This window comes from Phyllobates terribilis, unplaced genomic scaffold (genome assembly GCF_046119375.1).
Source record: "Phyllobates terribilis strain yellow unplaced genomic scaffold, ASM4611937v1 Scaffold_4__5_contigs__length_816908805, whole genome shotgun sequence".
NCBI classification, from domain to species: Eukaryota; Metazoa; Chordata; class Amphibia; order Anura; family Dendrobatidae; genus Phyllobates; species Phyllobates terribilis.
Window position 1 is genome coordinate 127,059,031 of NW_027362764.1, and position 72,089 is coordinate 127,131,119.

Here is a 72,089-nt window from a genome sequence, read left to right on the forward strand (position 1 = left end):
AGAAGGGGGTCCTGCTAAGTACTCCAGAGCTATCTGGGGGTGGACTGAGCCCCTCACTGAGTACGCACAGCACGACGGGGGAGATTGCTCTGGTACCTGTAATCTGGACTGCAACAACTGTGAGTAAAGATCTTGGGACTGCATCACACGGACTCTGTGTTCATTACTGACTCCCTGCACTACAACCACCATCATCCACCCACACTTCCCTGAAGCTACACTCTTCCTGTGGGGAGTAATAATACCATTGCTGCAAAACCACCAGCTTCAGACGACTGTTCCGCAGCGGTGGCCCCTTTGGCCGCACTCCACAGGTGGTGTAGTCGGACATTATAAAACCCATATATACAAATTACCCTTGGATTGACAGCCCTGGGTCACGGACCGGGTCACCGCCACAGTGACTACAACCCCCAGCGTCTACCGGCCCGGCACCGGGTACCTCACGGCCCGGGGGCGCGTCAACTTCATAGCTCCCTGATCTGAGACCACTCCTGCAGCGTGATTTGCCCCACCTCTGGATCTCGTTGGTCCAGGCTATACGTCAGAACGTATTTCACCAGGGCTTGTCGGTGCTGCCATAGTCGCTGCAACATGTGCAGAGTTAAATTCCACCGTGTCGGCACATCGCATTTCAGCCGGTGAAGTGGCAGGCCCAACGACTTCTGTAGAGATGTAAGTCATTGAGCTGCGGGATGCGAACGGCGGAAGTGTGCACACAGCGACCGTGCCCTCTGCAGAAGGCCATCTAGTCCGGGATAGTGGGCTAAAAATTGCTGGACTACCAGGTTCAACACGTGAGCCATACAAGGCACGTGTGTGACATTGCCCCGGCGAAAGGCCGCACCCAGGTTTGCAGCATTGCCGCACACGGCCTTCCCTGGTTTCAGGTCCAGTGGAGACAACCATTCATGAAACTGGGTCTCCAGAGCTGACCACAACTCCTCAGCTGTGTGACTCACATTTCCAAGACATTTCAAAGTAAACACTGATGCCTTTGAGCCCTGCTGCCAGCATAGTAAGGAGGTATGCAGGATTCCTTCTGCGCAGTTAGAAAGCTTGTGGCATTACCAGACAGACTTTGGGTGCAGGTGGAGGACCGAGAGGAGGTTGAGGAGGCAGAAGCAGTGGAGGAACTTCTAGATAAAGAGGATTGACGCACAACTCGTGGGGCCGGTAAGACTTGGACAGCAGCCCCTTGTCCTGCTGTCACCATAGTTACCCAGTGCCCAGTCAGCGACATGTAACGCCCCTGTCCATGCCTACTCGTCCAAGTGTCTGTATTGAAATGCACCCTGTCACACACAGAGTTTCTAAAAGAAGCAGTGATGTTGTGTGCGACATGCTGGTGGAGCGCAGGCACACCTTTCTTTGAGAAGTAGTGCCGACTGGGCATCTGGTACTGGGGCACTGCGACGGACATAAGGTCTCGAAAATCCTCTGTGTCCACCAGGCGGAAAGGCAGCATTTCTGTAGCCAACAGCTTGCAGATGGTGAAATTCAACCTCTTAGCTTTGTCATGGCTAGGAGGAAATGGTCTTTTACTTGTCCACATCTGAGGGACCGAGGGCTGACAGCTGTGCTTAGACGGGGTTGAGTAGGGCGTCCCCGGCAAACTGCCGGTCTGTGAGGAAGATGCAGGCAGAAAAGTTAGGTTGCCTTGATCCAAAGGTGGTGCTCTCGATGTCAGAGAGTGCTCAACACCAGCAGGTGTTTCCACTTCCAAATGAACTGACGACCTGCCAATCACACTGGCTGTTGCGGGTAAAGAGGTGGCAGGTCTGCGTCCAAAAACATGTGTGACTGCTGTCCCCCCAGTCACAGAGGATGAAGAGGCTGCGGACGCACAAGATGGGGCAGACGGTGGTTGGCCCGGCCCGCTAGGCCGCATTGTAGCACAGTGAGCTTCCCACTGCAACTTATGCTTCATATCCATGTGACGGTTCATGCATGAAGTACTCAAACTATGGAATTTTTGGCCTCTACTTAGCTTTTGGTGACAAATATTACAGATAACACGAGTTGGGTCATCCTTATCGATCTGAAAAAATGCCCAGGCTATGCAAGGCTTAGAGCCCATGCGACCTGAAGAGCCACTACGACTTGTGGTCAGAGGCAGAGTTGTGGTTGAGGATGCAGTTGTTGACATGCTTCCAGTACTCCGTCTCTGTCCAGGAAGGCGCAACCTAACCTCGTCGTCAATAGCATCTGTGACGCCCCGCTGCGCGTGGTATCACAGATCCTAGAAGAGTGCATTGATGGAATCCTCCACAAGAGGCCCCCATAAATATTCACACATCTCCACCTGCCACCTCAGACCAGCAGAGGGAGCCCGTTAGGGATATAAATAGGGAAGGTGGAGCTAGGCAGTTCAGTTCCTCTGAAGAGTTCCTGCAGTAGAGAAGCCTAAGAGAGGTCAATCTGCAGTGGAGCTCAGTCTAGTCTAGAGAACTCAGTTAATAGTTCAGCAGTGGAGCACGAGGCTCCTGCTAGCTAGATTCAGGGAGCCCAGTTAGAGCTTAAGGTGTGCTGGCGCCATAAGATCGGTGAAGCGCGGCAAGCTGCCGTTAGTGTGTATAGCCTAGTGAGGGCCCGAGTAGTCCGAAGGCGAGTGGAGAGTTTGTACATAGGGGGCAGAGGAGCTTAGCCAGCTCATCCCGAACCATTTACCGGACACCGGATCTGAGCTTACCGGGATCTCTATGACCCAGTAAGGCATAACCGGAATCCCTGGAGAACTACAAGTCCCAGGATCGCTAAGGTCCTGATACGTAACAGAGTCAGGAGACGCTTAGGCCCCGCATACTGGGAGCGTGAACTCCAAGACAAGCCCTACCACAAGGTCAGCCAGCGCAGGACAGAGACAAAGTTAGGCCTAGCTCCAGGCAGGTCAGAAACTTACTACGCAGAGGCAAGAAACAGGAGGCCCTAAACCCGCTCATTGGGGAGGATCCTGATATGCACCCTTCACCCTACAGTGCTCCGGGATGTGCCTGAATTTCCTCCAGTAAAAGGTACTGAAGTGACTACCGTGTCCATTCCCGTTCTTGCTCTGACCCAGCTGGGTCTCGCCTGTCCTGCATTCCCCCTGCATACGCTGCCCTGAGGCCTAGCTCCACCTGTGGGGAGCTATACCATAGAGTTTCCTTATCACCGGCCTCAGTGGACTGCTGCAGCGCTGGTGCTTCTCACCAGATACCACAGGTGGCGTCACGAACTCTTATAAAATTAACAATTATCCACCCTTTTAAAGAGTGACCCCTGGGTACGGGCCCGGGAGCCGACCACCGCGACATCCCTAAGGCCAGGCAAAGGCCCGGGTACCGAGTCATCCCCATCCCCAGGGCTAGTCACATCCTCCTCCACCTCCTCTGCTGACCTCATCGACTGGCTGACTGTGGGTTGACAGTAAGTGGGATCTCCAACCTCGTCATCATCACCCTGTGTGTTCTCACACCCGTCGTCCTCAGAGCCAACCTCTTCCTGCCCTGACCGAAAAGTCAAGTTGTCGCTCCAATCAGGTATTTGAGTCTCATCATCGTCTTCATCATTGTCTCCACCAACAGGAGTTACAGTTTGGGAACGAGGGTCTACATTATGCTCAGAACCTTCTTCATCTGGTCCTGGATCCGACTTATAAAGATTCTGGGCATCAGTGCAGATCATTTCCTCGTCTGGATTAACGGAAGCTCTGGAGCAGAACTCCGTTTCCCAGGCTATAGTATGAGTAAACAGCTGTGCAGACTCAACCATCTGTGTTACCCCATACTCAGACGGGCAGCTGGAGACTTGGGAGCTGTGAGGAAGCAAGTGCGATTGGGGTGACACCTCTGAGGACTGGAGTATTTGTGATGTTGAAGTTGAGGTGGAGGAGAGCCCGTTGAAGCACCTGCTGTTTTTGTGCCTCATCTGGAATTTGTAGCAATGGGCGTGTCCGTAAGAAAGGGATCATATTAAATTGTCCACGAAAAGAAGTAGACATCTTAGTTTGGCTGGAAGATGGTCTTTCATCTGCAGATTTTACCCCCCCCCCCACTGCGGGGGGGCTGAACCCACCAGCGGACAGGCACCAGTATTGGGAGAGGGGGGCTGGCCGTCAGGGTCCACCATGGCTCTGGCACAAACCCGGCGACACGGAGGTGGCACGGGCAGGAACGGACTGGCCGTGTCAGCTTCACACTTTTTTGGTTTTAGAAGGGCATGACATGCCTATATCTGTGTCTCCCCCTCCTTTTACTCCTCCACCTCTTTTCTTTTCGCATGACTATATGTTCTTGTCACTTTTCCATGTGTTAGTTGTGTCTTCTGAGCAGTTTGTCAGCATTTGGACACCTTAGAAGTGTTTTCTTTGTGTTTTCTATGTGTTGCTATGTGTTTTTATTTGCCTGCCATTGGTTTTAATGGTGTTCGAAGGTGTTCGTCGAACAGTTCGACGAAGAGTTCATCGAACATACGGGTGATCGACGAACCGAACGGAACTCGAACACTACGGGGGTGGCTCAACACTAGACAGAACACAAAGAATCTCTGTTTCGTGAAAGTCAATGACCCGTTGGAGGATATGTCTCAGTCCTGTCTCTCAGGGCTGTAGACTGAAGCCTCGATAGAGTCACCGATGTGTAGCTAAAATGGGATATAAACCCAGGCTTTTTGGTAGGATGTGGTCTGCAAACATTTACAGTATTCACATGTAGTCCACTACAACTGACTAGTGATGAGCGAGTATGTTCTGTTAACCCTTTCAGCGAGTACCGATTATCTTCAGCGTACTCGGTGATATACTTGAATCACTCTCGTGTGCATGATTTGCGACTGTTTGACATCTTTAATACATGTGAGGAATGCTTGTTTCTTTCGCATTCCTCACATGTATTAAAGCTGTCAAACAGTCGCAAATCATGCACACGGGAGTGATTCAAACATATCACCGAGTACGCTGAAGATACTCGGTACTCGTCCGAGTATACTCGCCGAAAGGGTTAACCGAACATACTCGCTCATCACTATAACTGACCCAACTGCACTGGCAGTTACAATAAGGTCTAAGTGGCATAGGTCACAATCCACACTGAGGAATTAGGCTGCAGTCGTGTGGGGAGTGACTGATAATGCGCTTCCAACAGAATTCAGCCTGGCAGGCAAACCTGAAAATTTTTTATGCAGTTTGAAGACCTGGCGGTGCCATACTACGTAAATAAAACTTAATTTTTTTATGCATGTAAATTCCAAACATTGTTATGCTATGTACAAATGATACTATAGGTAGGACAACCCCTTTAGATGTGATCATCCAAGTATGATTTACTTCTTATGCAAAAAATATCTTGAGATTCTTTTGATAAACGGCAGCTTATAATTACTGAAGTGGCGCTATAGCTGCTTTCCATTGGCTCTGGCGTTTGCCTTCTCACAATACAATGTCACTAGAAACACTCAGCCCGGGATTACAGCTGTTGTAAATGTCTTATAAAGCAGACGTCAGACAACAATAAAACTATAGTAGTCACATGGCTGTTTAAAATGCAAATGAAATTGTTTCACAGCGGCATCGTAAAAATTTCATGGCACATAAACTGTGAGTATTGCAATAAATCACCTTGCACTATTAAAGTCACTCCTCTTGTTCACAGGATAAATTCTTGACCTACCTGTATAATTAATGTTGAACACACTTTGTTGTAATAAATATCCCTGCACACATTGACTTAGATGTGCCCTGTAAAAATCAGATAGAGAAACGGCACACACCGCTACATAGTAGAATGGGAATTGTTGACTCATTATTGTTTATCTATAAAATTGATGACAAATTCTAAAGCTAATGTACATTTATTGATCATGTGTTTTTATAAAGGAATATTCTAGTCATTTAATCACTTTTTCCGCTACGTACATTCTAACACTAGATTAAAATGTAATATTTGGAGGTACGGTCCTGGTCATTTTCTCTACAGTTGTGGTTTATTTACATTTTTTCTCTTTCTTTTTTATGTTTTTTTCTTGGTACCAGCAAGACACCCAATTAGAACAGTTATTTTTCAATTGTCAGCCCTCGATTTGTCTGAAGCTACATGTAAAGGTGAGTTTTGAGGTCAGTTTACTGGTGCTGTGTAGTGGCTATGGCTGCTGTAGTGCTGTACCTGTGGAATGTTGTGGCCCAGAGACAAGGGGTCTTTGCCTCACACCCGGGATGCTCTTGGGGACCTGGCTCACTGTCCCTGTGGTTTCAGTGTTGCGATGATGGTGGCCACCATGCAAAGCTGCACTTAGATTAGGGACCCACTTAACCCCTGTATTTACACATGTAAATGAGATTGCCGTTGAGGTAAGAATAACCACCGTCCCATCCTAATATCAGTATTATTAGAGTTTCCTGTCCTTACAAAACGTTGAATTCCCAGAACTTACGAATATTGGAAGGAAACCTCTGCTGCTCCAAAACAGATCATACCATCTGTTTTCATCAGACTGCTTTCAGGAGCCATAGTATGGGTGATTTTTTGTGCCAAAAATATAGACGCAACACTCAGACTTTCTGCATTTCATAAGGTTTGAATTAGGACACCTGAGAAGCCTAATGTGCTTTAGCTCCAGTTTTGACCAATAATTCGAGGTCCGTAATTTGTGTCTATACTGCAGGAGCACAAAGTACGAATATTGCGGCCATTTTAAAGAAGACTTACTTAGATTTTTTTTTCCTTTATGGCAAATCACCTACAAGGATTTCTAAATTGTTGCAATATTTTTGGATTTTTTCTTTCCAATTTTTTTTTTAAATTTGTATCTTCAATTCTTGCACAAAATGTATGCTGTTTATACCGAATAGTTCCTAGTATCTAGATACATACTATGGTGCATATTTAAACCACCACTCCAGCGTTTTATGTTGTTGCAGCACTAGCATGTTGCTCCTAATGTAAGGTCCCTGACCCTAGTATTATACTTACCAGCCGCTGTCTTCAGCTGTTCCCAGTGCTGCTCTGGTCCGGAGCCACTATCTTGTGACCGCAACTTCTGACTGACCTTAAGTTAAAGGTAATGGACACAAGCTCTCAGTGTAAGTCTATGAGGGTCTCGTTCTGGCCTCGTTCTGCATCTCATAGACTTACATTGACTTGTGACTTCTGGATAAGCCATCACTGGAGCCATCTGTCAGGTCACAAACTGTAGGAGATCGATCGGAGTGATGCAGAGAACAGATGAAGACACCAGCTGGTGAGTATAATATTGGGGGCAGGGAACTTACATTAGTGACACCACTCCAGGGGTAAAAAAAAAACATGCTGGAGTGGTGCTTTAAGAAAACTATCTAAAAGAAAAAAAACTGACTTTGTTGCCTATAGCAATCATTCACAGCAAAACTTTCTCTTCTAGAGCACTATAACAAAGAAAAGTGAAGCAGTACTGTAAGGACAGTAAAAAAAGGTTTGTTTATAAGCAGTTACATAAATGTTGACCATAGTGTATCAGATGTATTAGTCAAAAATGAAGCAATACCTTGGGAAAAAAATAAACCCTGAGCCAGTGGTTTGTGGCTGAACCTTCCTGAAGCAACAGTATATGAATACTAAGAGGTTCTAGAAATAGATGGAGTGATCAGAGCTGTGATAGCTGTTATTATTGAGCCTCAGTCTCTTGCAGGACGCCTAACACGACCTGCAATTAATAGTACTGGTAATATGGCATCCTGTAATGGTATCCTTTTAATTATCCTCTTATGTATGACTGCAAGCACTGCACCTTTCAGTATATACTTATGCACCTGATAATGCACACAGAGATATCAAAGCACCATAAACAGAAAGTACTAAAAGTATTAAACACTGTGAAGTCGTGGCCTATTTGTAGTGCACACAGTGATGTCACAGTATAGAAATGTAAGCATAGCTGGAGGGTACAGCTAACAGTGTTACACTACAGCCATAAAAAGCAACGCATTATTATTCAAATATAATACGTATGCTGATGCTACATTATGGGAATAATGCATATAGTGATGTTAAAGGATCTGAGATTGACCATAAATATGTAATTTTTGTATATGGTGTAAATGCTGCTTTTGCCCTAAATCTGGTGTTTTTTTGTTTTCTTTTCATTCCTGTACCTCTTAATGGTAATCTATCAGCAGGCTTTAGCTACTTAATTTGATAGCAGCATGATGAAGGGGCAGAGACCCTGATTCCAGGGATGTATAACTTATTAAGTGGTGTGTTGCAGTTTCAATGCAATCAGCGTATAATCAGTAGGAGATTATCACTGTCAGACTAGTTGTCACATGCCAGAAAGTCCAGCTAGTCTGTGTCACTCCGCCCCCACCAATGATTGGCAGCTTGCTGACATTGCACAATAATGCACAGGACGCTGCCAATCAGGGGTGTGGACGGGGTTATATACAGCTCAGCATTCTGACCACTGGTACATCTACAGCAGAGAAAACAGAGATTCTATAAAAACTGCACCAAGCAGCCCAGTAAGTGATACATTGCTGGAATCAGGTTCTCTGCCCCTACATCATACTACTGTCAGATTTCTTAGCAAAAACCTGATGACAGATTTCTTTTAATTCCTGAGATATGGCCCCCTCTATCCTGTATAAAAATCTAGCATTGTTAGCTAAGGAAGAGTAGTCTTCAAGTTCACTTCCATAGAGAAAAGTTAATGACCACTCCCAATTGGCTAACACGTCTAGAATTACATACAGGGAATAGAATAAAATATCGTAGAAATGGAGATCCACAGGGACAAAAGAAAAACAACACCAGATTATGGAGAACAGTGTAATTTACATCAGGTAAAAAATACATAAAGAACTTATAGCGAGTGACCAGTCCACTTAAAAAAGAAAAAATGTAAATGAACATAATGAACCAAAGTGATGTCACATGGACGGCATAATAAACAGCATCATAATAAGAGAATGATAAAGATAGCATTATAATAGAAGGATAATGCATACTGTGATACAAATCTGTCTTTTCTTGAATTTTGTTAAGGGCTCTAAACTCCCACTAAACACATTCAATGCATTATCATGACATGATGGAAAATCCTTCCTAAGCTGCATTTCATATAATAATCATGGGCTATGAGCTAATTTACTGCTAACTAGGCATTGGACAGCTGGGACTTTCAGCAATGGTGAATTCTAGATACAGAGAATTGAGCGTTGGTGCGCACGCTCGATCACCACTCCATTCATTGTCAATGGGATAGAGAGAAATAGCGCTATTCCATTGGCAGCCCTATAGACAATGTGCACGTTCCCTCCATTCAGATGAGGCTCTGCTGTGCACTGTTCATGGACAGGGACATTTTTCAACTGGGGTAATAGCCTTTTAAGATTCTCATACACCTTAGATAGTTGTTTGCTAAAAGTCCATTGGGAGGACGCTATCTCTCCCACTCCCTCCATGCACATGCCGAGCGTGCATGTGTTCTGTATAGGAAGAGGGAAGCCATTGCCACGCAGATGTTCATGGCTTCATATGTAATAGGTACTAACAGACATCAGCTCTATCACTTTATTCTTGATTGTTTTACCCTTCCTAATATAGCCTTTTGTGTCCATGCATCCGATTATGAAAACTAATTTTTTCCTCCCCTTCTTCCAAAAGATATTTTTTATTTTACCGTCAACGTAGCAATCTGTGGTCTTGTTTTTGGCTGAACGAGCTATAGTTTTAATTAACACCATTTACTTTACCATACAATGTGAGGGAGAACTGGGAAAAATATTTCAAGTGTGGTCCAATTTTGCAAAAAAAAATTTTTGCTATTGTTTTTTTGGGGTTTGTTTGTATGGCATTCATTGTGCGGTAGAAATGACTTGACAACACAATTTTACAGGTCAGTTTGATTGCGGCAATACGAAACTTTTATATAGAAAAAAGTGAAAAAACCTCACCGTGCGATTTGATGTAAAGCCGCTCCTATCAGTGCTTGTAAAAGTCAAGAGCCGCTGACCAATGGCAGTAATCAAGGCAAGATGTGATAAACTGGGTAAGCTATGACAAAGGGCGATTATGCCAGAAACGCGTCAGAGTGTTACTCGTATAATGGTTTTATTTTTTGCTTTTCTGGATATCCTTTTTTAACCCAATGGAATAAAGATTGAAGTGTTTTATCTATAGACGTGCTTCTCCAGTTTTTCACATCTTACCTTGCTGCAAAACTTTTATAGTTCTTTTTCTTAAAGTGGTGACAAAAGAATCCAAAATTTGTAAAAAAACAAAAAAAAACAAATTGAATTTGTTTTGCCATTTTCGGAGACCTGTAACATTTTCAGTTTTCCATTGATGTTGATGTGTTAGGGTTTGTTTTTTGCATGGCACTCTGAAATTTTTCTTGGTATCATTTTGGGGTACATGCAATGTTTTTATCACTTTTTATTGCATTATTGGGCGTCAATTCTAATGTTTCATTTTTTTTTACATTACAGTCATTAACCTATAGGTTAAATAGTCTTACATCTTGATTTTTTTTTTACGGATGTGATGATATTTTTTTTACTTTAGTTTAAAACTGAGAAAAAGAGGTTTCACATTTTTAGTTTTTCATAAATTATTTATTTTATTCTTTTAATCTCTTTTAGGAGACTTAACCCTGTATTCACTGTTCTGTGTACTGTAATAGCAGAATATCACAGTATAAAGCAAAAATGATGATCTCCCATGAGGCCTTGGATGACATTGCAACCTACTGCATCAGCACCGGGTGGCTGTCTGACATTGACAGTGGTATTCATGGAGGCAGCAGCAGCAATCATAGCTATCTCTGCTGTTAAGGGCAAATGCTTGCTGTATAACACAGCCGTCATCGAAAGTGAATGGAACATACAGCAATGCTTGATGCATGGTGAACATGTACGTCACGTTGGGAAGGTGTTAAATATTAGGACATCATATCATTTCTAGAGACTAAAAAATTGTTCAGTATAGATTTTTTGGTGGCGCTAATTACAGTTGTGTCTGACGATCTCTTGACCTGTTTGCTATATCTTCTGCACACAAGACTGGTGCATGATGTTTATACTGACATTTCTACATGTATTTTATTTACAACACTAATACATATATTTTTCTTTTGCTGCTTGATACATTTTGACTGAAATACACTACAAATAAATGATTTCAAGATAAAGGCAGATACTGATGCCAAAACAAAGTATTTGTACAAGTCATATTTCTAGGTCTTTGATCAAATAAATGAGTAAGCCAATGTGAAAGTACAGAAAGAGTGTCGTTCTGTTACAAACAACTTAATAAGCACTCCGCTCCCCGAAATACAAAAGTGATACCGTGCCTTATGTTGTGATTTACAATCACAATATGTTCTGTGCAAACAGAATAATCAATACTTTTAATAGCTACTGCCAAGCTGAGAGGCTGTAAACTAAGAAATATTCTCAGATGGCGGAGTTGTCTTTGTGAATGGAGCGTTTCATATTGCATTTGTACAGATTACCAATATAGGGAAATAAGATCAGGCTATTTCTTCCATAAAATTAGAATTTAATGAAGTGGCATTATTTCAGTTTCTCTCCTTCTCTTGTGTACTCTAATGTAGATGGGCCCTAACTGATGTTTTTTTTAAGTATATTATACCAAATTCGGCTATAGACAGACCTAACCATACACTAGATAGTATTCTGTGTCCCACCCCCAATATAGTTTACTGCCACAGAGTGTTCAAATAACCATACTATACATTGCTTAATAGGGTTGAGCCAAAAATATTTGCATAGCCTTGGTGCAGTTGTCAAGTCAGTAGTATGGCTGCCTGACCAGATCTCTGCAAACCCCGGTCCTGCAAAACTTTTTTTCTCAATTCTAATGATGATCCATACTGTAAGGTGCACAAATAACAGTGTCATACTGTACATTAGCCAAATAACACTTGCATACACTTACTGAAACAGAAATGCTATATACAAGTGTATCTCACTAAATTAGAATATCATCAAAAAGTTAATTTATTTCAGTTCTTCAATACAAAAAGTGAAACTCATATATTATATAGAGTCATTACAGACAGAGTGATCTATTTCAAGTGTTTATTTCTGTTAATGTTGATGATTATGGCTAACAGCCAATGAAAACACAAAAATTATTATCTCAGTACCTGTGTGGCGCCCCTGGGGGTTCAGTCGCCACAGAGGTACTGCATCTCAACCAGAGGTGTGGCATCTCCTTCTCTCAGGTAAGGATGGCGTACTGCCCAGGACCCCAACACCTGCACTCAACACTACTCCAGGCCGGCTGGAAGGGCATTATGCACTTCTTTTGCTGCCCCGTCCCTGGCTGGAGTGGGGGGAACCAAAAGTGAGGGGGAACCAAGTAGTGGGTGTGGGTGGAGGACGCAGAACAGGGGAGCACTTGAATATATATATATATATATATATATGACTCGCCCCCTGGGCCGTGGGACACTCGGATCCGGGCAGTAGGGAACGATGGGGGTAGTAGTGGCTACCTGGTTCCGTGGCTCAGGGTGGTCAGACCAATGGTAGTCTGCTACGTGGTGTTGGTAATGTCCGACTACGCCACCCGTGGATTTGCGGTCATTAGGAACCGCCGCTGCAAGGCAGACCGCTGGGGCTGATGATGTATGCAGCTGGGATGGTGTGACTCCCCACGGGAAGAGTGCGGCCCCAGGGCAATGTAGTGGATGGTGGGAGTGATGGTAGTGAGAGTCCCAGTGCTGATAGTGCTGGAGGAGCAAGGAGCACACAGACAACAGGTTGCAGTCCAGGGTCTTTACTATAACAGATAAACTGACCCACAAACAGTCCCGGCTAGGAGGGGACCTGGATGTCTGAGAGCAATTGGGAGATTGGCCCTGGTCAGGGTGAGGGTGTAGGCCTACCGTGCTTTCTGCGCTCCTTCTGGCTATCTCCTCCTTATAGGGTAACAGCCTACGTTTCCGAGCTCTCCGTGTATTCTCGCCTGTATGGCCTGCAACGTGGGTTCCTTTCTGCTCCCAGCCTTGTACGGCTTTGCTGGTCACTTCTGTTGTGGCAAGGCCTCCAGGCTTCTTAGGCCAAGGAATATACAGTCCCCTGCGGACTGGTTATCTGCTGTAGGATGTGGAATCCCCCCAGCCTCAGACACCAAAGTCTGGTAAGTTAAGTCCTTTATCTGCCAAGACAGGCTCACTTCGCCTCTTGTCTCTGGCTTGTGGCTCTCCTCCTGCCACACTTCCTCTTAGGTGCAATACAACTTTCTGTCCCTGCTCTGCTCCGGGACACGTCTCAGTGCTGAGACAGGCCATCCAGTTCTCCCTAACCCTGCCCCCAGCACCAGCTTTTATAGGGGCAGCCTGCTCCCCCTACTGGCCTGAGACAGGAGGTACTGCATGCTAATGTTCCCCTGACTAGAGAACCTCCCCCTTGCTCTCAGACACAGCATTATTACATTTTGTGGCATCCAGGCCAGGGTGACACATTCCCCTCTAGTAGAATTTAGTACTCCGGGACTAAACAATAAACAAAGACAATATGCATACCATAAAACATTAACAGACAGACGACGCACAGATTGAGTTCTTAAGGTCACAGTGTGGTCTGTGACCGGGTGTCCATATCACCAATACAACGGGGAGCCTTAACAAGGTGGGGGTCTGTCCTACCCCAAGTCCTTTACAGTCTTAGTTCATTCCTTGGTCAGGCTCCGAACGCAGTCCATAGAAGGTCCCGGTTATAAAAAAGTCCATAACCTTTGAGTCCTTACGGTAGCTGCAAGAAACTGAAACACAGAATTACCAAACATGCATGTAACTTGGCAAACATTTCAACATTTGGCAACAGGGTTATTTACAATTTTAGTACATCCTATATTTTCCAGCGAGCGGGTATCTGCCCCTTTGTGCTCCTGGTTGACCTCCTTAACCCACTGTCTGGTGGTGGACCAACCTGGCTTTCCCGACTAGCGTTAGGGGTACAGCTACCAGCTGGGTGTACAGGTAGGGCAGGCAGCTGTCTGTGGGTCCTTTGGCTAACCGCAGGCATGGCAGGCTCACTGTCAGCAGAGGGTTGACTCTCCTGGACTGCTGGTACAGGCTCTTCTGCCTCTGGAGCTGCTTGCTCTTCTTCACCTTCCGGCTCTGTTGCTGTGCCGGTTGCAGGAAATGCAGGATGGGTACCACTATGGCATCATTTATGCGAGTCCAGGACTGAGGGAACTCTCCGAGAACGGTGCTGATCATTTCTTCCTTGTCCTCTGCGGGTTCAAGGTCACTCTGATCCTCTTCTGCACTACGGAGTTGCTCAGGGCACCTTTTGAGGTGGTCTCTGGAGACGGTACTAGTGGTTTCTCCTCCGTCCTTGGTGATCACGCACACTTTCGGGTTGTCGTGATCAGACTGCAGTACGGTGTAGGGTTCCCTTTCCCACTGGTCATCCAACTTGTGAAGCCTTCTCTTTCGCTTCAGGACCTGCTCACCAGGTTCTAGGGGACCAGCAGGGGCGTGTTGGTTGATGAGCTTTTCTTGCCTCTCTCTCACCTGGGCCAGGTTCTTCTCCACACTTTCCTGTACCTTCTTGTACTGCAGTTGCCTTTCCGTATCCCAGTCTGCATCCGGGGAGGTGTCCTCAGGTGTTAGGACTCCCATCTCCAGGTCTACGGGCAGCTTACCTGGTCTGGCTCGCATCAGGTAAGCCGGGGTGCAGTTTGTAGCATTCACCGGGATATGATTGTATAAGTCTATCAGATCCGGCAGTTTTTCTGGCCACAGGCTGCGTTCCTCCAGGGGCAACGTCTTCAGGAGATCAATGACTATGTTGTTCATTTACTCACACATCCCGTTGGTTTGTGGGTGGTAAGGCATTGTACGAATCTTCTTACAGCCATAGAGGTTGCAGAACTACTTGAAGATTTCTGCCTCGAAAGCTGGACCCTGGTCTGTCAGGACCTGTTCCGGATACCCGTGTAGATGGCAGAAGTATTGCTGGAAGGCTCTGGCCGCTGTTTGGGCTGTCAAAGTCCTTTACTGGGACCACCACTAGAAAACGGGAATAGTGGTCCACGATTGTCAGGGCATAGATGTATCCTGACCGGCTTGGAGCCAATTTGACGTGGTCCAGAGCTACCAGCTCATGAGGCTGCGTGGTGACGATGGGCCTCAAGGGTGTCTTCTGGCTGGTGCGGTCCTTCCTCCTTAGGTGACAAGGGCCACAGTCTCTGCACCATTTTTCTACAGCTCCTCTCATGCCGACCCAAAAGAACCTTCCTCTTAGCAGGAACTCCATTTTCTTCCAACCGAAGTGCCCCGCTCTGTCATGGTAAGCCCCCAGGACCATAGCTACATCCCGCCTTGGGACCACGACTTGCCAGGTCAGCTCGTGCGTCCGGTGGTTGACAATCCTTCTGCACAGCTTGCCTTCGTAGAGGAACAGCTTGCTCTTCTCCTTCCACAGCTGCTTGGCTTCCTCTGGAGCATCCGGATCCATGCGGGCGTCCTCCTGGGCCAGCAGATCTTTCACCAGGCAGATGGCAGGGTCACTATCTTGGGTCTCGGCCCAGCTGTGGTGAGGTAGGGGATTGATCATCACGGTTGTTAGATCCTCCTCCTTCACGCGGTGGGAGTATTGAGCGGCTCCATACCGGTGAAACGCGGGGAGTTCTACCTCCTCCAGCTCTTCTGGGTCTTCGTCACCTTCAGGTAAGTGAGGCATTCTCGATAGGGCGTCAGCATTGGCATTGGTTTAGCCTGCCTGGTACTTGATCACGAAGTCATAGTTGGAGAGACGGGCCATCCACCGCTGTTCCAGGGCACCAAGTCTTGCATTGTCTAGGTGTGTTAACGGGTTGTTGTCCGTGTACACCGTGAACCTTGCGGAGGCCAGGTAATGCTTGAAGCGTTCCGTCACGGCCTACACCACCGCCAAGAATTCTAGCTTGAAGGAGCTGAAATTCTCCGGGTTCCTCTCGGTGGGTCTCAGCTTCCGGCTGGCGTACGCGATCACCCTTTCTCTGCCCTGTTGGTTTTGGGACAGTACGGCTCCCAGTCCCACATTACTGGCGTCTGTGTGGAGAATAAAAGGCTGGCCATAGTCAGGGTAGGCCAGGATCTCATCCCCCGTGAGGGCCATCTTCAACTGGCGGAAGGATTCCTCTTCCGGTTTATCCCACTTGAAGGGTGGCTTTTGACTTCGGGACTTAGACTGTCCAATCAGGAGGTCCTGCATAGGAGCTGCCATCTTAGTGAACCCGGGGATGAACCTTCGGTAGTAGCCTACCAACCTGAGGAACTGTCTCACCTCTGATGTTCGAGGGGCTTGGCCAGCTCTTGATTGCCGTGACCTTGTCAGGGTCGGGGGCTACTCCTTCCGCACTTACCATGTGCCCTAGGTACTGGACCTTCGGTTTCAGCAGGTGACACTTCGATGGTTTCACCTTCAGGCCGTAGCCTGCCAGGGCTTCGAACACCTCGGCCAGGTGCTTTAGATGGTCCTTGTAGGTCTTTGAATAGACGATCATGTCGTCCAGGTAAAGGAGGACCGTCTCGAAGTTTCGGTGCCCTAGACAGCATTCCATCAGCCTCTGGAAGGTCCCTGGTGCGTTGCAGAGCCCGAAGGGCATACAGTTGAACTCACTCAGTCCCATCGGGGTGGTGAAGGCGGTCTTCTCCTTGTCAGCCTCTGCCACAGGAACCTGCCAGTACCCGCTAGTAAGGTCTAAAGTAGAAAAGAAGTTAGCTGATTTTAGTGTGGCTAAAGACTCCTCTATTCTAGGCAGCGGATATGCGTCTTTGTGGGTGATACGGTTGATTTGTCTATAGTCCACGCACATTCTCATGGTGCCGTCCTTCTTTTTCACCAGAACCAAGGGGGCTGCCCAGGGGCTACAGCTATCTCTAATGCCCCCAGCTTCTTTCATTTCTCTTAGCATACCCTTGGCGTTCTGATAATGTGCAGGGGGTACAGGCCTGTGTCTCTCTTTTATTGGTGGGTGGCTCCCTGTGGGGATGTGGTGTTCTATCCCTTTTACTCTGCCGAAATCTAGCGGGTGCTTACTAAAGACTCTCTCGTACTCCTGTACCACCCGGTAGACTCCTTGTTTTTGGTGCAGGGGAGTGGAGTCAGCACCCACATGGAGTTTCTGGCACCAGTCCTCCTTTTGTTTCTGGGAGCCATTACCCTCCGCCTGTGGAGATGGAGGCAAGGGTTCCACGGCCCTGATAGCTTTGTGTTTGACAACAAACAGTTTGGCAAGTGTAGCGTACCTGGGTAAGTGTACCTCTCTCTCCCCAATGTTGAGAATGCGAACAGGCACCCTCCCATGACGGACATCAACCACCCCCCGGGCTGTCAAAATGGTGGGCCTGCTGTCTGAGTACACGGGTTCTACCATGGCTTGGTAGTCTCTACCTCTCAACCCAATTGCAGTCCGACACCAGATCATCATTTCACTTTTGGGAGGCATGGAAATGGCGAATGGGTCACTCAGTCTTACGCTACCGATCTCACCACCAGACAGTTCTACCTGCTGCCGTCTCATCAGGGCTTTTATCTCCTTGTTGAGGACTCTCTGTTGGCTGGAACTAGCATTCACCGTCACCTGTTGTAAAATTGCAATTACCTCTGAAAGACAATTTTCAATCACGTTAGTACCCACAGTTATTTTAAGGTGACTTTCACGACGGTCAATGTCCACAATAATTACTCCCTGTGCCGGCAGTTCAACTTTACCAATCTTAATGGTCATCTCCTTGAACCCCATCTGCGGCACGGGTAAGCCATTACTGGCGATGATGCTCAAGTTACTGTCTGGATACCGTGTGATATCAGCATCAGTCCAATACTGCTTAAAAAGTGCATAAGGGAAAGTGGTTGCTTGCGACCCAGTATCCAGCAAGGCGCTCATGGGGATACCGTCCAGCACCACGGGTAAAACCGGGCGCCCCCCAACGTACTTATCGCGTCAATTATAAGGGCCTGGTGATCTTATGCCTGGGGGTTGGCCCTCTGCCCCAGGTTGGACCCGTTTAAATTACAGTACCTGGAAATGTGTCCGGGCTGGTTGCATCGACGGCAAATGGGCTGTCCATCCTCTGCGTAGCGGTCTGTGGGCCTCCCTCGGAACGACGGAATCTTCCTCTGTTGACGCCACGGGACATCCTCCGGACTTGAAGCCAGCTCGATGGGTCTTGACGGGTCCACTTGTAACGCCTGGACGGTCCTGGTCAATGCCGCAACGTTCCTGGTCAGCTCTTGGACTTGGTGGTGCAGATCTTTCGACGGGGCTTGGTTCAGGGCCTGTGCATCAGCCCCCATGGAGTCCATAGAGGAGGGCGCCGCCTCCCGGTGGTAGGTGATAGCAGGGCGCCGGGGGTTTATAGCGCCACTGGTTGCGGATTCACGGAGCACCCTTATGGCCCTGTCCTTAAATTGGGCAAAGGTCAGATCAGGGTTCTGAAAGAACATGAGGCGCAGCTGGGTCCTGTGGGCGCTAGACAGCAGACCTTCTGTAAACTGTTCTGTTAGTAGCTTATTCGTTTCCTGCACGCTGCCAAGGTCAGCTTGTTGGATGGCCCTCAAGGCTTCCTGCAAATTTAGGGCATAGTCTCTGATGCTGTTCTGTGCCCGCTGCTTACATCCGTAGAACCTCATTTTAATTTCAGAGGAGGTACGTGTGTCAAAGGTACCCCGCAGCCGGGCCAGAATACCCTTCACGGTCCTTTTCTCCTCAGTGGGCCATGATTTTACCTCCCTTTGGGCTGCATCAGTTAACTGCCCTGTTAATATGCTGACCTTCTGTTCCTCTGTCAGGGGGTAGACTTGGAACAAACTGTACAGCCTTTCTGTAGTGCCGGCGTCCCTGCCCTCTGCTAGGCAGGGACGCTGTTCCCCTCACCGCTCTGCTCCGTGCCCGGCGTCCCTCTCCCGCTCTGCTGGCAGCGCGCGCTCCTTCCCGGCCACTGTGCTTAGGGCGCACGCGCGCGCCCTCCCTCCCTCTTAAAGGGGCCGCGCGCGCCGTCCTAAGGAGTCCCCGGCCAATGGCCGGAGGACTTTACCATATATAAGGCACCTCCTCCAAAATGGAGGTGCCCGAGCAATGTTGTTGCACTGTTCACTACTCTGCTTCAGCCCTCAGGTCCCGTTGCCAGTTACCTGCCAGTTACCTGCCAGTTACCTGCCAGATTCCTGCCTGATTATCTGCTACCTGCCTGCTAGTCTGAGGTCCGACGGTCTGCCTTGCTACTCCTGTCAGTCTGTCTAAGGACCAGCCTGCCCGCTCACCTGGGAGCGCACACCAGCCACCTGCCTGCTTGCCTGAGGTCCGACGGTCTGCCTTCCTACTCCCGTCAGTCTGTCTATGGACCAGCTTGCCCGCTCACCTGGGAGCGCTCACCTGCTACCTGCCTGCTAGTCTACCTGGAGGCTCCGCCGTCACATGCTGTGACCACCTGCTTGTCCAGTGACTCCTGCTCGCTCAACTGGGAGCGCTCATCTGCTGCCTGTCTGCTAGCCTACCTGGAGGCTCTGCCGTCACGTGCTGTGACCACCCGCCTGTCCAGAGACTTCTGCCCGCTCTCCTGGGAGCGCTCATCTGCCGCCTGTCCGTTGGTCTTCCTGGAGGCTCCGCCGTCACATGCTGTGACCACCCGTTTATCCAGAGACTCTCGCCTGCTCACCTGGGAGCTCAAGTCTACCATCAGCCGCCACAGGTCGTACCAACCCTTTACCCAGAGACTGCCCCAGTCACTTGCCGTGATCTCCTGCCCGTTCTTCCAGAGACTGTCCCGGTCACCTGCTGTGACTGCCTGCCTGGTCGCCACCCGCTCCCTTACAAGGACTGCCCCCTTGTATAGTAGCTCAGAGGTTCCGCCTCCCAGACCCGTTACAGTTTGCTTGGGCCATGGAACCCGGTGGCACCCAAGCTCCCTCGCTCTCGGACCTCTGTCATGAACTGTCCCGTCAGAGGTCCCAACAGGAGTCCATCCTGGGTCACCTGCGGAATGTCAATTCTCGCCTGGACACTCTGACTGCTCCACCAGCAACCACCGCCAGTGCCATGACTCGCAACCCGGCAGCTCCGCTGCCCACCAATACCATGGTATCCTACCCCGGACCCCGGCTTTCTGCACCTCCTCGCTTCGGAGGCGACCCCGCCCAGGCTCGGGGCTTCATTAATCAGTGCACCCTGCACTTTGAACTATTGTCCCACCAGTTTAACTCCGACCGGGCCAAAATTGCCTTCATCATGTCCCATCTCACCGGGGAGGCCCTGGCCTGGCTAAATCCTCTATGGGAGAGAGGAGACCCCCTGGTGTCCGACCTGCCTGCCTTCCTCACGGCTTTCCGGAAAGTCTTCGATGAACCCGGACGGAAGACCTCATCCGCATCGTCTCTGCTACGCCTCCGTCAGGGAAGTCTCACCGTGGGCCAATATGCCATACGGTTCCGTACCCTTGCCTCGGAGCTGGCCTGGGACAACGACGCTCTGGTATCCGTCTTCTGGGAGGGTCTGTCCGGCCGTATTAAAGATGAACTTGCCGGTCGGGACGTTCCTACCACTCTCGATGACCTAATAACTCTTGCCACCCGGATTGACCTACGGTTCCAGGAGCGTGCCAAAGAGGTCACCCGTGAGAGGAGGTTTCCACGTCTAGCTCCTACTTTTCAGAAACCCGTCACTCCCTCCGTCTCTCCCCAGGTACACTCTCCTGAGCCTATGCAGGTCGACCAGACCAAGATGGTCAAAACCCGTCAGGACTTACGCCGTGCCGAGGGGAGCTGCTTCTACTGTGGCAGTAAGGAGCACCGGATCCGTGCCTGCCCAGAGAGGTCGGGAAACGCCTGTGTCTAGGTTCGCTCAGAGAGGTCGACCTAGACAAGAATAAATCCTCTCCATCTCTGCTGCTGTCAGTTTCAATCGTCTGCGGGGAGAACCGTTATTTCGAACTAGCCCAACTGGACTCTGGAGCAGCCGGGAATCTTATTTCACAGTCCCTGGTAGAGAAGTACCGCATCCCCACCAAACCTCTGGCTGTACCCTTGTCTGTTGCTGCCGTGGATGGGGGTCTCTTACCACGCCCCATCCAACTCATCACCGAATCCATTACTCTGCAAGTGGGAATGCTGCATTCTGAGAGTATCTCCTTTCATGTTCTGCCTGGACTCTCTCACGCCCTCCTGCTAGGTCTACCTTGGCTCCAGAGACATGCACCCGTGCTTGACTGGCAGACCGGAGAAGTCCTTCGCTGGGGACAGGACTGCCATAAGACCTGTCTGGTTCCCGTCCATCCCGTCCGTCCTTCTCCTACCCCAGCTAATCTACCTGGACTTCCGATTCCCTATTGGTCTTATGCTGATGTCTTTAATAAAAAGGAAGCAGAGACACTACCCCCTCATAGACCATACGACTGCCCTATCGACTTGTTACCCGGTACTACTCCTCCCCTTGAGCGTATTTATCCATTATCCGCTGCTGAGACCCGGTCGATGTCCGAATATATTGAGGAGAATCTGGCCAGGGGATTCATCCGGAAGTCTACCTCCCCGGCGGGAGCAGGCTTCTTCTTCGTAAAAAAGAAGGACGGCTCTCTCCGTCCCTGTATAGACTATAGAGGCCTTAACCAGATCACGGTGAAAAATAAGTACCCCCTTCCGCTCATTCCGGAGTTATTTGATCGTCTGAGAGGGGCTAGAATCTTCACCAAACTGGACCTCCGTGGGGCTTACAACCTGGTTCGTATCCGTCAGGGGGATGAATGGAAGACGGCATTCAACACCCGGGACGGCCACTATGAATATCTTGTAATGCCCTTTGGCCTCTGTAACGCTCCTGCCGTCTTTCAAGAGTTGGTCAATGACATCTTCCGGGACCTTCTCTACTCCTGCGTAGTGGTGTACCTGGACGACATCTTGGTCTTCTCTCCGGATCTCCAGACTCACCGGAGGGATGTTCGTCAGGTCCTGCTCAGGCTCAGGCAGAACCATCTCTACGCTAAATATGAGAAGTGCCTCTTTGAGCAGACCTCGCTTCCGTTTCTGGGCTACATTATCTCTCAGACCGGCCTACAAATGGATCCTGAGAAACTGTCTGCCATCGAGAAATGGCCCCGACCAGAGGGGTTGAAGGCTATTCAATGGTTCCTGGGCTTCGCCAACTATTACCGCCTCTTCATCCCGCACTTCTCTTCCCGGACTGCCCCAATTTCCGCGCTCACCCGTAAGGGTATTAATCCCAAAGAGTCGCCGCCCGAAGCAGAGGAGGCCTTTCTTTCCCTAAAACAGGCCTTCTCTTCCGCCCCGGTGCTGCATCGCCCGGACGGCAACAAGCAGTTCTTCCTGGAAGTTGACGCCTCCTCCTCTGGAGCCGGAGCGGTACTTACTCAAAAATCATCTTCCGGGAGAATGGTAACTTGTGGCTTCTTCTCCAAACTCTTCTCCTCTTCTGAGCGCAACTATTCCATAGGAGACCGAGAGTTATTGGCCATCAAGCTGGCGTTGGAGGAGTGGCGTTACCTACTCGAGGGGGCTCTTCATCCGGTAATAATTTACACTGACCACAAGAACTTGGCTTACCTCCAGCATGCCCAGAGACTTAACCCGCGCCAAGCCCGGTGGTCCTTGTTTTTTGCTCGCTTTGATTTTGTTCTTCATTTTCGCCCGGCTGACAAAAACGTCAAAGCAGACGCCTTGTCCCGATCCTTTCTGGTGTCCGATCTCGAGGAAGAACCTAAACATATCATCGATCCCGCCAGAGTAATGCAGGTGGCTCCCGTGAGTCTAAATCGTCTCCCTCCCGGTAAGACGTTTGTTTCAGTACCTGATCGGAAGAAGATCCTACACTGGGGCCATTCGTCTAAACTAGCTGGCCACGCCGGTCAGAAAAAGACCCTCCAGCTTATTGCCCGGCACTATTGGTGGCCTACCCTGCACAAGGACATAATAGACTTTGTTTCTGCCTGTGTGTCCTGCGCCCGCAACAAAGTCCCGAGACATCTGCCAGCCGGACGCCTCCTTCCGCTTCCTGTACCTGCTGCCCCCTGGCAGCATATAGCAATGGACTTTATAACAGATCTTCCCGTCTCTGCCGGTTGTACGGTCATTTGGGTGGTCGCTGACCACTTTTCCAAGATGGCTCACTTTATTCCCCTGCCAGGCCTTCCGTCTGCACCCGAGCTGGCTAAAGACTTTATCCGCCACATCTTCCGTCTTCATGGCCTGCCCCTCCACATCGTGTCGGATCGTGGGGTACAGTTCACCTCACGTTTCTGGAGAGCCACTTGTAAACTACTAGACGTCACCCTGGACTTCTCTTCCGCTTACCACCCACAGTCCAATGGTCAAGTGGAGCGGATCAATCAGAACCTGACCAGTTACCTCCGGCACTTCGTTAATGCCCACCATTCTGACTGGGTGGATCTCCTACCATGGGCCGAGTTCTCTTATAATAATCACGAGAGCGAATCCTCCTCCAAATCCCCGTTTTTTGTAGTCTTTGGTCAGCATCCTCGGATTCCTTTTCCTGTCTCCACCTCTGTGGACAACCCGGCTGCGGAATCTCTCGTTAGCAAATTTTCCTCCATATGGGAGAGTACCCGGTCCGCACTCCTTCTGTCATCCGAGCGTATGAAAAGACACGCTGACAAAAAACGCCTGGATCCTCCACAATTTCGTCCAGGAGATAAAGTCTGGCTCTCATCTAAATATGTTCGACTCAAGATACCTTCTTACAAGTTAGGGCCTCGGTTCATCGGTCCTCTGGAGGTCATCAGTCAGATCAACCCGGTGGCCTATAAATTGAAACTCCCGGCCAACTTACGGATCCCTAACTCCTTCCATGTATCTCTCCTCAAACCCGTGGTGCTTAACTCTTTTTCCAAGTCTACAGGTACGCCTCCTGCTCCGGTTTCTGCTGAGGACGAGTTTGAGGTAGAGAACATTCTTGCCACCAAAAGGGTAAGAGGAAAGACCTTTTTTCTGGTAGATTGGAAGGGGTTTGGTCCTGAGGAGAGAACGTGGGAGCCCCGGGAGAACATCCATGCCCCTCTCATCCTAGCTAAATTTCTATCTGGCCTAAAAAAGGGGGGGCCTAAAGGGGGGGGGGGTACTGTAGTGCCGGCGTCCCTGCCCTCTGCTAGGCAGGGACGCTGTTCCCCTCACCGCTCTGCTCCGTGCCCGGCGTCCCTCTCCCGCTCTGCTGGCAGCGCGCGCTCCTTCCCGGCCACTGTGCTTAGGGCGTGCGCGCGCGCCCTCCCTCCCTCTTAAAGGGGCCGCGCGCGCCGTCCTAAGGAGTCCCCGGCCAATGGCCGGAGGACTTTACCATATATAAGGCACCTCCTCCAAAATGGAGGTGCCCGAGCAATGTTGTTGCACTGTTCACTACTGTGCTTCAGCCCTCAGGTCCCGTTGCCAGTTACCTGCCAGTTACCTGCCAGTTACCTGCCAGATTCCTGCCTGATTATCTGCTACCTGCCTGCTAGTCTGAGGTCCGACGGTCTGCCTTGCTACTCCTGTCAGTCTGTCTAAGGACCAGCCTGCCCGCTCACCTGGGAGCGCACACCAGCCACCTGCCTGCTTGCCTGAGGTCCGACGGTCTGCCTTTCTACTCCCGTCAGTCTGTCTATGGACCAGCTTGCCCGCTCACCTGGGAGCGCTCACCTGCTACCTGCCTGCTAGTCTACCTGGAGGCTCCGCCGTCACATGCTGTGACCACCTGCTTGTCCAGTGACTCCTGCTCGCTCAACTGGGAGCGCTCATCTGCTGCCTGTCTGCTAGCCTACCTGGAGGCTCTGCCGTCACGTGCTGTGACCACCCGCCTGTCCAGAGACTTCTGCCCGCTCTCCTGGGAGCGCTCATCTGCCGCCTGTCCGTTGGTCTTCCTGGAGGCTCCGTCGTCACATGCTGTGACCACCCGTTTATCCAGAGACTCTCGCCTGCTCACCTGGGAGCTCAAGTCTACCATCAGCCGCCACAGGTCGTACCAACCCTTTACCCAGAGACTGCCCCAGTCACTTGCCGTGATCTCCTGCCCGTTCTTCCAGAGACTGTCCCGGTCACTTGCCGTGACCATCTGCCCGTTCACCCAGAGACTGCCCCAGTCACTTGTCGTGATCTCCTGCCCGTTCTTCCAGAGACTGTCCCGGTCACCTGCTGTGACTGCCTGCCTGGTCGCCACCCGCTCCCTTACAAGGACTGCCCCCTTGTATAGTAGCTCAGAGGTTCCGCCTCCCAGACCCGTTACACTTTCCTTAAAGTCAGTTAGGGCATGGGGCTCCCCTGAGTACTTGGGCAGCCAGGCCGCTCCAGGGATGTAGGGCAGGGAAAATGGCATCACCGCTGCTGCAGCTGCGTTGGTGGTAGTGGGTGCCTCTGTATCCGACATCTTCCTCCCCCCTAGTTAAGCGTGGCCTACCTTCCGACGATCCTCTTCTGTAGGCCGCGGCTCCGCTGGTGCTGCTCTGGACGAGGACCTTGCGTCGCGTCCTGGTGACGTTAGCGTCGCTCTCTCTCCCTTCCAGGACCTTGCGCAGCGTCGGTGCATGGGGCGGAGCTTCGGGTCTCGCGCGGTTTGGACGTCCACGCCCCACTTCTTCCCGCACGGCGTCCTGAAGATGGCGTCCGATGCGGGAAAACGGCTGAAGATGGCGGGAACAGATGGAAGATGGCGGGAGACGGCTGGAAATGGCGGGAAACGGCTCCGGACGGCGGGAAACCTCTTTTCAGATAAGTGCAAAGTCTGTTTCAGGCACGCAATACCCGTTTGTGGCGGGTTGGTTGCAATCCTGCCGACTACGCCGAAGCTGACTCGCCCCCTGGGCCGTGGGGCACTCGGATCCGGGCAGTAGGGAACGATGGGGGTAGTAGTGGCGACCCGGTTCCGTGGCTCAGGGTGGTCAGACCAATGGTAGTCTGCTACGTGGTGTTGGTAATGTCCGACTATGCCACCCGTGGATTTGCGGTCATTAGGAACCGCCGCTGCAAGGCAGACCGCTGGGGCTGATGATGTATGCAGCTGGGATGGTGTGACTCCCCACGGGAAGAGTGCGGCCCCAGGGCAATGTAGTGGATGGTGGGAGTGATGGTAGTGAGAGTCCCAGTGCTGATAGTGCTGGAGGAGCAAGGAGCACACAGACAACAGGTTGCAGTCCAGGGTCTTTACTATAACAGATAAACTGACCCACAAACAGTCCCGGCTAGGAGGGGACCTGGATGTCTGAGAGCAATTGGGAGATTGGCCCTGGTCAGGGTGAGGGTGTAGGCCTACCGTGCTTTCTGCGCTCCTTCTGGCTATCTCCTCCTTATAGGGTAACAGCCCACGTTTCCGAGCTCTCCGTGTATTCTCGCCTGTATGGCCTGCAACGTGGGTTCCTTTCTGCTCCCAGCCTGGTACAGCTTTGCTGGTCCCTTCTGTTGTGGCAAGGCCTCCAGGCTTCTTAGGCCAAGGAATATACAGTCCCCTGCAGACTGGTTATTTGCTGTAGGATGTGGAATCCCCCCAGCCTCAGACACCAAAGTCTGGTAAGTTAAGTCCTTTATCTGCCAAGACAGGCTCACTTCGCCTCTTGTCTCTGGCTTGTGGCTCTCCTCCTGCCACACTTCCTCTTAGGTGCAATACAACTTTCTGTCCCTGCTCTGCTCCGGGACACGTCTCAGTGCTGAAACAGGCCGTCCAGTTCTCCCTAACCCTGCCCCCAGCACCAGCTTTTATAGGGGCAGCCTGCTCCCCCTACTGGCCTGAGACAGGAGGTACTGCATGCTAATGTTCCCCTGACTAGAGAACCTCCCCCTTGCTCTCAGACACAGCTTTAATACATTTTGTGGCATCCAGGCCAGGGTGACACATATACAGTACAGACCAAAAGTTTGGACACACCTTCTCATTTAAAGATTTTTCTGTATTTTCATGACTTTGGAAATTGTACATTCACACTGAAGGCATCAAAACTATGAAGTAACACATGTGGAATGATATACTTAACAAAAAAGTGTGAAACAACTGAAAATATGTCTTATATTCTAGGTTCTTCAAAGTAGCCACCTTTTGCTTTCATGACTGATTTGCACACTCTTGGCATTCTCTTGATGAGCTTCAAGAGGTAGTCACTGGAAATGGTTTTCACTTCACAGGTGTGCCCTGTCAGGTTTAATAAGCAGGATTTCTTGCCTTATAAATGGGGTTGGGACCATTCCTACTGAATAAACTGTTAGAATTTGTATTATGGCAAGAAAAAAGCAGCTAAGTAAAGAAAAACAAGTGGCCATCATTACTTTAAGAAATGAAGGTCAGTCAGTCCGAAAAATTGGGCAAACTTTGAAAGTGTCCCCAAGTGCAGTTGCAAAAACCATCAAGCGCTACAAAGAAACTGGGTCACATGAGGACCACCCCAGGAAATGAAGACCAAGAGTCACCTCTGCTTCTGAGGATAAGTTTATCCGAGTCACCAGCCTCAGAAATCGTAGGTTAACAGCAGCTCAGATTAGAGACCAGGTCAATGCCACACAGAGTTCTAGCAGCAGACACATCTCTACAACAACTGTTAAGAGGAGACTTTGTGCAGCAGGCCTTCATGGTAAAATTGCTGCTAGGAAACCACTGCTAAGGACTGGCAACAAGCAGAAGAGACAAGTTTGAGCTAAAGAACACAAGGAATGGACATTAGACCAGTGGAAATCTGTGCTTTGGTCTGATGAGTCCAAATTTGAGATCTTTGGTTCCAACCACCGTGTCTTTGTGCGACGCAATAAAGGTGAACGGATGGACGCTACATGCCTGGTTCCCACCGTTAAGCATGGAGGAGGAGGTGTGATGGTGTGGGGGTGCTTTTCTGGTGACACTGTTGGGGATTTATTCAAAATTGAAGGCATACTGAACCAGCATGGCTACCACAGCATCTTGCAGCGGCATGCTATTCCATCCGGTTTGCGTTTAGTTGGACAATCATTTATTTTTCAACAGGACAATGACCCCAAACACACCTCCAGGCTGTGTAAGCGCTATTTGACCAAGAAGGAGAGTGATGGGGTGCTACGCCAGATGACCTGGCCTCCACAGTCACCTGACCTGAACCCAATCGAGATGGTTTGGGGTGAGCTGGACCGCAGAGTGAAGGCAAAAGGGCCAACAAGTGCTAAGCATCTCTGGTAACTCCTTCAAGATTGTTGGAAGACCATTTCCGGTGACTACCTCTTGAAGCTCATCAAGAGAATGCCAAGAGTGTGCAAAGCAGTCATCAAAGCAAAAGGTGGCTACTTTGAAGAACCTAGAATATAAGACATATTTTCAGTTGTTTCACACTTTTTTGTTAAGTATATAATTCCACATGTGTTAATTCATAGTTTTGATGCCTTCAGTGTGAATGTACAATTTTCATAGTCATGAATATACAGAAAAATCTTTAAATGAGAAGGTGTGTCCAAACTTTTGGTCTGTACTGTATATATATATATATATACATATATATATATATATATATATATAGCGAAGCCATCTTTGAGGAGTAGTCAGTAAGAGAAGAGGAAAAGTGGAGGGAGCAGAGGCTCTTCAGGAGCTCTGCTCGGGAGGCAGGCTCGGCCTGTCATGCCCAAGGTTGAGAGGGGAGTGGGAGCAAGGGAGGAAGGCTCCAGTAACAGAAGGGATCCCAGGGTGTACGGTGAGTGCAGGATGGCACCCGTACGCCCGAATCTGCCAGGTGTCAGAGAGATCAGGCCGCAAGAAGTTAACCGGTCCCTGGACTAGCCGAGTTACTTTATGTCTCAGCTAGAAAACTGGAGGCTTCTGTACTTTCAAGGTGCATTTGCCACATTCGCACCTAAGCCACTGAAAAGGGCACCAAGCCAGGTCCGGGAACTTCAAGTTGCCCAGAGGGATCTCAAGGTACCCGATCGGGACTTTGTGTGGCAGGGCGCAGGGCAGGAGGGAGAGACCCAGCGCGGGAAGATGGCTAAGAAAGGAACATACAGGGAGGGGTCCCGTTAAGTGCTCTTAAGAAACTTGAGGGAGTGCTGAACCCCTGCCTGGTAAACGCAGCGCGCCGTGGAAGTCTGACAGCTGTATAGTGCTACTTGAGGAACCGAAACAGCTGTGAGTAAACTCGGATGACTGCACCCCACCGCTTCTGTCAGTTATTTCTACCACGCTATCGTGCCTGCACTACAAAGCCCAGCATCACCACCTGCACCTACACTGCCCTGGAGCTGTGCTCTGCCTGTGGAGAGCCGCACCAACTCAGCTGCCCTAACATCTGCCCCAGAGGTCTGCAGCAGCGCCGGTACCCATTACCGGGAACCACAGGTGGCGTCATGAGACAAAACTGTTATTCGTCCCTTCAAGTAACAAACCCCTTTTTAAGAGTGACCCCAGGGTACGGGCCCAGGAGCCGACCGCCGTGACATCCCAAGAAGGTAAAGGCCCGGGTACCGAGTCCACCATATCCCCCTGGGCGAGTCATCTATCCCTGGCGTCACGAACAGGATCCGAACAAACCCGTTATCACTGGGTATTGTGCACCTAGAGACTGTTTTTCTTCACTGAATGTGGCGCCCGCCCCAGAAGAACGGGCGCCATTATGTGCGTACTCAAAGACAACAAGGAATCACCTCACATTGTGGGCCGAGTCCCAGAATGGCACCAAAAGTGAGGCCCGCCTTAAACAACAGTGACCATGTATGTAGATGTGTCTATCAAAGTGGGGGGGCCGCCCCTAGGAGTGACCGACAACAGGCTGCCATGGAACCGCCCCCGAAAGGGGAGAGGAGGAGGAGAGAAGCAGTGGAGACAGGGTGTGGTCTTAACCAGTCTAGATAGACCGCACCCGGCAGCCAGCATGGACGGAAGCCAGGACCAAGCCTCCGCCTCTGGCCTGCAGCAACAAGCGACCCCCCTCACCCTGGAGGGAGCGATATCCAAACTGTCGCCGGAGGATGCCGAGTTCCTCCAAACTGAAGTACAGGAGCTGAGCCAGCAAGTGGAGAAGGCCCAGCAAGCAGCAGTCGCAAAGTGGAACGGTGTCACCAGCGGCACCCCAGTCCCGGCGGAGCCTGATGAACGCCAGGAGGCCTCGTGCAGCGCAGGAGCAGGTAGGAGAAGTTCCCCTATCCCGGGCGCTGACAGTGCTGACCTGCTCCTGGGCCTCCTGCAGAACCCTCCGTCCCTGAGCGCATACGCCCTAGAGCAGCTTCTGAGCCTGGAACCTCTAACTCCGGGCGCCGACTCCGTGGACCTGCTGCTCGGCTCCCTCCCAGAACCGCCAGCCCTGGCACCCGAGTGGGTGTACGGAGCCCCCTCCTTCGACTGGTCCGCCAAATACGAGGACCAGCAAGAACCCCCTCTAATCCCTGCACCAGCACCCCCGGCTGCCCGCCAAGTAGGAGAAGAATTTAGGTGGGACAACCGGGGGGGGGGACCTGATGGGGTTCCCGCAGGAGACCCAGGCCCAAGCTATTCAGAGGGAGGAATTCTGCAAACAAGAACTCCTGTAGCTGGCGAAGGAACGGCGCACCCGGCTGGGAGAAAATGGAGGCCCAGAACAAGGCCGCCAAAGCTCAAGTCCGCCAGACAGAATCGGTCCGGCCTAGTCCCCGTGCGGAGGGACTAATAGTGAAATTTGGCCTGGAAGCCGGATGGGGCTTTATCCGGGATCCACAATTTGATTGGGATATTTTCGTTAATCGGTGGGATGTCGAGCCCCACCTTGAATAGGGCCATCCCAATAGGAACCTTTACCCCGGTGACCGTGTTGCCTACACCAGGCACCATGGGGAGCGCGGGTGGTGTGCCCTCCAAGTACATCGTGTGGTCGAGGAGGAAGAGGACAAGCCCCTGCAGCCAGAGGCGGCTGACCCGGCTGGGTCAGCCTGCAAAAACCAAGGATACCTCCGGCGGGGACCCCACTACTAAGCAAAAGTAGGTGGAACTGAACTATGTAAGTAGTTACCCATAAGGGTACAGCATAACATTTTTTTTTGTGTGAACTGGAAAATAATGCGTGCTTTAGCTACCCGTAAGGGTATAAAGACTTGCAGGCTGAGGACTGTGAGCAGCCGAGAACTTTCCATCGTAAATAGTTGCACTTATTAAAGTGCCCCCTATTGGTTTTATATTAAAAGACCACTGAACAAAAAGCCGTTTGGCGTAGCCGAAGACGTGGTCCACCACCTGGATCACTTATGCCCTGTAGCCACTCCCAGGGCCTACGTTGAGGGTTTTCAGACGGGTCCCTCATGCTACTCATGTTGCACCTTCACCAGTGAGATGGACACCTGGTTATTGGACTCACTGTAACTTTAAGAAGAAAGTCTTATCTGAAAAATTGTTTTATATACTTGAAGAAAGTTTTATAATGTTTTTGATAAAAGTAACCAGCAACGTTTAAGAAAAAGTGCCTCCCATAAAGGGAAGAAAGCGTTTGTTTATAATCTTATATGTGATGCATCAAAAAACTGCATGTCTGTAATATACCGTGTTTTACTCTGTTCCAGCCCGCAGACGTGCTGTGTTTTGCCGGGGGGGAATGTGGCGCCCCTGAGGGTTCAGTCGCCACAGAGGTACTGCATCTCAACCAGAGGTGTGGCATCTCCTTCTCTCAGGTAAGGATGGAGTACTGCCCAGGACCCCAACACCTGCACTCAACACTACACTACTCCAGGCCGGCTGGAAGGGCATTATGCACTTTTTGCTGCCCCGTCCCTGGCTGGAGTGGGGGAACCAAAAGTGAGGGGGAACCAAGTAGTGGGTGTGGGTGGAGGACGCAGAACAGGGGAGCACTTGAATATATATATATATATATATACAGTACAGACCAAAAGTTTGGACACACCTTCTCATTTAAAGATTTTTCTGTATTTTCATGACTTTGAAAATTGTACATTCACACTGAAGGCATCAAAACTATGAATTAACACATGTGGAATTATATACTTAACAAAAAAGTGTGAAACAACTGAAAATATGTCTTATATTCTAGGTTTTTCAAAGTAGCCACCTTTTGCTTTGATGACTGCTTTGCACACTCTGGGCATTCTCTTGATGAGCTTCAAGAGGTAGTCACCGGAAATGGTCTTCCAACAATCTTGAAGGAGTTACCAGAGATGCTTAGCACTTGTTGGCCCTTTTGCCTTCACTCTGCGGTCCAGCTCACCCCAAACCATCTCGATTGGGCTCAGGTGTGGTGACTGTGGAGGCCAGGTCATCTGGCGTAGCACCCATCACTCTTCTTCTTGGTCAAATAGCCCTTACACAGCCTGGAGGTGTGCTTGGGGTCATTGTCCTGTAGAAAACTAAATGGTGGCCCAACTAAACGCAAACCGGATGGAATAGCATGCCACTGCAAGATGCTGTGGTAGCCATGCTGGTTCAGTATGCCTTCAATTTTGAATAAATCCCCAACAGTGTCACCAGCAAAGCACCCCCACACCATCACACCTCCCCTCCATGCTTCACGGTGGGAACCATGCATGTAGAGTCCATCCGTTCACCTTTTCTGAGTCGCACAAAGACACGGTGGTTGGAACCAAAGATCTCAAATTTGGACTCATCAGACCAAAGCACAAATTTCCACTGGTCTAATGTCCATTCCTTGTGTTCTTTAGCCCAAACAAGTCTCTTGTGCTTGTTGCCTGTCCTTAGCAGTGGTTTCCTAGCAGCTATTTTACCATGAAGGCCTGCTGCACAAAGTCTCCTCTTAACAGTTGTTGTAGAGATGTGTCTGCTGCTAGAACTCTGTGTGGCATTGACCTGGTCTCTAATCTGAGCTGCTGTTAACCTGCGATTTCTGAGGCTGGTGACTCGGATAAACTTATCCTCAGAAGCAGAGGTGACTCTTGGTCTTCCTTTCCTGAGGCGGTCCTCATGTGACCCAGTTTCTTTGTAGCGCTTGATGGTTTTTGCAACTGCACTTGGGGACACATTCAAAGTTTGCCCAATTTTTCGGACTGACTGACCTTCATTTCTTAAAGTAATGATGGGCACTCGTTTTCTTTACTTAGCTGCTTTTTTCTTGCCATAATACAAATTCTAACAGTCTATTCAGTAGGACTATCAGCTGTGTATCCACCTGACTTCTGCACAACACAACTGATGATCCCAACCCCATTTATAAGGCAAGAAATCCCACTTATTAAACCTGACAGGGCACACCTGTGTAGTGAAAACCATTTCCGGTGACTACCTCTTGAAGCTCATTAAGAGAATGCGAAGAGTGTGCAAAGCAGTCATCAAAGCAAAAGGTGGCTACTTTGAAGAACCTAGAATATTAGACATATTTTCAGTTGTTTCACACTTTTTTGTTAAGTATATAATTCCACATGTGTTAATTCATAGTTTTGATGCCTTTAGTGTGAATGTACAATTTTCAAAGTCATGAAAATACAGAAAAATCTTTAAATGAGAAGGTGTGTCCAAACTTTTGGTCTGTACTGTATATAGCGAAGCCATCTTTGAGAAGTAGTCAGTAAGAGAGGAGGAGAAGTGGAGGGAGCAGAGGCTCTTCAGGAGCTCTGCTTGGGAGGCAGGCTTGGCCTGTCATGCCCAAGGCTGAGAGAGGAGTGGGAGCAAGGGAGGAAGGCTCCTGTAACAGAAGGGATCCCAAGGGGTACGGTGAGTGCAGGATGGCACCCGTACGCCCGAATCTGCAAGGTGTCAGAGGAATCAGGCCGCAAGAAGGGAACCGGTCCCTGGACTAGCCGAGTTACTTTACGTCTCAGCTAGAAAACCGGAGGCTTCTGCACTTTCAAGGTGCAGTTGCCACATTCGCACCTAAGCCGCCGAAAAGGGCACCAAGCCAGGTCCAGGAACTTTAAGTTGCCCAGATGGATCTCAAGGTACCCGATCGGGACTTTGTGTGGCAGGGCGCAGGGCAGGAGGGAGAGACCCAGCGCGGGAAGATGGCTAAGAAAGGAACATACAGGGAGGTGTCCCGTTAAGTGCTCTTGACAAACTTGAGGGAGTGCTGAACCCCTGCCTGGTAAACGCAGCGCGTCGTGGGAGACTGACAGCTGTATAGTACTACTTGAGGAACAAAAACAACTGTGAGTAAACTCGGATGACTGCACCCCACCGCTTCTGTCAGTTATTTCTACCACGCTATCGCGCCTGCACTACAGCGCCCAGCATCACCACCTGCACCTACACTGCCCTGGAGCTGTGCTCTGCCTGTGGAGAGCCGCACCAACTCAGCTGCCCTAACATCTGCCCCAGAGGTCTGCAGCAGCGCCGGAACCCTTTATCGGGAACCACAGGTAGCGTCACGAGACAAAACTGTTATTCGTCCCTTCAAGTAACAAACCCCTTTTTAAGAGTGACCCCAGGGTACGGGCGCGGGAGCCGACCACCGTGACTTCCCAAGAAGGTAAAGGCCCGGGTACCGAGTCCCCCATATCCCCCTGGGCGAGTCACCTGCACCGCAGGTAAGCACTCCCTGCCAGCGGTCGCTGCTGATAGCAGCTGATTAGCACGGGTGCCAGGTGTGGGACCCCGGCCAATCATACATTGATCATCAATGTGAAAAGTAGTGGACAACTCCTTTAATTTGCATTTTATTGCATGAAATAAGCATTTGATACAATAGAAAAACAGAACTTAGGCTGCGTGCCCACGATGCGGATTTAATGCGTTTCCGCTGCGCCTTGTTAAGTTGTCTGCCATGTTTCCCAATGATAATCCGCATGTGCTGTGCACATGCTGCGGAAATTTCCCCTGCGGATTATCATTGCGGAAAAATCCGCAGCACAACCATTAATTTTGCGGAATCGGGGCAAAATCGCCGCCATTGATTTGCATTGGACCGCATAAAGTCCGCATGACTACACGTACACATGCGGATATTATGCGATTCAATGCGTGGATGGTACCCGTGTCTGGAGAAGAGGAGTCTCTCATCCAGACCCGGGTACCATAGTACCTGTAGTTAAAAAAGAATTAAAATAAAAAAAACAACAACATGTACTTACCTTCTGATGGTCCCCTGTCTGCTCCCGACGGCGCTGCTGGCTCTTTGACTGCTCGCGGTGGTGTAAAAGGACCTTCCATGATGTCATTTAATCATGTGACAGGTCACGAGACCGCTTACCATGGAAGGTCCTTTTACACCAGCGTGAGCTACCGAAGACACCAGACACTACCGAGGAGACCGGGGGCCATCGGAAGGTGAGTATAATGTTTTTTTTTATTTTTTAACATTTTTTTTATTTTTTTTTTTACTATTGATGCTGCATTTTCAGCATCGTAACTTGGTCACACAACATAAATCCATGCCGGCTGCATAGATTTATATAGTGTGACCAAGTTGTCAATCACTTTTCCAAGTGATGCTAAAATCGCTTGGAAAAGCGCTTGATAACCCGCATGCGAAATCGCATGATCAGAACGGTTCACAAGCGCTTCTACCTGGCAGAAAAAATGCATGTAAAATCCGCATGCGTTTTTTCTGCCAGGGAGATGCAGAAACGCTCCGCAGCATTTCTGCATCGTGGGCACTTAGCCTTAATATTTGATACAGAAACCTTTTGTTTGCAGTTACAGAGGTCAGACGTTTCCTGTAGTTCTTGACTAAGTTTGCACACACTGCAGCAGGGATTTTGGCCCACTCCTCCATACAGATCTTACAGGTTTTGGGGCTGTCGCTGGGCAACATTGAGTTTCAACTCCCTCCAAAGATTTTCTATTGGGTTCAGGTCTGGAGACTGGCTAGGCTACTCCAGGATCTTGAAATGCTTTTTACGGAGCCACTCCTTAGTTCATTTTAGGAGTACTAAGTAAAAAGGCCCATATCTCTGGAGCCATATAATGGATATAAAATAGAAAAAGAATGGAACACTCAGGGGAGCAGTGAGAATAAAATAAGAGCAAAAAAAAGTCACTTTTCACCTAATGGACGAGACTCTTGAAATGTTCATAATATTGCAACTTTATATCTTTTTGCTTTGATTACAAAACTTGAAAAAATGAGTGGGACTGGTCAAAGAGGCATGGCCACCAGCCATGTGCCAAATTTACTATTATTGCCTTTTGTCTATTGCAGCTGAAATCTAGTCCAGCTTATGGCTGGCGTAGATTTGATTTTTTGGTACTCAGGCAGCCCAAAGATGTACCAAATCTATTAATAAATTTGACGCACCTTTCTCAAAAGGGCGTTTGGTTCTAGACTGACATATGAAATGCCTGGGTTGATAGCATTTTCTCCATAAAGTGCTGACATTTTCTTTATTACACAGACAGACAGTTAATTTGCCATTGACCATTGAACACTCAGATGATAAAAATAACAACAATTTCTTATACAGATGGGTTGTGCTAATAACGTAACTTTCCTTTACAGGAATTTTCCCAGCAGGATATTTTCTTGTTAGCCTATTGTGTGCATAAAATAGACATTATTATTCAGTTAATAGAAATCAAGGGGAGCACTAAATGCAGGTTATCTATTTCTTTATTAGGTTCCCGGCGCTGCTCACCCCATGATAACTTGTAATAAACAGCATTTTGATCACCTCCATTCTCAGTTGAATAGAAGAGGTATTAGCTGAAGGATAGCTGTCATAGCTGCGGAGGGTTTACTGCATTCAGACGAAGAAATGAGTACACGTGGGACACCTTGGGGAGCTGTGCTGAGAGCTGGAATCTTTAATATCTTTTTAAAGTGTCATTACAAATGGTCTGTAAGGAAAATGTGTCATTTGGTAGATGACACAATGATATGCAGCAAGGTTGGCATTTCAATGGCGGTAACAAAATGATTAATGATTTATGCTGTGATATGAATGACAAAAAATACAACAAATGATGCTTTCAAGTAATCCTGTTTTGGGTGAGCACAGCAACATATTTCATGTATGATAGTATTCTTTTAAATTCTCATTAGCCCCTTAAAGAGGTTGTCCACTATTCGGGCAACCCCTATTCAATCTGAGTATTTGCCCCCTGTTAAAACAAAAACACTTATACTGACTTCCTGTGCTGGCGCTGTTCCACCGGTGTCGTCACTTGCTTTCCCAGTGCTCACGTGAGGTTGTTACGTCACGTGAGCCCTGAGCCCAATCAGTGCTGGCTTCACTATCCTCGCCTTTGTAAAATCGAACATCAAGAGAAAGTCAGAGAACATCCGCGGCCCTGACTTCCTGTTGATGTTCGATTCCTCCCAAGGTGAAGACATTGAAGCCGGCGCTGATTGGGCTCAGGGCTCACCTGACGTAACAACCTCACGTGAGCACTGGGAGAGCAAGTGATGACACCGCTGGAACAGTGCCGGGAGGTGAGTCTAAGTGTTTTTATTTTAATTGGGACAAACAGTCAGATTGAGAAGGGGTTTTCCAAGTAGTTGACAACCCCTTTATTGACCAAGCCTGAAAGAGCCTTAATAACTGCATAACTATTTTTATTTTTGTTTCTTCACTTTTCAGCAGCCATAACTTTTTTCTATTTTATTTTTATATATATTTTTTTGCTGCCATAGCTGTATGAGGTTTTTTATTATGAGGGGGAATTTTTATTTAAAGCGTTGTTTTGGTGTACATATAAATTACAGCATAGGATAAAGAATGTTTTGAAGATGCAAAAACAGAAAAATAGCTATTTTTTGTTTTATAACTTATGTTTATATCTTTTACTGTTCACGTTTCACACCAAATAATCTTGGTAATTTTAATGATCTGCCCACCCACCCCCATGCCAGTTTCAGGGGAATGCAGCCCACTGCAATGAAACTAGTCACTAGCAAAGCTTAACTTAGTTCAGCTGCTCTGCCATAGCTTGCAGACACCTTATAATCACGTGATCATCAGGACAATGTGCTACCAATAACTATGATTTTAAGCCTGCTTAAAAAAAAATTGCAAATCCGTATAAAAGCATAAAGTGCCTAGATCAGTGCAAAGTAGCAAGAGGACTGCATATCCAAGTTATGACAGGGTATGTGTGGCACCCCAGGGGTCCAGTTGCCACAGTGGCTTTGCCTTCCTCAAAAGAGGTAATGCCATGCCTGGAAGCAAGCAGGGGTCCCCTAGTCAGGGATACTAAACATGCAACACTTTCCTGGCTCCAGACCAGCAAGGGGAGCCCCCTCCCCTTGGCAACTGGGATCTGGGGGCGGGGTTAGTTAGTCTTAGTGTGAGGAGTGGAAGCGAGGACGTCGAGGAGAGAGGAGCTGGGGACTGGAGCTGCGAGGCAGCTCACCCCAGAAGTAACGCACAGAAGAACCGGACTCTGGAGTCCGAGGCTGTGGGGCACTGAAGGCCCAGCCGCAGAAACCAGAGGGCAGGAGATTGCAGGTCTCCTGGCCCCATCAGACGCCCGGAGGCTCAGCAGCACCGCAGGGTCCAGCACCGCCACATAGGAGCGACGTGCCAGCAAGGCCCGAGCTGCCTGCCATACGGGTGAGCACAGAAACGCTGCACTCAGGGACGAGGGTCACCGCACCGTTACAAGCAGCAGGGCCAAGGAGTTTAGTGGAAAGGGAAGGCCTCCAACTTCACCTGGCAAGTAGGATTCTTTACTTGCTTCCAGGCTGCCCGGACTCCCACTTCTAGCCAGTACTCTATTCCCGGCTTGTTTAGTCAGCACCAGTAAAGACCATGGGACTGCACTTCCTTGTCTCTGTGTTTCTTGCTGCGCCATCAACCCCTGCACTACAACGCCCAGCACAACCTGCAACATCATCTACACTGCCCTGGAGCTATCTCTTCCTGTGGAGAGCCACACCATCCCTGCTGCAGTAACATCAGCTTCAGAGGACTGCTCCACAGCGGCGGCTCCCTTTAGCCGCATTCCACAGGTGGCGTCACGAACTCTATATAAACTCTATAAATCCCCTATATATAACCCCTTTTATTGACCACCCTGGGTCACGGGCCGGGTCACCGCCACTGTGACATTCCCCCAGCATCAACCGGCCCGGCACCGGGTACCCCATGGCCCCGAGGGCGCGTCAACTTGGCGTCACGAACAGGATTCACGAAGCCCGGTATAACCGGGTCCTGTGTGCCATAGACTTTATTGAACGGTGTGACCACGTGGTTTGCCGCCCGCCGAGGGGAAGAAAGAAGCCCCGATCTGGAACCGACGGGTAAGAGATCCTTCCGCCTGCAGAGCAGCATACTGGTACGTCAGTAGACGCCCAGGACCTGGCTGAGGTTCACTAGGGGGGAGGAAGATGCCCAACATGGAAGAGGGTTCAGCCGCAGGCACGGCCGCTGCCACTGTAATGCCGTTATCAATGCCATATATACCGGGGGTGGCATGGTTGCCCCAGTACTCAGGGGAGTCGCATACCCTGAATGACTGAGGAAAGACTGCGCAGTTTGTTTAAAGTGTACCCCCTGTCTGAAGAGCAGAAAGTCAGCATCCTCATAGGCCAGCTAATCGGTGCAGCCCAGTGAGAGGTGAAGTCCTGGCCGGGCAGAGGCAAATGCACTGTAAAAGAAATACTGGCCCGATTAAAGGATACCTGCACCGCAGCAGAAATTAAAATGAAGTTTTACGGGTGCAAACAAAGAGTACAGGACAGTGTACGGGACTATGCTCTAAACCTGCAGGAGGCGCTGCGGGCCATCAAACAGGTAGACCTTAACAGTGTGCATGATGAGAACAGATTGCTGACTGAGCAGTTTATTGAGGGACTCCTGTCCAGCGCTCACAGGACACAGCTGCGCATTATGGCTCTACAAAACCCTGATCTGGACTTTGCGCAATTTAAAGACAGAGCCATCTGGGTGCTGCGGGAATCAACACCAGAAGGCGCTGCATCTCACCGGTGCCCAGCTATCACCTACCACCAGGAGGTGGCATCCTTTTCCCCAGCACCTGTGGAGGCTGACGCGCAGACTCTGGACAATGACCCGTCTGCAGACCTGCGCCTTCAGGTCCAGAAGCTTACTAAAAGCGTGGCCGCGATAACCAAAACTGTGCAGGCCATGCAAGTGTCTCCAAAGGAGAAGATCCAGCTGGCTTTCAGTCCAGATGACGTCCCGTGGTGACGACAGAGAAGGATTCCACCAATCAGAGGGAGGAACAGCGATTGCTACGACCAGGACGAGCAACCCATCTGCCGCCACTGTCAAAAGGCGGGACACTACGCAAGATTCTGCAATTTAAACGGGCAACACCTGGGGCAGAGGGCCAACCCCCAGGAGTAAGATGACCAGGCCCACAAAGCTGGCGAGACAAGTATGTGGGAGGACGACAGGTCCTACCTGTCGTGCTTGATGGCATCCCAATGAATTTGTTGCTGGACACTGGGTCCCAGGTGCCCATGATGCCATATGTCCTTTATAAGCAATACTGGACTGACTCAGACATTACCCACAGTCCAGATGAACATCTTAACATCTATGCCAGCAATGGTCAGCCCTTGCCTCAGGTGGGGTATAAAGAGGTGACCATAAAAGTTGGCAAAGTAGAATTGCTATCGCAAGGAATGATTATTGTTGATATTGATCGCCGAGAAAGTCATCCCATGATAACCTTAGGCTCTAATGTGATAGAAAATTGTCTTGGAGAAATTATTGTTTTGTTACAACAGGTCGCCGAGACTGCCAGTTCCAGTCAGCAGCGAGTTCTGCAGAAAGAAATCAAAGCCCTGATGAAAAGACAACAGGTAGAGCTGTCTGGAGGGGAAATTGGCAGTGTCAGGATGAGTGAACCGTTCCCCATTGCAATGCCCCCTAGGAGTGAAATGTTGATATGGTGTCGAGCAGCAATTGGTCTTTTAATGGTCAAGATTACCAGGCCCTGGTAGAACCTGTATACTCTGACAGTAGGCCCACCATCTTGAAAGCCAGGGGGGTGGTTGATGTCCGTAAGGGGAGAGTGCCGATCCGCATCCTGAATTGTGGGGAGAAAGAGGTCCATTTACCCCGGTATGCTACCCTTGTTAAGTTATTCACTGTCAGTAACAACTCAATAAAGACAGTGGAACCCTTGTCTCCATGCAAACTGGCGGAGGATAATGGCTCCAAGGGGCAGGTGGAGGATTGGTGTCAGAAGCTACAAGTGGGCACTGACTCCACCCCCTTGCACCAAAAGCATGGAGTATACCGGGTGGTCCAAGAGCGGGTCTTCAGTAAACACCCATTAGACTTTGGGCAGGTAAAAGGGGTCAACATCATATCCCCACGGGAGATCATCCGCCCATTAAAGAGAGGTACCGGCCTGTACCCCCAGCTCACTATCAATGTGCCAAAGGAATGTTATGGGAGATGAAGGAGGCTGGGGTGATCAGAGATAGTTGTAGCCCCTGGGCAGCTCCATTAGTTCTTGTTAGAAAGAAGGATTGTTCAATGAGGATGTGTGTTGACTACAGGCAGATTAACCGCATCACACATAAGGATGCCTACCCATTACCCAGAATTGAGGAGTCATTAGCTGCATTAAGATCTGCTAATTATTTCCCCACTTTGGATCTCACCAGTGGGTATTGGCAGGTTCCTGTGGCAGAGGCGGACAAAGAAAAAAACGCGTTTACAACACCAATGTGCCTCATCAAGTTCAACTGCATGCCATTCGGGCTCTGCAACGCCCCAGGAACCTTCCAGCGGTTAATGGAGTGCTGCCTAGGACACAAGAACTTCGAAACTGTCCTGCTGTACCTGGATGACGTAATTGTCTACTCAAAGACATATGAAGACCACCTGGAGCACCTGGCCGAGGTGTTTGAAGCCCTATCTGGTTTTGGCCTGAAGGTAAAGCCATCCAAATGCCACCTGTTGAAGCCCAAGGTGCAGTACCTAGGTCATGTGGTAAGCGCCGAAGGTGTAGCGCCAGACCCTGAAAAAGTCACCGTGATCAAGGACTGGCCAAGACCCTCCACTATCAAGGAAGTGCGGCAGTTCCTCTCGCTGGTAGGCTACTACAGAAGATTTATCAAGGGCTTCACCAAGATAGCAGCACCCATGCAGGATCTCCTGGTAGGCCAGTCCAAGAAGGCCAAGAACCCGAAACCTCCATTCAGATGGGGTAAACCAGAAGACGAATCATATGGGCAAGTGCAAAAAAAGCAGCAGAGACATTTGAGAGTCACATAAATATGTTTAAGAAGTAAATAAAGTGCTGATAGTGAAAGGAAAAATAATTAAATGCAAATGGCATATATGATCTGGCAGATGAGTGGTCCCGACTCACGTTTCATGACTTGCTTCTTCCTGGGGGGAATAAGTCTGACCTCGGACCATCCAATTACGCTTCTGTCTTTGACCTCTTGTACTCCGCATTACTGCTTTTTAACCTAGGAAAGCATGATGCTATTGGCAAGTTCCTTTTAAAGAGGACCTTTCGCTTTTTTTTATCATTTTAAACTTACCGCATCATGGGGTAGTGGCTACAGAGCTGAATAAAATGTAGTTTAATTTTCTTATTTCTCATCTCTGGTTGTGGAGATATGGAGGCATCACACAGAAGAAAAAGTAGCACATCCTCACAATAGATCAGAACAAGTTTTCTCCTGTGTGAGACATGTAATGAAAGACAGTCTGCTCTTCTCACTAATCTGTAGTGCAAAGTCTACTCTGAGCTATTATGTGGGCATGTTCTTTTGCCCCATTCATGACTTTTCCAACTTCTGATCAATCGACCTCATACAGGAGAAGAAGTACACACCCCCAGAGATAAATCTCTAGTAATGCCCAGTTGGGCTTATCATAAATTATAACCTAAACTTTACAAGCTAATACTTCTGCAATGCAGAGAAAGAATTAAAAAAATATGTTTTATTCTGGCATTCAGCCACTATCCCATGATGTGGTTGCTTTAACATGCTAAAGCTGGTGAAATGTCCACCAAATGTATTTAGGTAAATCAAAATATAAGTAGAATACATGACATTATTCAATCCTCATGCAGCCAGTTTTAAGTATATCAACAGATAGTCTAAAACATATATTACCTTGGGCAATCTAGAAATCGTAATAACTTATAACAATATATGCCCATGTAGTGTTTACTATTCTACACATATAGAAATTAATTAAATATGTATAATTTTCAGATGCATGTTCAGTGCTTTCTATGTGTAGACATCTAGGACTGTGTTTTTAAATTACCACGTTGTTTATTGTGGTAATGTGATAACATGGAATTAATTGCTTCATGTTGCACCCTTGCAATGCCTGTGTTACCAGGTGCAATCGCATGTACTGGTAGTAGAGGAGGCAGCATTACTGACATCACTGGTCGGTACAGGCCCAGTACAGGTTCTGGTGTGGCTGTGACTTCTGGAAAGAATGTGTGTACTGTCCAGATGATCAGAGGCAGTCAGCGCCCTGCTATGGCCAATGGGGCAGTACCACATCCAATATAATCTCCCAACATTCTGCTGAGAGTTGCCAGTTATTTTGTTTGGTCTATCTCATACATCTCTGGTGATATATCTGTTGATATCCTGATTCTGACCCAGCTTGATCGTGACCTTGTCTGTTCTAATTTCTCCAGATTTTGACCCTGGCTTGACTGATTTTAGTTTTGTCTGATATCTGACCCCAACTATTCCTTGGACTATGGTTACTGTTCGTCCAGTTCCTGCCTTGCATAGTTTGACTACATTCTTCAGGCTCGGTCTTACGACCAACAGCTACTTCATGAATTCAACACAGGGGCCCTGTTGTTAGTCCAGATCCCTTTATATTAAAAGTTGTCATTCATTTATTTGGATTCTTATTATTGTCTCTCTATAATGCTGATTAAAACTGTGATGCTTATACTGCCTATAGCATAATTAATAATATGGTGAACCTACTATGTAGCAATGGTTAAATCCTTTCAATGACAAGGGGCTGCTGCAGAACTCACTGTCACAAATAACCATTAGGCAGAATAAACTTTGGGCATTAAATACAATTCAATCTGCTGCCCACATACATATTTCACCGATTACATCGGCTTCATCAGGGAAAGTAAAGGCAATGGATAGCGAATGACAGTAACCAGAGATTTTATTAACTTTTTGAACTGTCCTATCTTCACTTGAACCAATCAAATGGCAAGTATCGGCCATGTTTCTTCAATATACTTAAGTGACAGATACGCCATCCTATCACAATGAGAAATGATGCTCATCATGTGAAGTGGTGCCGCCAACATCACTGAAATGTCATACTTCTGAGCATGGGCAATGCAAATGAACCTTGTATTAACTGCAACTACTTTTCTGACACCCGAGATGCATGGCACTTTACTATGCTCAAACATTTAGTGCTGGGACCAAAATTTTCAATGTACTGTGATTTCACTGTGCTTGAATGGGCAGGAAGATTAGGAGAGGAAAGTTTGGCTGTAAAAGTAATATAGCAGAGAGAGGAGAAAGAGGAAAGAGAGAGGAAAGAGAGAAGAGAGAGAGGAGAGGTAAAGAGGAGAGAGGATAGAAGAGATATAGGAGAAAGAGAGAGGAGAGATAAAGAGGAGAGAAAGAGAGGACAGAGGAGAGAGAGAGGAGAGATAAAGAGGAGAGAAAGATAGGAGAGATGTTTGAGGAGACAGAAGACAGAGGGATCATCTCCCTCACCAAACCCTCCCCCCATCTCACTGCAGGATAAAGAATGCTGTGTACTATTGTGCCTATGTGAAGGAAAAGCCTGTCATTGTTTATGGAAAGCCTGTTGCTTTAAAGGACTGATCTTTTGTACTGGCCTACATTAAATACTATTGTTGAATTGTTCATAAGGACTCTGTCAAGTGTGTCTATGCCAGCAAGCCCATACATCTCATCACTGAGAAAGCTGCAATTCATGGTCACCCTGAGTAACAGTTCCCCCAGGATTCCAAGAACTCATGAAACCGGTCTCTTCCCTATCTAAACATTAGCGGCGTATACATAACACGGACACCACTTCTGTGTCTTAGGCAGCCCCCAAATCTAAGAAGCATTGAACTTTTGACTTTCAAGCTCCATATCTCACCATCCACTTCTGCTTTGAACGTGAAATTACCATCATTTTATAGACAATCATCTTGGCTATCTCACACATAAATTTGACTTACAACTATTTAGCATATGATTAGTTATCATGATTCTTATCATGTCACTGCATTATTACTGTTTTGCTCCTAAAAATCTAACTTTTAATTTTTATTATCTTGTATGTTGTAAATCCACATTTAGCTTTCAACACTGCCTGAATCCTCCTGGGCATGCTCTCTATCAGATTCAAACATTTCTCGACCGAAATCTGATCCCAGGTCTCTTCTACACATTTCCAAAGTTGTTGTATACTGTTCGACTCATTTGGGTATTATATAGCTTTTTCTTCCACTCTACCCACAAGTATTCGATTGGGTTGAGGTCTGGGGACTGTGGGGGCCAATCCAGCACCTCTACTTGATTGTCAATGAAACATTTCTGCACCAATCTTATCGTATGCTTTGGGTCGTTATCCTGCTGGAAGACTATGTCGTCCTTTTCATATCCATAGAACTCGTGTATATGAAGTAAGTTGTCATGTAGGATACTCACATATAGCTCAGCTTTGAGACCACCATTGAACCTGGTCAAGTATCCAAAGCCTTTGGCTGTGAAACAACCCAATATCATCAGGCTTCTTTCACCAAACTTGGCAATTCCTTCAATTTCTCGATCCATTAGTTCCTTTTTCCATTGTTTCTTCTAGACCCATTTGCACTCATCAAAGCCTAGTCTATTGACTTTCATCTCATCGTTCCAAATCACCCGTTTCCAATCTTCTACTGCCCACTTTTAGTACTTTTTTGCAAACTCGGGCCAATGCTTCTTATAATGATATTGAAGTTGAGGCTTCTTCACCTTTTTTTGGGCCATTATTCCAGACTTGTGTAACATGCTTGCATGGACGTCTGTGATCTCACTATTACGAAGCATACAAGTCAACTCCACAAGCAGTAGTGGATGGTGAGATATGGAGCCTGAAAATAAAATGTTCAAAACATTTTACCGTTTTGCTTGTCAGTGTATATAATATGATGATTGCAATATATTAAGAGGATAAAAACTTCTTTAAAAGTTTAGGATGAATTGTTCCAAAGAGTCTGAATTTAGATAGGAATGTAGTAATCTACAATGGAGGTTCCTGACTTGAGGATATCTTAAGGAATCATTATGGAGGGCTCTTTTTAAAGCTAGGGTGAATCAGCGGAAAACTTTATTAGTGAAGAGGAGACCAGTCAACAAATACCTCTAATAAGGTGCATTGACACGTATGGCAGATATTCCACAGATACAAGCTATTTTAGGCTAATTTGCACGATGAGCTTTTGGTGCACATTTGAGGCTGCGTATTTTTTCTCTGTCAAGTTCCTGTTCTAGCAAAGTGGATGGGATTTATAGAAATCTCATGCTCACTGTGCTTTTTTTTACTCAACGTTAAGTGAACTGCGGTGCATGTTTCAAATCCATAACATGTCAATTTCTCTTCCAGGTACGCTGAGTTTTCTGTGTGGATTTTCCCCATAGACTTGTATTAGATGTGGAAAATCCACAGTTAAAAAACACACATGCGTTTTTAGTGCATTTCCGTCGCGGAAACGCTTCAAAATTACGTATCTCAATAAAGTTTTGTCAAAGCCAAATACCAGGAAGTATGAAAAGCAAAGAAACTTTATTTAAATCATGACACACCAAAAAGAGGCAAATAAAACCTTTGTCAAAAACGTGATAAAAACGCATGTTAAAAAAATGCACACAAAACATAATGAAAGACCGCAATTAACCTAATTTAAATAATAAGTGCAGAAATTCTGCAGCATCAAAATCTCACTAAAAGCTCATCGCAGCCTTAAAGAGATATTTGCTCATTTTGAGAACTGGTTGAGAGTCCTAAAGGAGGTCTTACCAGTTCTACCAAGTACCACGTATCGTAGGGGTAGTAACTCACATGACATCTGTAACATCCCTGGCGGCGTGCTTGCATGGCTTACCATCTCCCACCATGCAAGACCGCAATCTTACCTTTCAGGCCAGGCTGCACACTTTTGCTCCAGTACCTGCTGTTTGTATGTCTCTTGTCTGCTGGCTTAGGGCGTCAGCGCTGTTGCTTTCTGATTCTTAAAGCTACAGTGTGCTCAGTCCTAATGTGTCCCCAGCCTATTGCTGTGAGTCACTGGATACTTTAACCCCCTCGACCCAGTGGGAGGTGCCTGAGCAACACTTTCTTACAGTCTGTGTTCTGTGCAACTGTTAGTTGCCAGGTCCTGTCCTGACTCTAATCTGTCCGCCACCCTGGGGTCTGAGTACCCAGGGCCTCTGCCTGTACCTCTTACTTCTAGTCTGTTTCCGCCACCCTGGGGGCCGAGTACCCAGGGCCGCTACCTGTATCTCTGACTTCTAGTCTGTTTCCACCACCCTGGGGGCTGAGTTCCCAGGCTCGTTCCTGTATCTTGTTCCTGGTTCAGTTCCTGTCTGAACAGTGTCCTAGCCCATTACCTGTTTATCTCTATGTCTGAATCTTCCCTTTTCCTGCAGTGTCTGAACCTGCACCTAACTCCAACTCTTTGTCTCTGTACTTCTGTTTGTGAGTTTTGTGTCCACTCGCTACTTCATTGTAAGTACCTTGTGTGTATCTGGTTCTGCTTGTCCCCTTTCCCTTCCTCCGCATCTACCTCCTGTGTTCTAACCATCTTCCTGTATTTTCCAGTCTGTTCCTTGTGAAGAGACCCCTGTCCTGTCTGCCTGCACCTTCTGCTCTGTTCTGCTCTGCTTGTTCACCGCACCCACGGTTCAGCTGTGCTCGTTCACCGCACCTGCAGTTTTTCTCCGCTCTGCTTGCTCACTGCACCTGCAGTTTTGCTCCGCTCTGCTTGTTCACCGCATCTGTGGTTTCGCCCTGATCTGTATGCTCACCGCTCCGGCAGTTCTGCTCTGCTTGCTCACCGCATATGCGGTTTCGCTCTGCTCTGCAGTCCACCGCACCTGCGGCTCCGTTCCTGTGTCCCAGTCTGTACTGGTCCCTATCCTGCCTGCGTTCCTACCTGCCAGTAACCGCCTGCCTGCATACCAGCTGTGCCTGTCAATATCCATCTGTCTGCATACCAGCCGTGCCTACCAGTGCCCACCTGTCAATATGCCAGTCTAACCTGCCTGTTCCTGCATTTCCCGGTGTTGGTCAACAGCTGTGACTGGGGTCTGACCTGGAGTAGCACCTGGTCCCTCTGCTCGGTTCCTCCCTGGTTCACGGAGTCGACTGAGCCGCTGTGCAACCTTGGTCGGACCGAGTTGATACTTAGTTACGCCCCTCCAGGCACTCCTCGGTTCATGGTACAGTGGGATCACTAATCACGCTCACGCCAGTCAGTCCGGGCGCGAGCGTAACAACATCTTAATCCACTGCAATCTTAACAGACTGACAAAAGCATTTTAATTATACTCAAATTTTCTTGTTAGTGTTGCTATAAATGTTTATACACTTAAGTCAGCAATTTATTTACATTAGATATGGATGTAATTTACTAGAATCCATATGTTAGTATATATAGTATATATGTGTATCATAGATATTTATATACATGTACTGTATTTCCCATTTAATAATGGATATGACAGAGTTCTGTTAAAAAAAAATCAGGAAATAAATGGAATAAAATCTAATTCGAAAGTGGAGGTTCTGTAGATACTTGATGATACACTTAATCTAGAATCTTTCTTATTGATAATCAGAAGAACTAAAAAGTAGATATCTTTCAATGTAATACTTTAAAAGAATTTATTGAAAAAAAAATACACTTTCTTTGGGCTTCAGAACCATATCAATTTGTTATAGCATAGATTCCGCTATTCATTGAAATCATTATTATAAAATAAGGATAATTAAAACCCCATAATCTCTGCAAACTCTAGCTACGTAGACTATTGCAGCATTTAAAAAAAAAAAACATTGTTTGAAAAGTCGGCAGGGACTATAATGAGAGGCCCAACTAGCTTAAAGGGGTTTTCCCACGAATGAAAGTGAATTTTAATCAATAGATCTTGGAATAATAATAACTTCCACAATTGGATGTGTTTAAATAAAATGTTTCTGTGCTGAGATAATCTTATAAATGTGCCCTTGTGTAATGGCTGTGTCTGACTGTACAGGAACATGGTCTGATCATACCACATCTCCTGGGCAGGGGAGGAAGCAAAAGAGTATACAGACAGGAAAGCAGGGGATCGCAGCTGATTCTTTTTCTGAGATAAAACATTTCCCTGCCTGTTTTTAAACAATGTTTTATTTCAAAGAAAGTATCAGCTGTGATCCCGTGATGTAATGTCTCTATTCTTTTGCTTCCTCTCCTGCCCAGGAGATGTGGTATGATCAGACCGTATTCCATTACACAGTACATAACAGTGAACACATGTATAAGATAATCTCAGAACAGGAACATTTTATTTAAACACATCAAAATGTGGAACTTATTGTTATTCCAAGATCTATTGATTAAAATTAACTTTTGTTCGTGGGAAAACCCCTTTAACCCCTCCACCCCCAAAGATGGTTTGCATGTTAATGACCAGACCAATTTTTACAATTCTGACCACTGTCACTTTATGAGGTAATTACTCTGGAACGCTTCAACAGATCTCCCTGATTCTGATACTGTTTTTTCGTGACATATTGTACTACATGACTGTGGTAAAATTTCTTCAATATCACTTGTGTTTATTTGTGAAAAAAACTGAAATTTGGCGAAAATTTGGCAATTTTCAAAATTTTAATTTTTATGCCCTTAAATCAGAGAGATATGTCACACAAAATAGTTAATAAATAACATTTCCCACATGTCTACTTTACATCAGCACAATTTTGAAACCAAATTTTTTTTTATTAGTGAGCAATAAGGGTTAAAAGTTGACCAGCGATTTCTAATTTTTCCAACAAGGTTTACAAAACCATTTTTTTAGGGACCACATCACATTTGAAGTCACTTTGAGGGGTCTTTATGACAGAAAATACCCAAAAGTGACACCATTCTAAAAACTGCACCCCTCAAAACCACATTCAAGAACTTTATTAACCCTTCAGGTGCTTCACAGGAATTTTTGGAATGTGGAAGAAAAAAAGTTAACATTTAACTTCTGTCACAAAAATGTTACTTTAGACCCAATTTTTTTTATTATTGCAAGGGTAACAGGAAAAAATGGACCACAAAATTTGTTGCTCAATTTCCCCTGAGCACGCAGATACCCCATATGTGGGGAAAAAACACTGTTTGGGCGCACGGCAGGCTTCGGAAGGGAAGGAGCACCATTTGACTTTTTGAATGTAAAATTTGCTTGAATAATTAGCGAATGCCATGTTGCGTTTGGGGAGCCCCTGATGTGCCTAAATAGTAGAAACCCCCCACAAGTGACACCATTTTGGAAACTAGACCCCTCAGGGAACTTATCTAGATGTGTGGTGAGCACCTTGAACCCCCAGGTGCTTCACAGAAGTTTATAACATTGAGCCGTAAAAATAAAATTTTCACATTTTTCCCAGAAAAATGTTTTTCAGCCCCCAATTTTGTATTTACATAAGGGTAACAGGAGAAATTGCACCATGCAGTTTGTTGTGAAAATTCTCCTGAGTAAGCAGATACCCCATATGTGGGGGAAAACCACTGTTTGGGCACATGACAGGGTTCGGAAGGGAAGGAGCGCCATTTGACTTTTTGATTGTAAAATTTTCTTGAATAATTAGCGGACGCCATGTTGCGTTTGGGGAGCCCCTGATGTGCCTAAATAGTAGAAACCCCCCACAAGTTACACCATTTTGGAAACTATACCCCTCAGGGAACTTATCTAGATGTGTGGTGAGCACCCTGAACCCCCAAGTGCTTTACAGAAGTTTATAACATGGAGCCGTGAAAATAAAAAAATCAAACTTTTTCCACAAAAATGATGCTTTAGCCCCAATTTTTTTATTTTCACAAGGGTAAGAGGAGAAAATGGACCCCAAAAACTTTTGTGCAATTTCTCCTGAGTACGTCAATATGTCAGATGTGGGAAAAAATACAGTGTTTGGGCGCACGGCAGAGTTCAGAAGGGAAGGAGCACTGTGTGACTTTTTGAACGCAAAATTGGCTGGAATCGAGAGCGGACGCCATGTCATGTTTGGAGAGCCCCTGATGTGCCTAAATAGTGGAAACCCCCCACAAGTGAACCCATTTTGGAAACTACACCCCTCAAGGATTTTATCAAGGGTTATAGTGTAAATTTTGAACCCAGAGGTACGACAGAATTTGATAATAATATGTCATCATATTGAATAAATTGTCATTAGTCTTGAGCGCAAGTGCTCACTACTTGAGTTTGCATTGGGTACTTAGGTATGCACCACGTATGGCGCATACTCGAGTGACATGCTCAAGTCCCCACCCGCATGGTTCACGGTTATTAGACACCCAAAAAAAAAAATGAGCTCGTGCATGGCAGGCAATCCCCGCAAGTTTTTTTTTAAACACATGGGGCGGAGACTTGAACACCCGCGATACTCAGTGCATACCCGAGCACCCGATGCAAACTCAAGTATTGAGCAGTTGCGCTCAACACTAGTTGCCATATCGTCATCTTTTTTTTTTTTACTTTTGAAAAAAATCCCAACCCTAACCCCCACCCTAATACAAGCCCAACCATAACCCTAGCCCAATCCTAACCCTAGCCCAACCCTAATCCCAACCCTAACCCCAACCCTAATACAAGCCCAACCCTAGCCCAACCCCAACCCTAACCCTAGCCCAACCCTAACCCTAGCCCAATCCTAACTAGTGTTGAGCCACCCCCGTAGTGTTCGAGTTCAGTTCGGTTCGTCGAACACCCGTATGTTCGACGAACTGTTCGTCGAACACCTTCGAACACCGTTAAAACCAATGGCAGGCAAACACAATCACATAGCAACACATAGAAAACACATAGAAAACACTTCAAAGGTGTCCAAAAGCTGACAAACTGCTCAGAAGACACAACTAACACATGGAAAAGTGACAAGTACATATAGTCATGCGAAAAGAAAAGAGGTGGAGGAGTAAAAGGAGGGGGAGACACAGATATAGGCATGTCATGCCCTTCTAAAACCAAAAAAGTACGAAGCTGACACGGCCAGTCCGTTCCTTCACGTTCGACCTCCGTGTCGCCGGGTTTGTGCCAGAGCTGCGGTGGACCCTGACGGCCATCTCCCCTCTCCCAATACTGGTGCCTGTCCGCTGGTGGGTCGAGCGAGCCCCCCTGTGGTGGAGGCAGGTCTAAGCTTTTTCATTTAAACTGTCTCTCTAATTTGAATGAGTACACTTTAAATCCTTTTACAAGGATCTATTGAAGTGCAAGTCTGATGCCAGCAGCTGCGGGAATTCCAGCTCCAGTAGCGTCCACTAAAGCTGCTGCAGCTAAAAAGCTTTTATAAGGATTGAGCTTGGCGGTCCACCGCAAGGCGTCCTACCGCCAGTCCCAGCCCCTGTGCCTTGGGGTGCCTCCCGATGCTTTTCACTGAGTATCCCGGGGGCCCGAAGCATTGAAAAAATTAAGTGTCCAAACTACAGGTGGTGTAGCTTGCTTAACAGCTGGGATAATCCGCTGACTAGCAGACACTGCTACTAGGCACAAAGTATTTCCTGGGCTAGATGCAGTTAAAAATTAGTAGTTAGATACTCTCGTTGGATGCTGAAAAAGCATTCCATAGAGTCTCCTGGCACACCATATATTATTCTCTTAAAAAGCTTGGGGTAGGGGTCTAGGGGACACTTTTATAGCCCAAATCACGGCCCTGTATCGCAATATTTCACCTAGGCTGAAGATAAATGGAACTGTAGCACCCCGAGGGCTCGGTTGCTACAGAGGTATTACACCTCACCCAGAGGTGTGATATCTCACTCTCAGGTAAGGATGGAGTCTGGATCAGGACCCCGACACCTGCATGCATTACACCACATTGCCATGGGGCAGGGCGACCAATATGCCCCTGAGATGGGCACGACAGTCCCTGTCCCTGGCTGGAGTGGGGGGAGGGAACACCGAGGAAGGGGAACCCTGTAGTGCAAGAGCAGGGAGGAAGCAGTTCCTGGGTGCATTGAGAAGGGAGTATAAAAGGTGGGCACCATCTTAGTTCAGTGCAGAGAAGTCTGAGCAGAAGTGACAGAGAGCAGGGGCTCTGCATGAGCTCTGCTCCGGAGGCGGGCCTAGTAACAGAGGCCCAGGCCTGGAAGAGGGAGAAGGAAGGAAGAGGAGTGGAGAAGACTCCAGGAACGAGGAACGAAGGGATCCCAGGGGTGCGGACGGGCGAGTCGCCACCGCATGCCCGAATCCACCTGCGTGGAGGGGTCAGGCCAAAGGGGGAGACCGGTCCCCGAAACTAGTGGAGGCGGGAAACGACCCTCAGCTAGAAACCGGAGGCTGTGACATTTTATGTGGCGCAGCCCCTCGCTACACCCGCTAGGAAGGCACCACATAGGGTCAGGGAAACTGGCGCCAAGTTTACCAAGAGGAGGCCCGAGGCAGCCGGACAGAAGCGTGGTCACTGCTGGGGTAAGAAAGGCCAGAGGAAGGACACACAAAGGGGGTCCTGTGAAGCACTCCAAAGTTATCTGGGAGTTGGCCGAGCCCCTCACCTGGTGAGCACAGTACGACGTGGGCAGCCGTTACCTGCAGAAGTGGTCTGGATAATAAGAACTGTGAGTAAAGGCCCTGGACTGCATCACTGACTCCGTGTCGTTACTGCTGTTGCCCTGGCACCATCACCCCCATCCTCCGCATACACTGCCCTGAGGCTACACTCCTCCCATGGGGAGTTATACTACGCTCTGCTGCACCCACAACACCAGCCTCAGCGGTGTGCCCTGCAGCGGCGGTTCACTCTGACCGCAATCCACGGGTGGCGTAGTCGGACATTTAAACATCAAAACCACATAAATAGTTCCGCCACTGGTTTGACCGCCCTGAGCCACGGAAACTGGGTCGCCGCCCCGGAGACTACAACCCCCATCATCCACCAAAAAGGGTCCGGCTCTGGGAGTCCCAAGGCCCAGGGGGCGCGTCAGAACATTTTCATCACCTTTCATAATCACCAATGGGACAAGGCAGGGATGTCCTCTGTCCCCTCTCTTATACATCCTAGTGACGGAGCACCTGCTCTCATCAATTCGCCATAACCCCAATATTAGGTGGATTGAGGTGGGAGGCACCGAGTACAAGTGCTCTGCATTTGCTGATGATGTCCCAGTATATATCACTCAATCACATATATCCATCCCTGCTGTTATGGCTGAAATAGATCACTTTGTTACATGGTCAAATTTTAAAATCAATGCAGCGAAGTCTGAGGCACTCGATGTTTCCCTCCCCAAATCCATACAGGATTCCATCCAGTCCAACTTTCCCTTTGCCTGGCCCTCACAGGGTATCAAATTCTTAGGAATTCGTATTCATAGAGACCTCTCCCACCTATGTTATCTTAATTTTGGGCCCTTTATTGAACAACTCCATACAGACCACGGTTGTCACGTTAGAACTGTAAGATTCACTACGTGAACCACAGGTGTTTTGTGGAAAGGCACATGTACATTGTGTTCCTAATTATTATGCAAAAAGTGTTTAGGACTGATAAGGTAAGAATTTTTTTGTTTGTCAGTTAAACTCATTGATGGTGATGTGTGTCAGGGCTCTTTATATCACTGTAAGCAATTGCAGACACTTGTGCTAATTAGTTTGGCAGGTTTGTCCAATGAAAGGCAAGACTACTTAAGAAGGCTGTCCCATATTATTAAGCAGCCTACATTTTCTGCCAAAATGGGAAAGAAAAAGGATGTGTCGGCTGCTGAGAAGCAACAAATTGTGGAGTGTTTAGGTCAAGGCATGACTACAATCAACATTGCCAAGACACTTCATCCTGATCATTGCACAATCAAGAAGTATGTAGCTGATTCACAGTACACACGTGTGCGTGCTGATAAGGGCAAATTGAGGACTCTTTCCTACAGGCAATTACGTCAGGTTAAAAGAGCAGCGGCAAAAAAGCCTTGTCATAGCAGCAGACAAGTTTTTGAAGCTGCTCATGCTTCCAACGTTCCCCCTAACAACAAGATGCAGGGTCCTTCAGAGGTTTTCAGCTGTGCGTAAGCCATCCTGTCGACCTCCTCTATCCACTGTACACAAGCAGAAACGGCGCCAGTGGGCCAAACAATACATGAAGACTGACTTCAAAACTGTTTTGTTCACTGATGAGTGCCGTGCAACGCTCGATGGTCCAGATGGATGGAGTGGAGGATGGCTGGTTGATGGACACCCCATGCAAACATGGCTACATCGCCAACAAGGAGGACGTGGAGTAATGTTTTGGGCTGGAATCATGGGGAGAGAGATTGTCGGCCCCTTTAGGATCCCTGAAGGGGTAAAGATGAACTCCATAATGTATGTGGAGTTTCTCAAACAGCATTTCCTGCCATGGTTCAAGAAGAAGAACCGTGTATTCCGCAGCAAGATCATTTTCATGCATGATAATGCACCGTCTCATGCTGCACATAACACATCTGCATCTCTGGCTGATATGGGCAGAAAAGGGGACAAACTTATGGTGTGACCCCCATGCTCCCCTGACCTCAACCCCATTGAGTACCTCTGGAGAATCATCAAAAGGAGTGTCTATGATGGCGGGAGGCAGTTCACATCTAAACAACAGCTCTGGGAGGGTATTCTGTCCTCATGCAAAACAATTGAAGCAGAAACCATCCAAAACCTGACAAATTCAATGGACGAGAGAGTTCAGAAGCTCCTTTCGAACAAGGGGTCCTATGTGCAAATGTAACATCACCTAGAATAAAGTTTTGAGTTGAAAACTGTTTAATTTCAGTTTCAAATAACCTGTTAATGAAAAGGTTGATTGAAGAGTGTGGGGGATCTAAGAGTGTGGCAACCCAGTAGTCAGGATTATTTCGAATTCTGACAATCTGAGGGTCAATATGCATGTAGTGCAGCAAGAAGGCACTCATGTGTCTTGCGCATCTAGAAGCCCCAAAATTATTTTCCGGGCTAGATGCAGCTAAAAATTATTATTAATTTGAAAGCTGGTGGAGCTTAGTATAGATAGCCTAATAGAATCAGTACTGTAAAATGCTACAAGGCCCAAATTAATTTACAGCCAAGATACAGATAAACATGATTAGTAATTTTAAATATGATGGAGTTTAGTATAGATGGCCTAATAGAATCAGTACTGCAAACTGCTACAAGGCCCAAATTATTTCACAGCCAAGATACAGATAAACATGATTATTAATTTTAAATCTGGTGGAGTTTAGTATAGATGGCCTAATAGAATCAGTACTGCAAACTGCTACAAGGCCCAAATTATTTTCCAGCCAAGATACAGATAAACATGATTAGTAATTTGAAAGCTTAAAACCGTTGGTGAGGTGATTTTAACTAATCATCAAGCTTTCACTCTCCCCAGGATGACACAGGGGTAGAAATGTCATTTCGGATCCATGATTTGTTCATCTTTATGAACGTGAGTCTGTCTACATTATCAGTGAAGAGCCGCGTGCACTTATTGTCAGCACACCTCCAGCAGCGCTGAACACACGTTCAGACAGAACGCTGGCTGCGGGGCATGACAAGATTTTCCAAGGCGTAAGTGGCGAGCTCCGGCCATTTATCCAGATTGGAAGCCCAAAAAGAGCAAGGGTCCAGTGACACAGTCATGGCTTCAATGTTTACTTGGAGATACTCCTGTACCATCGTCTCTAGGCGTTGACTATGTGTCAGACTTCTTGTCTCCTGTGGCCTTGCAAAGGATGGGCTAAAAAAGTGGTGAAATTATTCTGCAAAATTGATGTTACCAGCAGATACTGTGTTTCTGTTACGTTTTGAGTGCTGAACACTTGACGGTCCCACGGTTGGCAAGTTGGAACTGTGAGATTCACTACGTGCACTAGTGTTTTGTGGAAAAGCACATGTAAGATTCTGCAACAGTCTCTGCTGATACTCCTACACGCGTGCATCTCTTTCTATGGCAGGAATAATTTCTGCAAATTTACTTTTGTACCGGGGATCTAACAGTGTGGCAACCCAGTAGTCAGGATTATTTCTAATTCTCACAATTCGAGGGTCATGTTGCAGGTAGTGCAGCAAGAAGGCACTCATGTGTCTTGCGCATCCAGGAGCACAAAGTCCCTGTTGTGTTGGTGGCGAGGTAACAATCATGCTTCCTTCCTCTGCCCTCTCCCCCCAACCTCGCACAACAGAAATGTGATCAAGGTCTCCCTCATCTGATGAGTCTTCCATCAGTTCATCCTCCACTTCTTCCTGGGCTCCTGCACCTTCCTCACTAGTTTGGCTGCTACCATGCGCCCTGGTAAAACATCTCCCCCACCCTCACATGCCTGCCGCCTATGTGCTGCCGACCGTCTGGACCTTGCAGATGTTAGCCCTTCCGCATACAACTCCTCCTCCTCTACTTCCTCCACCTCCTCTTGTGCCACCACCTGACTCCGAATTCTGTTTAACATGTGCTCCAGCATGTAAATCACCGGAAGAGTCATGCTGATAATGGCATCGTCAGCACTAAACATCTTCGTCGCCATTTCAAAACTGTGCAGAAGGGTGCATAGGTCCCTGATCTGAGACCACTCCTCCAGCGTGATTTGCCCCACCTCTGGATCTCGTTGGCCCAGGCTATACGTCAGAACGTACTGCACCAGGGCTTGTCGGTGCTGCCACAGTCGCTGCAACATGTGCAGAGTTGAATTCCACCGGGTATGCACATCGCATTTTAGCCGGTGAAGTGGCAGGCCCACCGACTTCTGTAGAGATGTAAGTCGCTGAGCTGAGGGATGCGAACGGCGGAAGTGAGCACACAGCGACCGTGCCCTCTGCAGAAGGCCATCTAGTCCGGGATAGTGGGCTAAAAATTGCTGGACAACCAGGTTCAACACGTGCGCCATACAAGGCACGTGTGTGACATTGCCCCGGCGAAGGGCCGCACCCAGGTTTGCAGCATTGTTGCACACGGCCTTCCTTGGTTTCAGGACCAGTGGAGACAACCATTCATGAAACTGGTTCTCCAGAGCTGACCACAACTCCTCAGCTGTGTGACTCACATTTCCCAGACATTTCAAAGTAAAAACTGCCTGATGACGTTGAGCCCTGCTGCCAGCATAGTAGGGAGGTGTGCAGGATCACTTCTGCGCAGTTAGAAAGCTTGTGGCATGACCAGACAGACTTTGGGTGCAGGTGGAGGACCGAGAGGAGGTTGAGGAGGCAGAAGCAGTGGAGGAACTTCAAGATAAAGAGGATTGACGCACAACTCGTGGGGACGGCAAGACTTGGACAGCAGCCCCTTGTCCTGCTGTCACCATAGTTACCCAGTGCCCAGTCAGCGACATGTAACGCCCCTGTCCATGCCTACTCATCAAAGTGTCTGTGGTGAAATGCACCCTGTCACACACAGAGTTTCTCAAGCGGTGATGTTGTGTGCGACATGCTGGTGGAGCGCAGGCACACCTTTCTTTGAGAAGTAGTGCCGACTGGGCATCTGGTACTGGGGCACTGCGACGGACATAAGGTCTCGAAAATCCTCTGTGTCCACCAGGCGGAAAGGCAGCATTTCTGTAGCCAAGAGCTTGCAGATGGTGAAATTCAACCTCTTAGCTTTCTCATGGCTAGGAGGAAATGGTCTTTTACTTGTCCACATCTGAGGGACCGAGGGCAGGCTGTTGTGCTTAGACGGGGTTGATAAGGGTGTTCCTGGAAAACTGCCGGTCTGTGAGGAAGATGCAGGTGGACATGTTAGGTTGCCTTGATCCAAAGGTGGTGTTATCGATGTCGGACAGTGCTGAACACCAGCTGGTGTTTCCACCTCCAAAGAAAAACGATGACCTGCCAATCATGCTGGTTGTTGCTGGTAAAGAGGTGGCAGGTCTGCGTCCCAAAACAGGTGTGACTGCTGTCCCCCCAGTCACAGAGGATGAAGAGGCCGCGGATGCACAAGATGTGGCAGACGGTGGTTGGCCCGGCTGGCTAGGCCGCATTGTAGCACAGTGAGCTTCCCACTGCAACTTATGCTTCATATCCATGTGCCGGTTCATGCATGAAGTACTCAAACTATGCATTTTTTGGCCTCTACTTAGCTTTTGCTGACAAATGTTACAGATAACACTAGTTGGGTCATCTTTATCGATCTGAAAAAATGCCCAGGCTATGCAAGGCTTAGCACCCATGTGACCTGAATAGCCACCACGACTTGTGGTGAGAGGCAGAGTTGTGTTTGAGGATGCAGTTGTTGACGTGCTTCCAGTACTACGTCTCTGTCCAGGAAGGCGCAACCTGACCTCGTCGTCACTAGCATCCTCCTCCACCTCCTCTGCTGACCTCATTGACTGGCTGACTGTGGGTTGACAGTAAGTGGGATCTCCAACCTCGTCATCATCACCCTGTGTGTTCTCACACCCGTCGTCCTCAGAGCCAACCTCTTCCTGCCCTGACAAAAAACTAAAGTTGTCGCTCCAATCAGGTATTTGAGTCTCATCATCGTCTTCCTCATTGTCTGGATCATGGTACTGGATCCGACTCATAAAGATTCTGGGCATCAGTGCAGATCATTTCCTCGTCTGGATTCACAGAAGCTCTGGAGCCGACCTCTGATTCCCAGGCTATAGTATGAGTAAACAGCTCTGTAGACTCAACCATCTGTTCTACCCCATACTCAGACGGGCAGCTGGAGACTTGGGAGCTGTGAGGAAGCAAGTGCGATTGGGGTGACACCTCTGAGGACTGGAGTATTTGTGATGTTGAAGTTGAGGTGGAGGAGAGCCCACTTAAAGGAGCACTTGATATCCATTGAAGCACCTGCTGTTTTTGTGCCTCATCTGGAATTTGTAGCGATTGGCGTGGCCATAAGAAAGGGATCTTATCACATTGTCCGCTAAAAGAAGTAGACATCTTAGTTTGGCTGGAAGATGGTCTTTCTTCTGCAGATGTTACTGTTGCTTAAACACCTTCTCCACGGACACAACCTTTTTTTCCCTTCCCAACACGCCTATTGCCCTTTCCACCATCAGCAGGCCTTTTTCCACTCATTTTGGTGGTTAACTAATTGACAACTCTGGAGTTGTTTGCACAAAAAGCAATGGATGGGATCCGAGCAGAGCTGAGTGGCCAAACTGTGGTATTAGCCCAAAAGTATTGGCTGGATTAGATGCAGATAAAAATTATTTTGAATTTGCAACCTGGTGGAGGTTAGCATAGATGGACTAATAGAACAAGTCCCTTACACTGCTACAAGCCGAAATATTTTTTCAGAGCTAGATGCAGAAAAAAATTATATTGAATTTGCAACCTGGTGGAGGTTAGTATAGATGGACTAATAGAACAAGTCCCACACACTGCTACAAGCCGAAATATTTTTTCAGAGCTAGATGCAGAAAAAAATTATATTGAATTTGCAACCTGATGGAGGTTAGTATAGATGGACTAATAGAATGATGGTATGCCCAAAAGGTTTTACTTCACTAGGTGCAGTAAAAAAATGGGTATTCTATACACAGGTGGTGTAGCTTGCAACACAGATAGGCTACTCCACTGACTAACACACACTGCAAGAGGCCAAAAAGGATTTGCTTTGCTAGATTTAGCCAAATGCTGTGAAAAAAACTTGCACAGCACTAAAACAGACCTGCCTGGCAAAAAGTGATAGGAACTGATGTAACCTAGACCTCAAAAGGACTGCAATTACAAGTAGTCTTTACTCCCAACCTATCTATTTAAGAGCACAGACCTGCCTGATAAAAGTCGTAGGAAATGATGTAACCTAGTCCTTAAAAGGACTGCAATGACAACTATTCCCTACTCCCAAGCTATCTGTAGATTTGTGCGAAAATTGGCTTAAAATTAACAAAGTATAGTGCACACAGCAACAGCGGTGCCGTCTAACACGCAGCTGCTGCAGTGAGAAAATGATGGCGACGGGGAAAATGGCTGGGTCTTATAGGGCAAGGACATGTGACATACACTGCCAATGACACATGCCCTTGCTTGTGTGAAAAAAAGCAGTTCGCTCCGTGTGTGCACTGCTGATAGGTTGACAGATTGCACCTCCCCACTGTAAATGTGGGAAAGAGAAAAAAAAATGGAGATCTTCATTATTTCTGCAGAGATCCATCCCCTGCCCCTCCCCCTGCCCCGCTGTACACTCAAACTGCGTATTAACATTAATTTTCAGCATTACTGAGAAAAAATCCAGTTATGATTTTGGTGCACGAACAGTTATCGAACATAACCTTGAACAGCCGAATTTTTTTCAAATTGTTCGTGTTCGCCGAACGGCTCGAACACCGCCCAAAACAGCTCGAATTTGAGATTGGCGAACAGTTCGAGTCGAACACCGCTCATCTCTAGTAGCCACCTTATGCTTTGATGACTGTTTTGCACACTCTTGGCATTCTCTTGATGAGCTTCAAGAGGTAGTCACCAGAAATGGTTTTCACTTCACAGGTGTGCCCTGTCAGGTTTAATAAGTGGGATTTCTTGCCTCGAACACCGCTCATCTCTAATCCTAACCCTAGCAAAACCCTAACCCTAACAGAATCCTATCCCTAGCACAACCCTAACACTAGAGTTTATTTTTTATGCTGTTCCTCATGCGATATAAGTGATAAGATGACTTTATTCTTAGGGTCGGTGCGATTACAGCAATACCCGAATCATATCGGGTTTTTATGATTGACAGCTGTCACACACTAAAAGACGCATTTTTTGCATCACCATATTTTGAGAGCTATAATTTTTCCATATTTTGGCCGACAGTCATGTGGCGGCTTGTTTCCTGCGGGCTGAGTTGACGGTTTTATTGGTACCATTTTCAGACACGTGACATTTTTTGATCACTTTCTATTCCGATTTTTGGGAGGCAGAGTAAACAAAAACCAACAATTCAGGAATTGTTTTTTTTAAAATTTTATGCTGTTCCGCGTGTGGTAAAATTGATAAGGCAGCTTTATTCTTCGGGTCAGTAAGTTTACAACGGTACAACATTTATATCGTTTTTCTATGTTTTGGCGCTTTTACACAATAAAAGCTATTTTATAGAAAAAATTATGTTTTGCATCGCTTTATTCTGAGAGCTATAATTTTTTTATTTTTCAGCTGATGGAGCTGTATGGCAGCTTCTTTTTTGCGGGACAAGATGTCGTTTTCAACGGTGCCATTTTTATTCATATTTGTCTTTTTGATCTCGTGTTATTCCATTTTTTGTTTGACGATATGATGGTAAAGCATTGTTTTTTGCTTTGTTTTTTTTTTTTACCGTGTTCACTAAAGGGGTTAACTAGTGGGACAGTATTATAGGTCAGGTCGTTCCGGAGGCGGCAATACCAAATATGTGTACTTTTATTGTTTGTTTGTTTTTTTTCCATAATAATATTTATTGATGGGTACATTATATTTTTATTTTTGGTGGATTTTATATTTTTACAAAATTTTTTTCACTTTTTTTTTTCATTTTTTTAAGACTTTTTCTACTTTTATACTTTGTCCCACTATGGGACTTTTACTTTTTTAACTCTGATCGCCTGTATAGCATAGGGATGGAGCACCATACCTGTGCTATACAGGCTGTCAGCTCTGCAGATGCAGAAGATACTTTGGTCATGCACTGCGCATGACCAAAGTATTTTCCTGCTGTCTGGTGACCCGGATGTTGTCACATCTGGGAAGCCACGGCAGACAGCGTTGGACGCCGGCAGGAGAGGTGAGTATCGCGATCACCTCCCCTTGCCCCCGCAATGCTGCGATCGACTTCGATCGCAGCATTGCGGGGTTAATGTGCTGGGAGCAATGCGACAATCAGCTGATACCGGGCGGCGATCGCGTCCGCACAGCCTGTGTCCGGGCGAAATCAACAGGGCATACTAATACGTACCTGGCTCTTAAGTCCCAGGGCACAGATATGTATTAGTACGTCCTAGGCTTTAAAGGGGTTAATGCTGGCCAACTTCACCCCGCCCAGCTCCAGATTATTGACAAGTCTCTCCCATTTACATAAATAAGGAGAAATCTGTCAATCAACTAGAGCTTTTCAAACCATGTTTTTTTCAAATACGACAGCGTTTCAATGCAGGTTCCCTTTAAGGCTGCTTTAAACAACTTTTATTAGAAGTTTTGCTGATCACAGAAGGATCTAACTACTAGGACCCCAATAACTCACCTAGACTTTGTGGAAGAAATTTGCAAAAAGCGTTTACATAATTTTATCAATAGCGTGTCAATAAAATGTATGAACGTCAGAGGAGCTCTTTATACAATTTCTCCATTTCAGCTGATAAGCAATAAAATAGAGATCATATAAGAATAGTACAATGCAAAACCGTAAGGAAACATTTTATTGAATATCACATTGGAATATTTGCTGATGTCTGTTAGACCTTAGCCCCCAAGGGTATATAAAAAAGGAAAAGGAAATTCAGCCTAAAATACACATGCCATGAGGATCTACTGGTGCACGGAAATCCTTGGTAGTAAATCCAGGAATAAGAAGTAAGTAATAGATGAAAAAAAACTTCAGCACCTTCTCTATATATATATTTTTGCTAGTATGCTATGTGATGCGCCCCCTGGGCCGTGGGGTACTCGGTGCCGGGCCGGTCGTCACTAGGGGAGATGTCACAGTGGCGGTGACTCGGTTCCTGACCCAGGGCGGTCAATCAAAAGGGGAATATTTACAGGGGATTTATGTACAAAGTTCGTGATGCCACCTGTGGTATGCGGCTAAAGGGAGCCGCCGCTGCGGAGCAGGTCCTCTGGAGCTGATGTTAGTGCAGCAAAGCTGGTGTGGCTCTCCACAGGTAGAGCTTAGCTCCAGGGCAGTGTAGATGTTATAAGTGATGCTGGGCGTTGTAGTGCAGGGGTGATGGCACAGATAATAATCACAGAGACAGTGGGGTGTAGTCTTCAGGGTCTTTACTCACGGTTATTGCAGTACAAGTTACAGGTACCAATGTAACTTCCCTCGTCATGCTGCGCTTACTCGGGGAGGGGTTCAGCCAACCCTCAGATATATCCGGAGTACTTAACGGGACCCCCTTCTGTGTGTTCTCTCTCTGGCCATCTCCCTGCACCTCATACTAAGTGTCCCAATCCGGTACCCATGGGCCTTGTTGGGCGACGTCTGTTCCGTCCCCTGGGTCCTCTATAGCTACCTTCTTGGGGAGACTGATATGGACTGTTGGCTGCAGGACTTGAAATACTGCAGCCTCCGGTTTCTAATTGAGACATACAGTCTCCCGCTAGTTGAGGGACCGGTCCTCTTTGTGTGGCCTGACCCCTCCACCTCCTGGTGGATTCGGGCATACGGGTGGCCTCCAGCACTGCCCGTACCCCTGGGGTCCCTTCCTTCGTTCCTGGAGCCCTTCCTGCTTCTCTCTCCTTCTCCTACAGTCCTGGGCCTCTCCTCAGGCCCTCTTTCTGAGCAGAGCTCTTGCAGAGCCCTGCTACACTCCTCTCCTGTAGACTGTTCTGACTGGACTGAACTGAACTCAACTCAACAAGATGGCTTCTCTATTTATACCTTTCTTCATGTGCTCCCCTAAGCTACTTCCTCCACTCACACCCACTATATAGCCCCTCCGAACAGCTAGGGACCCGGGACTGTGCTCTCCCTTAGGAGCAATCTCGCCCTACCCCCACTGCGGGTATGTGTTGGATGCAGGTGTTAGGGTCCTGAGCTGTACTCCTTCCTTACCTGAGAGTGAGATATCACACCTCTGGGTGAGATGCAGTACCTCTGTGGCGACCGAACCCTCAGGGGTGCCACACTATGCACATACTGTATGTTCAATCTATGCATATTATTAAGCAATTAGTCTCAGGTGGTTGTTCTTTCACTAAAGAATAGGGTTGAGTGAGTATGTTCTGTTAACCCTTTCGCCGAGTATGCTCGGGCCAAGCTTCGAGTATTTATAGCTGCTCGGTGATATGGTTGAATCACTCCCGTGTGCATGATTTGCAACTGTTTGACAGCTTTATTACATGTGAGGAATGTGTAAGAAATAGACGGGAGCGATTTAACCTTATCACCGAGCTGCTATAAATACTCGGGCTCAGCCCGACCATACTCTGCGAAAGGGTTAACATAACATACTCGCTCACCACTACTAATGAACTTCCTGTTCTTTGTTGGTCTCCACCGGATTTTCTTTCTTTTTTGTCTTTAGTCCATATGTATATATATATGTCTTTTAACTACAGCAATGTAACCTATGATTAAGAACCCTTTTTTGGTTCGAAACGTGTAAGTTTGCCTTGCACATGGTGTTTTTTTAATGGAATCAATAAAATGGACGTTTTAACTTGACATTTCTTGTGATGGATATGCAGAAGGTGCTGGAATTTTTTTTCATCAATTACTTAGCCCCCAAGGGGTTAAGTAAATCTTTTCATGGAATTAAATGCACTCATTCTATATTTATTTCTGTTATTATGCCACTGCTTAACTAAACTATGGACAAACTAACATGGCTTTAATATACTATTCCTGCCAGAAAGTGAAGCCTGATTTACAGCGCTGCACTGGAGAATGTCCACAGAGATAGTCTACAAGTGATAAGTGGTAAGTGGTTATCTGAATCAGTGTCATAGGAAATACAGACATTTCTCCTTTGATCATATTACGTTAAGCTCCTTCATGTCTGCAAACTATCATATGTTACCTAATTCTTCAGTTCATACAATTATTTACAAATGTGACTATATACTTGTGTAAGACAAGTCTATTTGAATACAGCGCTATTTAAATATTGACATTTTGTGAAAAAGTGAATATAAAATTAATGTTTCATGGTTGACACAAGCGGGGAGCTGCAAGGACTTCTTGCATAGTGTTGTGTTATTTTACCAAAATATTACTAGGGAGACTACATTACAAACCGAGCCCTTCCAACCATCCTGATTTTCATGTTTCAACAGCCTTGAGGATAGAAGTCTTGAGAGTATGTGCACACGACGGCTTTTTCAGGTGGATTCAACATGGATAGCTAAAACTTCAAAAAGAATAGACATATGCACAGCAATGTCAAAACAACTTGCTGCGCACATGTTCTGTCTTTTGTCCCGTCTTAGCTTCAGTCTTTGAACACCATGAAGCAGCTAAAAGTTGTAACCTCTTCATTCTTCTGGTTGGCTTCTGCTTGGAAGCCACTATTAAAGTACATACAGAATAGTTAAAAAATCAGGATATTGGTGTCAAAGCTGCCAAAAAATACATCAATAAAGCCATCACAAAAAGATGCTTCAAAAAGATGCCAGCGCTTTCCAGAAGCCTCTTCACCTTAGAAAACTTTGAGGGTATGCTAGTCTACAGCAATCCCTAGAATAGGCTTGCTGGGTCACCCTTTAAAGCCCCATGGAGCTTTTATTTCTTCTGAATTTGTTATTGCAAATCTTGAATTCATTGTAAAAATAATCTAATGGAAGTCATTGTAATGAATGGGAGACATTGAGTATAGATCCTCCAGTCATAACATGAAAGCAATCCACTCACGGGTGTGTTGTGAGCTCTTTGCTCTAGCGATTGCATTGTGTCCTGAGGCGCAGATCTTTATCCATTTATATCTTCTGACATGTCATAGCTCAACCCATAACCTGCTCATTTTAATGTCAGGTGAGAAAACTTTCAAAAAAGTTTATGCAGCCATTCTTGCATGGATTTTCAAAATAAGTATACCAAGCTCATCAGGTCTATGATATAAATTTCAAAATGTATGTTGTTTGAAATCTGGTGACAGGTGAAAATAAAAAAAATTCTAGCCTGGAAGAAGGACCTACAAAGACAAGAGACAATTGAGTTCAACATCTTTTAGGTTTGGCACCCAACTTAACCCTAAGGTCATGTGATCATAGTGCACATTATTTACACTATAAACCCTGATTTTTAAAGCGACTCTCAGCCAAAATACAAACAACATTGTAAAGAAATCTTAAAATGAGTATAAAATAGTAAAACAGAATCTGTCAAGTCAGAAAACAGTTTCAAAGTAAGCACAGGAAAACTTAAAAATGTATGGTCTTATTTTGGAGAATAACATCTTTAGGTTAAAATGCAAATGAAGTTCCCTGAGCAATAATTTCCACTGCTATCTCAACCCCCCCCCACTGCATTAATTGACAGTGGTTGCTTCACTTGAATTAAGTTCTCTTGAATAAAGCAGTTCTGCACAGGCATCAACATTGAAATGATTGACACATGCACAGGATTTTAATACATTGAATACAATACAATTAATATAGTGAGGGAAGAGATAGCTGGTAAAATTGTTGAAAGAAGGATTCCAGACCTTGCATCCCTGTCCATGGTGCTGCGAAGATCTCATTTGCATTTTAACCAAAAGAAAGTGTTTTCTAAAGCTAGACCATGGATTTTTACACTAAAGAATTGACTCTTCTTTCTGAAAGGTCCCCTACAAGAACCTGTGCTTACGAAGTGCTTACTTTGAAACACATATCCAATAGACTCATGTTAAATACAGTGTATAATGGTAATTTTAAAATATCTGGAAAATTTTCACAAGTTTGTTTTCATCTCTGTGTCATATATCGGTTTTAGGGGATGGTCTTTATAAAAAGGATCAAGAATGTACAGTACAGACCAAAAGTTTGGACACACCTTCTCATTTAAAGATTTTTCTGTATTTTCTTGACTATGAAAATTGCACATTCACACTGAAGGCATCAAAACTATGAATTAACACATGTGGAATTATATACTTAACAAAAAAGTGTGAAACAACTGAAAATATGTCTTATATTCTAGGTTCTTCAAAGTAGCCACCTTTTGCTTTGATGACTGCTTTGCACACTCTTGGTATTCTCTTGATGAGCTTCAAGAGGTAGTCACCGGAAATGGTCTTCCAACAATCTTGAAGGAGTTCCCAGAAATGCTTAGCACTTGTTGGCCCTTTTGCCTTCACTCTGCGGTCCAGCTCACCCCAAACCATCTCGATTGGGTTCAGGTCTGGTGACTGTGGAGGCCAGGTCATCTGGCGTAGCACCCCATCACTCACCCTCTTGGTCAAATAGCCCTTACACAGCCTGGAGGTGTGTTTGGGGCCATTGTCCTCTTGAAAAATAAATCATGGTCCAACTAAACGTAAACCGGATGGAATAGCATGCCGCAGCAAGATGCTGTGGTAGCCATGCTGGCTCAGTATGCCTTCAATTTTTAATAAATCCCCAACAGTGTCACCAGCAAAGCACCCCCACACCATCACACCTCCTCCTCCATGCTTCACGGTGGGAACCAGGCATGTTGAGTCCATCCGTTCACCTTTTCTGCATTGCACAAAGACACGGTGGTTGGAACCAAAGATCTCAAATTTGGACTTATCAGACCAAAGCACAGATTTCCACTGGTCTAATGTCCATTCCTTGTGTTCTTTAGCCCAAACAAGTCTCTTCTGCTTGTTGCCTGTCCTTAGCAGTGGTTTTCTAGCAGCTATTTTACCATGAAGGCCTGCAGCACAAAGTCTCCTCTTAACAGTTGTTGAAGAGATGTGTCTGCTGCTAGAACTCTGTGTGGCATTGACCTGGTCTCTAATCTGATCTGCTGTTAACCTGCGATTTCTGAGGCTGGTGACTCGGAAAAACTTATCCTCAGAAGCAGAGGTGACTCTTGGTCTTCCTTTCTTGTGGCGGTCCTCATGAGAGCCAGTTTCTTTGCAGCGCTTGATGATTTTTGCAGTTGCACTTGAGGACACATTAAAAGTTTGCCCAATTTTTTGCACTGACTGACCTTCATTTCTTAAATTAATGATGGTCACTCGTTTTTCTTTACTTAGAATTTGTATTATGGCAAGAAAAAAGTAGCTAACAGTCTATTCAGTAGGACTATCAGTTGTGTATCCACCTGACTACTGCACAACACAACTGATGGTCCCAACCCCATTTATAAGGCAAGAAATCCCACTTATTAAACCTGACAGGGCACACCTGTGAAGTGAAAACCATTTCTGGTGACTACCTCTTGAAGCTCATCAAGAGAATGCCAAGAGTGTGCAAAACAGTCATCAAAGCATAAGGTGGCTACTAGAGATGAGCGGTGTTCGACTCGAACTGTTCGCCAATCTCAAATTCGAGCTGTTTTGGGCGGTGTTCGAGCCGTTCGGCGAACACGAACGATTTGAAAAAAATTCGGCTGTTCGAGGTTATGTTCGATAACTGTTCGTGCACCAAAATCATAACTGGATTTTTTCTCAGTAATGATGAAAATTAATGTTAATACGCAGTTTGAGTCTACAGCGGGGCGGGGGGAGGGGCAGGGGATGGATCTCTGCAGGAATAATGAAGATCTCCATTTTTTTTCTCTTCCCTGCATTTACAGTGGGGAGGTGCAATCTGTCAGCCTATCAGCAGCGCAAACACAGAGCGAACTGCTTTTTTTCACACAAGCAAGGGCATGTGTCATTGGCAGTGTATGTCACATGTCCTTGCCCTATAAGACCCAGCGATTTTCCCCGTCGCCACCATTTTCTCACTGCTGCAGCTGCATGTTAGACGGCACCGCTGTTGCTGTGTGCGTTATACCTTGTTAATTTCAAGACAATTTTTGCACAAATCTACAGATAGCTTGGGAGTAGGGAAGAGTTGTGATTGCAGTCCTTTTAAGGACTAGGTTACAGCATTTCCTACGACTTTTATCAGGCAGGTCTGTGCTCTTAAATAGATAGGTTGGGAGTAAAGACTAATTGTAATTGCAGTCCTTTTCAGGACTAGGTTACATCAGTTCCTATCAGTTTTTGCCAGGCAGGTCTGTGCCAGTGTTGTGCAAGATTTTTTCACAGCATTTGGCTAAATCTAGCAAAGCTAATCCTTTTTGGCCTATTGCAGAGTGTGTTAGTCAGTGGAGTAGCCTATCTGTGTTGCAAGCTACACCACCTGTGTATAGAATACCAATTTTTTTACTGCACCTAGTGAAGTAAAACCTTTTGGGCATAGATATTCTATTAGTCCATCTATACTAACCTCCACCAGGTTGCAAATTGAATATAATTTTTATCTGCATCTAACTCTGAAAAAATATTTCGGCTTCTAGCAGTGTGTGGGACTTGTTCTATTAGTCCATCTATACTGATCTCCATCAGGTTGCAAATTAAAAATAATTTTTATCTGCATATAGCTCTGAAAAAATATTTGGGCTTCTAGCAGTATGTGGGACTTGTTCTATTAGTCCATCTAAACTAACCTCCATCAGGTTGCAAATTAAAAATAATTTTTTCTGCATCTAGCTCTGAAAAAATATTTGGGCTTCTAGCAGTGTGGGGGACTTGGTCTATTAGTCCATCTATACTGACCTCCATCAGGTTGCAAATTGGATACATTTTTTTTCTGCATCTAGCTCTGAAAAAATATTTGGGCTTCTAGCAGTGTGTGGGACTTGGTCTATTAGTCCATCTATACTGACCTCCATTCGGTTGCAAATTAAAAATAATTTTTATCTGCATCTACCTCTGAAAAAATATTTGGGCTTCTAGCAGTGTGTGGGACTTGTTCTATTAGTCCATCTATACTGACCTCCATCAGGTTGCAAATTGAATATAATTTTTTCCTGCATCTAGCTCTGAAAAAATATTTGGGCTTCTAGCAGTGTGTGGGACTTGGTCTATTAGTCCATCTATACTGACCTCCATCAGGTTGCAATTTGAATATAATTTTTATCTGCATCTAGCTCTGAAAAAATATTTGGGCTTCTAGCAGTGTGTGGGACTTGGTCTATTAGTCCATCTATACTGACCTCCATCAGGCTGCAAATTGAAAATATTTTTTTTATGCATCTACCTCTGAAAAAATATTTGGGCTTCTAGCAGTGTGTGGGACTTGTTCTATTAGTCCATCTATACTGACCTCCATCAGGTTGCAAATTCAATATAATTTTTTACTGCATCTAGCTCTGAAAAAATATTTGAGCTTCTAGCAGTGTGTGGGACTTGGTCTATTAGTCCATCTATACTGACGTCCATCAGGTTGCAAATTAAAAATAATTTTTATCTGCATCTAGCTCTGAAAAAATATTTGGGCTTCTAGCAGTGCGTGGGACTTGGTCTATTAGTCCATCTATACTGACCTCCATCAGGTTGCAAATTAAAAAATTTTTTTTTCTGCATCTAGCTCTGAAAAAATATTTGGGCTTCTAGCAGTGTGTGGGACTTGGTCTATTAGTCCATCTATACTGACCTCCATCAGGTTGCAAATTGAATATAATTTTTATCTGCATCTAGCTCTGAAAAAAATATTTGGGCTTCTAGCAGTGTGTGGGACTTGGTCTATTAGTCCATCTATACTGACCTCCATCAGGTTGCAAATTGAATATCATTTTTTTCTGCATCTAGCTCTGAAAAAATATTTGGGCGTCTTGCAGTGTGTGGGACTTGGTCTATTAGTCCATCTATACTGACCTCCATCAGGTTGCAAATTCAATATCATTTTTTTCTGCATCTAGCTCTGAAAAAATATTTGGGCTTCTAGCAGTGTGTGGGACTTGTTCTATTAGTCCATCTATACTGACCTCCATCAGGTTGCAAATTCAATATCATTTTTATCTGCATCTAACCCAGCCAATACTTTTGGCCTAATACCACAGTTTGGCCACTCAGCTCTGCTCTGTTCCCATCCATTGTTTTTTTGTGCAAACAACTCCAGAGTTGTGAATTAGTTAACCACCAAAATGAGTGGAAAAAGGCCTGCTGCTGGTGGAAAGGGGAATAGGCGTGTTGGGAAGGGGAAAAAGGTTGTGTCCGTGGGGTAGGTGTTAAAGCAACAGTAACATCTGCAGAAGAAAGACCATCTTCCAGCCAAACTAAAATGTCTACTTCTTTTAGCGGACAATGCGATAAGATCCCTTTCTTACGGCCACGCCAATCGCTACAAATTCCAGATGAGGCACAAAAACAGCAGGTGCTTCAATGGATATCAAGTGCTCCTTTAAGTGGGCTCTCCTCCACCTCAACTTCAACATCACAAATACTCCAGTCCTCACAGGTGTCACCCCAATCGCACTTGCTTCCTCACAGCTCCCAAATCTCCAGCTGCCCATCTGAGTATGGGGTAGAACAGATGGTTGAGTCTGCAGAGCTGTTTACTCATACTATAACCTGGGAATCAGAGGTCGGCTCCAGGGCTTCTGTGAATCCAGACGAGGAAATGATCTGCACTGATGCCCAGATCCAGGACCAGACGCAGAAGGTTCTGACCATAATGTAAACCCTCAT